General features: G+C 38.8%; 5 protein-coding genes across 14 annotated transcripts in view; 3 read left to right on the top strand and 2 right to left on the bottom strand.

The window, feature by feature from the left end:
• Nucleotides 1-45, top strand: part of LOC103416127 (uncharacterized) — a 2,283-nt gene extending 2,238 nt beyond the window's left edge. For all 4 annotated transcript variants that reach the window (XM_008354387.4, XM_017327011.3, XM_008354386.4 and 1 more), the window contains one exon: nt 1-45. This exon is cut by the window's left edge. The gene's annotated coding sequence lies outside the window, so the exon portion shown is untranslated.
• A 4,503-nt stretch (nt 46-4,548) lies between these two features.
• On the bottom strand, nt 4,549-15,780 carry LOC103431659 (uncharacterized). Its single transcript, XM_029094624.2, has 9 exons — nt 15,442-15,780; nt 15,279-15,331; nt 14,880-14,945; nt 13,842-13,882; nt 7,677-7,813; nt 6,405-6,495; nt 6,009-6,080; nt 5,402-5,514; nt 4,549-4,868 (listed from the first exon to the last, which is right to left on the bottom strand). Exons 1-9 carry the CDS (start codon nt 15,554-15,556, stop codon nt 4,738-4,740), a joined length of 819 nt encoding a protein of 272 aa, XP_028950457.1. The 5' UTR covers nt 15,557-15,780; the 3' UTR covers nt 4,549-4,737.
• Nucleotides 15,781-28,156: 12,376 nt separating this feature from the next.
• On the bottom strand, nt 28,157-30,637 carry LOC103401690 (DNA-directed RNA polymerases II and V subunit 8A-like). The gene is made up of 5 exons (XM_008340404.4): nt 30,508-30,637; nt 30,083-30,182; nt 29,369-29,526; nt 28,798-28,934; nt 28,157-28,429 (listed from the first exon to the last, which is right to left on the bottom strand). The coding sequence occupies exons 2-5, from the start codon at nt 30,153-30,155 to the stop codon at nt 28,315-28,317; spliced, it is 483 nt and encodes a 160-aa protein (XP_008338626.3). The 5' UTR covers nt 30,156-30,182; nt 30,508-30,637; the 3' UTR covers nt 28,157-28,314.
• Nucleotides 30,638-30,696: 59 nt separating this feature from the next.
• Nucleotides 30,697-36,950, top strand: LOC103401706 (MICOS complex subunit MIC60, mitochondrial-like). 6 transcript variants are annotated; one of them, XM_070813532.1, is made up of 9 exons: nt 30,703-31,649; nt 31,756-31,905; nt 32,094-32,171; nt 33,736-33,828; nt 33,944-34,063; nt 34,756-34,833; nt 34,973-35,152; nt 36,207-36,311; nt 36,417-36,950. In XM_070813532.1, the coding sequence occupies exons 5-9, from the start codon at nt 33,959-33,961 to the stop codon at nt 36,645-36,647; spliced, it is 699 nt and encodes a 232-aa protein (XP_070669633.1). In that variant the 5' UTR covers nt 30,703-31,649; nt 31,756-31,905; nt 32,094-32,171; nt 33,736-33,828; nt 33,944-33,958; the 3' UTR covers nt 36,648-36,950. The 6 variants fall into 6 exon arrangements, with proteins under 6 accessions (XP_070669635.1, XP_070669633.1, XP_070669630.1 ...); XM_070813529.1 differs by having other exon boundaries at nt 33,935-34,063; XM_070813533.1 differs by having other exon boundaries at nt 30,716-31,649; nt 31,756-31,898.
• A 20,412-nt stretch (nt 36,951-57,362) lies between these two features.
• LOC103428274 (protein CELLULOSE SYNTHASE INTERACTIVE 1-like) lies at nt 57,363-67,608 on the top strand. 2 transcript variants are annotated; one of them, XM_008366370.4, is made up of 8 exons: nt 57,363-57,660; nt 57,927-58,091; nt 58,329-58,402; nt 59,506-62,551; nt 62,759-65,303; nt 65,969-66,423; nt 66,927-67,043; nt 67,175-67,608. In XM_008366370.4, the coding sequence occupies exons 2-8, from the start codon at nt 58,026-58,028 to the stop codon at nt 67,313-67,315; spliced, it is 6,444 nt and encodes a 2,147-aa protein (XP_008364592.3). In that variant the 5' UTR covers nt 57,363-57,660; nt 57,927-58,025; the 3' UTR covers nt 67,316-67,608. The 2 variants fall into 2 exon arrangements, with proteins under 2 accessions (XP_008364592.3, XP_008364591.3); XM_008366369.4 differs by having other exon boundaries at nt 57,363-57,809.
• The last annotated feature ends 3,211 nt before the right edge of the window (nt 67,609-70,819 follow it).

Genomic DNA, 70,819 nt, shown 5'->3' with positions numbered 1-70,819 from the left:
TACACTATTTGGAGAGGCAAAAATAAGGACATATTTTTCATGGTATATCGTGTATTTACTAATGGAATATCTTGTATTTGATATGAAGCGTTTATGGATCAATGAATTTTCAGATTTGAAGTGGTGACATCAACTCATTGGTTCAAATCCTCTTAGTTCTCAGATAAATTTAGCATAAGTTATCTTGTCGTTTGTCAAAAAACATATCAACAATGTGTTCTTGAAGACATCTACCTCTCTTTGCAATTAAGCTAGCAATTAGCATGAAACATCTCCGACGTCTGACTATGCATATCATTATGATTTCGTTTCATGTCTACAATTGGATGTTAAAGTATAAAATGAATGCAACTTTTAAATGACGTGAAGAAAACTTATCCCTCGTCTTATTATTTATGTGGTTGGGTCAAGATTTTTCGTGCCAATTCTATTTTTTATTTAACATGAAAGAATGATAGGAACATCCATAAGAGCAAGTTCATCCTAATTTTAATCCCTTAAGGAATAGCCCATGATTTCTTGTCCCTATACTCCTCAGCATAATGGTATTGCTGAAAGGAGATATCGTCATGTAGTAGAAACTGCTATCACTTTAATGACAGAAGCAAATTTGCCTCAAATGTTCTGGTATCATGCTTGCTCTCATGTAGTCTTCTTAATTAACAGAATGCCATCTCAGACCTTAGAGTTTAAGTCTCCATATCAGCTTTTGTTTGGGAAAACACCAGAGATTCATAATTTTAAAGTCTTTGGCATTGCCATCTATCCTATATTGAGACCATATATTGTCAACAAGTTTCAAGCTTGATCTTCACTATGTGTTTTTCTTGGCTATGCTTTGGGATACAAAGGAACAATATGCTATGATCTGACCAATACAAAATTGATGTTGTGAAGGCATGTAATATACAATGAAGAAGTGTTTCCATATAAAATGGAACCATCTCGAAGGTATATTCATTTTGAATAGCCTAAGCAGATAACAGAAGATGTGGTTATGATCCAAATGCCTATTCCTGCAGTTAATAGTTCAGTACCAGTATCAAGTGGTGTGTCTATTCATGAATTACAAGCAGATTCAGTGTTAGAGACTGTTTCTCAACAACAAGTTTCAAGTGTGCAGTCAAGTGCTGATATGGAAACATCTGATCCATCTGTTAATAGTTCAAGCATATCTCCAACATCAACTTCCCATCATCATCACTCCAATTTAGAAGTTAATGAATCACCCTTGTTGCCTGTCCATCACATTTCCCAACTGGAGGTATTACTTCCTATTTCTCCACAACTAAGTGAACATTCTGAAAATCATTCAATATCCCCAGATGCATTATCTATTCATCCCATGGTTACAAGATTGAAGAGTGGGACTATACAATGACAGAATTATGTTGCATACTTGGCTTCTTTTCTAGAATTAAAGTTGTTGATGCACAAAATCAGTGGGGACTTTGGTACAACAGAAAATGTTAAGTTTGTGACCTTCACTAGATTGCTCCGGTCACTAGTGTGGATAAGTATGTAAATGGATAGAGACAGGGAAGCAAACACAAGATGTATGTGGTTCACCCATATTGGCTACGTCCACGGAGTAGAAGAGTTCTCATTAATTGTGAAGGGTTTACACAAGTACATAGGTTCAAGCTCTCCTTTAGTGAGTACAAGTGAATGATTTAGTACAAATAACATTAGGAAATATTGTGAGAGAATGATCTCTATTTATAGAAGAGAGTTTCTAGTTTCATTCTGACATTAACACTTGTCGTGTTGTGATTGGCTTCTGATGTTGACACGTGTCGCACTATAATTGGCTTCTGATGTCGACACGTGTCGCACTGTGATTGGCCTCCTAGTTGGAGGGAGACTCTTCTAGGTCCTTGACGGTATAACGTTGACCGGTGCTCAATAGTTTTGGGATTGGTCAAGTATGGTACAAACAAAAGTCATTACAAATTATAGAAGATGAGGTGTTTTCTGGTGGTTATTCATTTGTGATAGAGATAACTGATAAGAACCCTCTAATTTTCGAAAAGCTGCAAGTATTCCACATTGGCAGAAAGCAATGTAGGAAGAATATGACTCCCTTAGGGCTCAAGGTACCTGGCAGTTAGTTCCATATCCTAGTAACAGATCTGTGGTTGGTAGTAAATGGGTTTACAAGGTCAAAAAGAATTCTGATGGCAGTATATCGAGATACAAAGCTCGATTGGTGGCTCAAGTATTTTCACAGGAGCATGGAATTGATTATTCAGAGATGTTTAGTCCTATTGTTAGACACACAACAGTAAGAATCATTCTTGCTATGGCTACAATGAATCACTGGGAGTTGAAACAGTTAGACATTAAAAATGCATTCTTGCATGGGGATTTACAAGAGGAGATTTATATGCAACAACCTCAAGGTTTTATTGATCCTACATGTTCTACACATGTATGTAAATCATTGTACGACCTTAAACAAGCACCAAGGGCCTGAAACTCTAAGATTACTAGCTATCTGTGTGTTATGGGGTTTCATGCTTCATTGTCTAACACAAGTTTGTTTGTAAAGAACAATGGTGCTGATATCATCATACTACTTCTCTATGTGAATGATATAATTTTGACAGGTTCGAATTATGTCCAAGTTCAACAAGTCATTCATGAATCATCAGAGGTGTTTGAATTAAAAGATTTGGGAAGACTCAATTATTTCTTGGGCCTACAAATTTCATATCAATCAAATGGTGATATATTTGTAAACCAGTCGAAATACATAACAGATTTGATCCATAAAGCTGGAATGGACTCTTGTAAGCCGACCACAACACCATATAAGCCACACAACTCATTACTTGTCACTGAAGGCATGTCATTGATTGATCCTACATTTTACAGAAGTATTGTAGGTTCTCTACAATACCTGACATTTACTAGGCCAAATATTGCTTTTGCGATTAATTCTGTGTGCCAATTTATGAAAGCACCAATTGATGTTCATCTTGGAGCTGTGAAAAGAAACTTGAGGTATCTAAAAGGTACAGAGCAATATGGTATTGTGTATTCAGCAGCTACATAACCGATTCTCAATGCTTTTTCAGACTCGGATTGGGTTGCAGATTTAAACACTCGAAGGTCTATGACTGGTTAACTTGTTTTCCTTGGTAATAATCCAATTTCATGGCAGTCAAAGAAGCAAAGTTCTGTCTCTCGAAGCTCTACTGAAGCGGAATACAAAGCCTTGGCTCACACTGTAGCTGATCTAGCTTGGATAAGGGCGGTCTTGAAGGATTTGGCGTTGTTTCTGCCAACACCACCAGTTATACATTGTGATAACCTGTTTGCGATTGCATTAAGTGCAAATCCAGTGTTTCATTCCCGAATCAAGCACTTGGATACGGATTACCATTTCGTTAGAGAGAAGGTACAACAAGGTGATTTAGCAGTCTCCTACATTCCCACTGAAGATCAATCTGCCGATATTCTAACTAAGGGGTTGCATGGTCCGTTATTCGTCAAGCATTGTTACAATCTTAAACTTGGTAACCCAAGTTAAGATTGAGGGGGGGGGATATTGACTAGCATAAGAAGGGTAGTATGGTCAAAATGTTTAAAATGGTGTTGATGTGTAAAATTGTTATAAAAGACAGTTAGTTAGAGTTGTTAGCATCAAAAGCTTAGGAGATAAGGTAGCACTTAGGTATATAAGTGTTTGAGAATCTTGTAAACAATTCAATCAAAGTAATACACCGAAATTCATATCTTTTCTCTAAGAAATTCCCCCCCCCCCAACAAACCCAATACCCAGCTTCTCACCTAGTTGAAAATCCACTAACCCAATACCCAGGTGATCTGACGCTGATGTCAGCCACATGCACAGCCTTTGTTCTTTTGTGCCAGGCGTGTGAGAAGCACGAGCGAGTGGACGCACATTCCAGACAGGTTGCATGGGATGGGGGGCCGCGCTGGCAAGTGCACTCAAGGGATTCGGTAGAGGAGCAACGTGGCACAACAATGGCCATTAGATTTCCAACGGTAAAAAAAAAAATTGAATTTTAAAACCAACAGCTAATGACGTGACAAAATCTGGACCATTCAATTTCTAAATCAAGGGTCCAAGTTTCTTGGCCTAAAAAAAGAAAAAAGTCAGAAATCTTACCGTTGGCCATGTGTCCAAATTTGGGCCGTTGGATTTCAATTTTTTTGAAATCCAACAGTCCAGATTTTTTAACTTAATAAAAATTTATAAAAAAATGTTAAAAATTACAGAAAAAATAAAACAATCAATTACTATTCATTACACTTAATTACTGTTCATTTGGGTGGATTAAATTGACCATTGCGTAGAGGACTTTTAGGAGTGGGAATGCACTAAAAGCTGTAGATAAACTCAAATTTTCCTTGAAGCTAATCCCCAGTTGTGCACTTATTAGGTGCGAATTATGGTCAATGATTCACTGAGCATCATAATTTGAGAGCCACTTTATGCATTATTTCAAATGCCTCTCTCAAGTGCGATAATTGCAAGCCGATAGCTAGTTTGTAATCCACGTGCTATAATATGAGTCATTCAAGATTAATATTTCATCGATTTAAGGTATAAATTTAATAAATAGGTATGCTTCTTATAACACAAGTGGACCATCGCAAACCGAATAATATAAGGAAAAAATGCCCCTCGGGCAATATAAATAGGTAATGTGATTCTAAAATCAAAAGCCAAAATCACACGCTGATTAAACATATCATTATCCTTTGTTAATCACTTTCTTCATCACTTTCCTGTATGTCTAAGTGATTCATATTCCTTTCCAGTGGCGGAAGCCCATCATCGGAATCACAAGAGCCCTCCTCATCTTCACCGAGAGAGGACAGGTCTGCTCCTCCTCCTGTAACAGCAGAAAACAGACGTGCTGAGATTATCATACTTTTCTCTACAAAGATGCTCTTTGGAGAGATATCGCCTCCGTTCAATTGAAATGCAAAACACCTTGCTAAGGCCACTTAAGCAAATTGGCACCCTCAATCGTTGCCCAGATAAACCGGGTGAACGTGTATAATCTCACTACTTACAAAACCTGGTAACAAATTTAAGCAATATTTACAACACCAGACCAAACCACCTCATCCTGTGCAAACGAAAGGGTCAAATGTTGGTTGATAGGTCAGGTCTCTGTGAATAAGTGCCAAAAACAAGGTAGGGGGTGCCCTTCATCAACCACCGACCCAATACTGTATTAAGATGAACAGGCTGACGAGCAGCATACAACCACAAATAAAAGTAAAATAGAAGACTCTACAAAAATGAAAAGGATTCAAATGAAATGCCCCTGAAATCTTATGGGACATGAGTCGAAACAACAGATCAAACCTGATGTCTTGTAAAAGGAATTTACTTTCTGTTTATAAAAGTAAAAAGTACCTTTTACTTCTCTAGGAGACTTTGGAACCTGACTGTTTTGTGAAAGCCAATCATTTTGGACCGAAATTATTTCAGCACTATTTTCACATTTGGAGTATGCCTTCAGTAGTTCCCTGCATTGATACCATGATACTAAAGTGGTCATTACTTGAACGTTAAGCCGTTGGATACAGTTGAATTTCAGCCACTAATCTCATTAGAAAACACTAGTCAATCTGGGATTGTATGGAACTTTCGTTTTTAACCTGATGTCAGTCATAAATTACATTGTTTCCTAGATTTACAATAAGTTAAATCCTCTGAAACTGTGAGGCCAAAGACCGAGGAAGAAAATCCTGAAGAGAGTAACAACCTAGATCAATCTGGAAGTTAAAAAACTAAAAAGATATTGATTTAGCTAAGATCGTTTTTCTTTACTCAAACATGACCAAATTATACTAAAGGCATGTCATCAAAAGTTACACATCATTTCGTTAATTGGTTGTACATTTTCTTCGTCAGCTACGTGTTTGAATTGACACAGCTCTAATTTCTTACCTGGACTATGCTTTCTGATGAACATATATGCAAAACTAAATACAAAATCCAATAAAAGATAATCACATACCTATTCAGGGACAGGAAAGCATGACCCCATTTGAACTTTCCAAGCAACAAATTTGCAGTTTCTTCTTCCCCACTGTAAAATCGTATAAAAGAAACATTTAAGAAAAAAAATCAACTCCATGTCTGGCAGATGACATATCAAACTGTTGAGCCAAAAAGACGCCAAATCCTAAGTTGGCCCATTTTCAGGGAATAAATTGGCTGAAAAATAGTTCAGAGCTTAAATTGACAATCACGTGATAATTAAGTTATTCTACGGAAAACCCTAAAAGTCATAAAACTTTAATAAGTTTTATTTTAAGAAAGTGAAAGAAGTAAACATAAGAGATTGCACTGGTGTAATTAAGGACCAAAAAGGTATCAGCTTCTGCAAGGTAATGAAAAGAGATTCCAGTACCATATGAACAAAGCCGCAGATAATGCCTCCACACAAGATAGTTGACAGGGTCGACCATAATTTACTGGATTTGCTGCTACAAGCCAAGGCACTGCAAATTATATGATTTGTAAATGTTAGTGAGCTGGTAAGAAGAAAACTGTCAAACATAGAAATTCAACTTCATGCATGTGAGAATGCTAGTAGCTTATGTACACTCAATTTTGTGATCCATTAATAACACCATATAACATGATTATAACAAGCAGAAGAATCAATTACGTTATAAAAATGATAAACAAGGTTGCTATCAATTTAGACTAGTAGCGAACAGATAATTATCACATTAGGTAGACAAACTTTAATTAAACATGGTTGCTCAGCCTGGAAGCAATGCATATCAGCTCTGTGAGCTAACTTTCTGTGTCTCTGTTTAGAAAGGCTATTCTAGTGTTGCTAACGGTATGCGACTGGTAAGAAAAACGTCACAGTAACAGGTTGCATTGCAATACAAATATAACATCTACAAGGAATGACCACATGGAAATTATTTTATCCTGAGAACGAGTCTACAATGAGAGCTCCGTGTCACACCCACTTACACAAATACTGATGGCATTTTTAAAAAGGCACATAGCACATATCAGGATCTAATCTTGAAGCTAACCAGTTGTGTTTTAAAATTACATAGCAAAAAGCCAGACAAATAATGAAAATAACTAAACACTTTAGTTAGAAAATGATAAATTCTTTTGGAATTTCTTCAATCACTCTCCCAGTTAGTAACAGTCAGTATTTTCAGTTTCATAGTTTGCTAGGGCAGTCTATTTCCATTTTCTTCATGTATTTATTTATATTTGTTACTCTAAAGGAATTTTTTATTTCATTTTCTCTACTTACAGACACAGAGAATCAGTGTGGGCGGGAGACTTTAGAGGCTTACACACACTTCAAAGGATACACTTTCTACCCTTATTCTTAGATTTATGACCAGGGTTTTATTTGTTAATGGTAATATCTTGTATGGTATAATGAATCGCCATGTGTAATCTTAGACTCTTTTCATTTTTTGTTCATGTAAGAGTACACATGAAGACTAAGCTCCCATCCAGTTATACATTTGAAACTCTGTCTTTGGCATATCAAATTTGTATTCTCATATTTAATGTTTTCATAGTGCACATCATTTTTTTAAAAGACATGTTGGACACTCCTGGTTGTCTGGAGCCCCATATAATACTATAAATAACCTACTCCAAGCTAGCTAATTGATTGAAGAACCAAAGCTCATACAGAGGCGAGGAGCAGTGCAACGCAGCTTCACAAATGGTACATCATCCAAGCGTGCCCAAGAGCAATCCACAACAGCCAATCCTTTTCGCTGGATTAAACTATAATCTTCTCTTGAGACACAAAGCATCCCAACTGGACTGCAGAAATGGAAAACAACACTAGTAAAAGAATGCATATATGCACCTTAATGAACCAAGAAGCAGTAATGTCATTTCAAATGCATAAACTGTTTAGTGAAAGGAACAGCAGAATTCATACATGTTTCTATGATGAACCATGAAGTAATACAACAACAACAACAAAGCCTTTTCCCACTAAGTGGGGTCGGCTATATGAATCCTAGAACGCCATTGCGCTCGGTTTTGTGTCATGTCCTCCGTTAGATCCAAGTACTCTAAGTCTTTTCTTAGGGTCTCTTCCAAAGTTTTCCTAGGTCTTCCTCTACCCCTTCGGCCCTGAACCTCTGTCCCGTGGTCACATCTTCGAACCGGAGCGTCAGTAGGCCTTCTTTGCACATGTCCAAACCACCGTAACCGATTTTCTCTCCTCTTTCCTTCAATTTCGGCTACTCCTACTTTACCTCGGATATCCTCATTCCTAATCTTATCCTTTCTCGTGTGCCCACACATCCAACGAAGCATCCTCATCTCCACTACACCTACGTGTTGATGCTTCACTGTCCAACATTCTATGCCATACAGCATTGTCGGCCTTATTGCCGTCCTATAAAATTTTCCCTTGAACTTCAGTGGCCTACGACGGTCACACAACACGCCGGATGCACTCTTCCACTTCATCCATCCAGCTTGTATTCTATGGGTGAGATCTCCATCAAATTCTCCGTTCTTTTGCAAGATAGATCCTAGGTAGCGAAAACGGTCGCTCTTTGGTATTTCCTGATCTCCGATCCTCACCCCTAACTCATTTTGGCCTCCGTTTGCACTGAACTTGCACTCCATATATTCTGTCTTTGATCGGCTTAGGCGAGGACCTTTAGATTCCAACACTTCTCTCCAAGGGTTAAGCTTCGCGTTTACCCCTTCCTGCGTTTCATCTATCAACACTATATCGTTTGCGAAAAGCATACACCAAAGAATATCATCTTAAATATTAAGTTTGTGATCTTCGCTAGATTGCTTCGGTCATTAGTGTGGATATGTATGTAAATGGATAGAGACAGGAAGCAAACACAAGATGTACGTGGTTCACCCAGATTGGCTACGTCCACGGAGTAAAGGAGTTCTCATTAATTGTGAAGGGTTTACACAGTATATAGGTTCAAGCTCACCTTTAGTGAGTACAAGTGAATGATTTAGTACAAATGACATTAGGAAATATTGTGGAAGAATGATCTCGTAATCACGAAACTTTTAAGTACCGAAGTGTGGTATCGTCTTCACTTGCCTTATCTATCTCATAGGTAGATGTGACATCTTCTTTGGAAGTACTCTTCCTCCCTCCAGGGGTGGTATCTTTAACTGGTGGAGATGCACAAGGTAATGTATCAATTTCACTTGACGCTTACTTGTAGTTTCAGGCTTGGTCAAGCGCGATATAAACCATGTAGTAGGAGTCTCCCAAGTCGCCGAGCTAGGGGATCTGCTGAAAGAGGTGACAGACAAGGTAAGCAATCAGAGCTCCAAGCAATCAGTCCCAGATCAGAAGCTTGATTTCGAGTTCCGGCTGATTGTTATCCTTCTCCTTATCTTGCAGGTAGCATGAAGGATAAAGAGAAGAAAAGGAGAAAAGGTGATATGAGATACTTTTGCTTTTGAAGAAGTAACTTTCCACAGGCTTATTCTTGAACTGGGCTGGAGGGTTTTCTTGTTTCCGCCAGAGTATAAGGCCGACTGAAGAATTTGAGGGTCAAAACAAGTCCATCAAATCTAGAGTACGTTCGACCCTGCTGATATGGGATACTTTTGCTGTTGACAAAGTAGTGGATGTATCGGCACGTGTTCTGTTGCGCTTGTCTCCACATGCTTCCTTGTATCCTTCTCACTTGCCCTATTTGTTCCTCAGGCAGATGTGGTATCTTCTCAGGAAGCATAAGATGTTGAAGATGAGTACTCGAGAGCAATGAGGTTCCATGCAGTCAGTTCCGGACTGGAAGCTTGATTCCAAGTGCTGACTGATTGCTCTCTTTCTCCTTGTCTTGCAGGTAAGAACAAGGTCAAAGGAAAAGACAGGGAAAAAGCATGATATGGGATACTCTTGCTTTTAACCCTGATGATATGAGATATTCTTGCTCTAGTGTAGCTTGTTTGCAGAGGTATTCTCGGGGGGAAAGAAAGCTGAGTATTTCGAGAGACTTCGTTGGGAGTGCCCTCTCAGATATGAGGAAGGGTTGAGCATTTTTGCAGGTCTGCCTGTCCGTTGAGAATGGAGGTCGACATATATAGGAGTCTCCCTAACAAGGAGTAATACTATTCTTTTACCCTGCTTGGTCATAGCACGGTAGTGGGAGCTGCCAGTTTCACGTGTTTTAACTCTGTCAGAGCACTTTGAAAAAGTGGTATGTGGTATTTGGGAAGCTGATGTTACGTGTGACGATTACAGACAAGCTTTATCCAAGGAGATCTGGCTCTCGAAGTTGAGAAAGCGGTGTGAGGATTACAGACAAGCTTTATCTACGGGGCTCTCGAAGTTGAGAAAGCGGTGTATCTTCGGTTTTCGAACAAGCAATCCTGTCGGGGATCTGTCTCTCGAGATTCGGAGAACGGTGCCTCTTCGATTTTTGAGAAAGCAATCTTGCTAGGAGTCTGGCTCTCGAGATTCGGAGAGCGGTGTCTCGTCGCTTTTTGAGAAAGTAATCATGTTGGGAGTCTGGCTCTCGAGATTCAGAGGACGGTGCCTCTTCGATCTTGAAGCAAGCAATCTTGTTGGGAGTGTTTTCTCGAATGTGAGTAAAGGTTAGGCCTGTTTGCTAGTCTACCTTGCCACGGAGCACAGAGGTTGACCCACAGGGACTTTCCAATTATCCAGCAATGGTCCTGTTCCTTTACCCTTGTGGGTAATAATATGGTAGCTAGACCTTCAAAATTTATGTGTCTAAACTTTGTTAGTGCTGTTTCTTTGCTATTCTTTTACGCTTCTTGGTCATAGCGATGTAATGGGAGCTGCAAGCTTCACGTGTCTAAACTTTGTCAGAGATTTTTTGCAAAGTTAACTGTGGTACCCGTGAGCTGATGTTGCGTGTGGAAAGTGAATGATTGAACAGTAACATTCACGTGCTTTCTACTTCACTAGAAATCTTCGACAGAATGCCCGTAATTTCCGCAAAGTTGAGTGTGCATGTGACAGGTGCTGACAAGGCTGAAAAAGCAGGTGCCTCTTTGATTTCTGAGATCGGCCCTCGTGGTCTCTGAGCAGCCCAGCTTTTGAGAAAGCAAGCGCCTCTTCGATTTCTGCGATCGACCTTCGTGGTCTTTGAGCAGCCCAGCTTTTGAGAAAGCAAAACGCCTCTTCGATTCCTGAGATCGGCCCTCGTGGTCTCTGAGCAACCCAGCTTTTGAGAAAGCAAACGCCTTTTCGATTTCTGAGCAGGCGCCTCTTCGATTTCTGAAGCTCCATCGAGTGCGGATTTTTATAGAGGCTGGTATTAAGTTCCAAAGCACACTTGAATCTCCACCAGTAGAAGCTCCCTTCTTGCATTTCTAAGATCTTGATTTGTCCGACCTCTTTTCTCTTCAACACCTTTGAAAATGTCTGGCCCCTCCGACCGTCGTTTTGACTTGAACCTTGTTGACGAGGCAGCCACGCCTTCTCCAGACAACATATGGCGCCCATCCTTCTTATCCCCTACTGGTCCTCTTACCGTTGGGGATTCCGTGATGAAGAATGATATGACCGCTGCGGTGGTGGCCAGGAACCTTCTCACTCCCAAAGATAACAGACTACTTTCCAAACAGTCTGATGAGTTGGCTGTTAAGGATTCTCTGGCTCTCAGTGTTCAGTGTGCAGGTTCTGTGTCTAATATGGCCCAACGCCTATTTGCTCGAACCCGCCAAGTTGAATCATTGGCGGCTGAAGTGATGAGTCTCAAACAGGAGATTAGAGGGCTCAAGCATGAGAATAAACAGTTGCACCGGCTCGCTCATGACTATGCTACAAACATGAAGAGGAAGCTTGACCAGATGAAGGAATCTGATGGTCAGATTTTACATGATCATCAGAGGTTTGTGGGTTTGTTCCAAAGGCATTTATTGCCTTCGTCTTCTGGGGCTGTACCGCGTAATGAAGCTCCAAATGATCAACCTCCGATGCCTCCTCCTTCTAGGGTGCTGTCCAGTACTGAGGCTCCGAATGATCCCCCTCCGGTGCCTTCTCTTTCTGGGGCTCTGCCGACTGCTGAGACTTCTCCTAAGCAACCTTTGTGAAGGCTCCCTCTTGTTTGTTTATTTTGACTCGTGTTTATGTACATATTTGTAACTTCTTAGAGATATCAATAAATAAGCTTTGTTTCATTTCAACGTATTGTGTTAAATACACCAAAGCCTTCTTCACTAAGTTCTTTGAATTTTTCTTTTGTTGAAGCTTGTATGTTGAAGCTTTGTGAGTGGAGCATGTAGGTTGAGGTAGTGTTCCCTTAATTTCCCGAGTGGGGAAAACTTCTCGATTGGAGACTTGAAAAATCCAAGTCACTGAGTCGGGTCGGCTATATGAATCTTAGAACGCCATTGTGCTCGATCCTGTGTCATGTCCTCCGTTAGATCCAAGTACTCTAAGTCTTTTCTTAGAGTCTCTTCCAAAGTTTTCCTAGGTCTTCCTCTACCCCTTCGGCCCTGAACCTCTGTCCCGTAGTCGCATCTTCTAACCGGAGCGTCAGTAGGCCTTCTTTGCACATGTCCAAACCACCGTAACCGATTTTCTCTCAGTTTTCCTTCAATTTCGGCTACTCCTACTTTACCTCGGATATCCTCATTCCTAATCTTATCCTTTCTCGTGTGCCCACACATCCAACGAAGCATCCTCATCTCCGCTACACCCATTTTGTGTACGTGTTGGTGCTTCACCGCCCAACATTCTGTGCCATACAGCATCGCCGGCCTTATTGCCGTCCTATAAAATTTTCCCTTAAGCTTCAGTGGCATACGACGATCACACAACACGCCGGATGCACTCTTCCACTTCATCCATCCAACTTGTATTCTATGGTTGAGATCTCCATCTAATTCTCCGTTCTTTTGCAAGATAGATCCTAGGTAGCGAAAACGGTCGCTCTTTGGTATTTCCTGATCTCCGATCCTCACCCCTAACTCATTTTGGCCTCCATTTGCACTGAATTTGCACTCCATATATTCTGTCTTTGATCGGCTTAGGCGAAGACCTTTAGATTCCAACACTTCTCTCCAAAGGTTAAGCTTCGCATTTACCCCTTCCTGAGTTTCATCTATCAACACTATATCGTCTGCGAAAAGCATACACCAAGGAATATCATCTTGAATATGTCCTGTTAACTCATCCATTACCAACGCAAAAAGGTAAGGACTTAAGGATGAGCCTTGATGTAATCCTACAGTTATGGGGAAGCTTTCGGTTTGTCCTTCATGAGTTCTTACGGCAGTCTTTGAAGTAATGAATGTCATTTTAAAAGTATAAACAGTTCAATGGAAGGAACAAAGGTGCTGCTATAAATTTCCATTAGAATACAAATTTCAATTAGAACTATAACAAGAGACTCTCCTAAAGCTCAGCTTAACCCAATATCTCTCCTAAAGAACTAGAGCAAAAATTCTTCAAAAACTGAAACACTCATTCTTTAGAGCTCAGATATTATCATATTATTTAGGGTGGAAATGTAGATGAAGCCAAATTGATAATTTGAGGGTAATACAGAAGGCTATAATGATTCAACCTCTCCCATTACACCATCAGAAAGATCAAGTGATGCTCGCTTGATTTTTGGAATATAATTTATCTAACTTTTTCTGTATAATATTCCAGTGCAACTAGATACCGATAAAACTAACACAATACAACATGACATTATTAAAAAAATGTAATTAACATATGGGTATAGTAAGGTAAAACAAAATGAAGAAAGTTGAGGTTCCACCATAATACCAATTAGCAATATGGGAGTACCCCAGTTACTTATAAGCACATGCAAGTAATTTTCCGATCTGAGATTCACTCTCAATACAAGATAATTTCTTAAAGTACCTCAAAACAATGCCTCCAAAACCATTATTGACACGCAATTCCTGCAAGAAACAGTATGAATATTAACACTAAAGAAATTGCAAAAGCAAAACCATATAATAAATCTTAAATTCCATATCCAGGTTTTACAGTTTAAGGAAAATGCATTTGGTACTATGTCACAATTTTGTTTGTCCCAACAAGTTTTCAACATTTAAATATTATGTACTTAATTGTGTCATAGTTGTAACCCAGTACACTCCAAAACATTATAGATCAGTGGCAGAGCCACCAAGGGACCAGAATGGTCTCCGGCCCATCCTGCCTTTTTTTCTTCTTGCTACTATAACAGATGGTGTTGCTGCATATCAGTCTAATACTCTTAAAATTCAGATGTGTTCTCAATCCAAACTCTTTTTACATTCCAGGCCAGCCTCCTTTTTCTCTCAGTACCTCTTTTAAGAAAATTACTCCATTCTCTCATGTTTTATGTTTCAAATTACCATATATATGAGAGGCCCTCCCACACATTAAATCCTAGCTCCGGCACTTTTATAGATAGTTTAATAGACCAAGAGTTAAAGGCAATCTTCACATATTTGGTCATGAATAGGCTCAAGTGCTCATAGTGCGAACTAGGAAAACTTAATCAGGACAAAGTCAAGAAAAAGATCGATAAACTTCAACACTATGCAGGAAAAATTCTTGTAATGTCATAGAACAACATATATAAGATAGAGCTTCTACAAAAGAGTTATTGTTTTTCACTTTAAAGATGTAAATTCGACCTAATTCTCATTTCAATACTTCCCTCTTACAATTGAAAAAAAAAAAAAGTCGTACGCATAATATCGAACAAAGATTTCAATACACTAACCCTATAGCCAATTGATCAAATCATACAAACGATGACAATTTACCATCCACATTAAAGATGAAAACTTTATAGAGATGACCACAAGCCGATTCTTGTTTAACAGATGGAAAAAAAACCTAGGTAACATACAAATTTTAAAAGTGAACGAGTGATTCAAAAGGAAAAAATAAGCAGGCACTTACTTTCAAAAAGCCAAATCTTGAAAGCTTGCGTCCCGTGCATCTTTTTGCATCACATTGGCCAAAATCCTGAATCAACAAAACAGCACCAATTGATTTGAGGTTCACAGAATGGACTGAAATTAAGGATAACATTTGAAAAGTTCATTTTAGCTGAACAGAGTAAGGCCACAGGATTCGGACGTTATCTCAAACAAATTAGTCGAAATCAAATGCAGTAGACTTGAACACCCTCTAAACATGAACAGAAGTCATTGCAATTGAACTATAATCGAAATAACAATCTGAAGACGAATATTATAGGAAATAATAGAGACAGAAAAGCACACCAATTTGAAGAGAAAAGAGAAGTAAAGGGAAAAACAAAGATTGTAGTAAAAGAAAAGGCAAAGAAATGCATACCCACATTGCAAGCTGGATTTTGGGACCTGTTGCTGTTGGCTCCTCTTCAGTAGCTGCAGTACCAACCAAAAAGAAAAAAAGAAAAGAAAAAAAAACCCAATGAAACCACGGCGGGAATTATATCAAACACCTTGGGTGCAAGAATGGAAACAAAATTGGAGACCTTGATCGGACGGTAGGGATTCGTCAGACTGTGGAAGATGGTGATGGGTCCGGCTAGATTGCCCACGGTCACGGTGAGGCGGCTTATGGTTCTTGAACCGCTTGTTGTTACCCATTTCCTTTGCTTTCTTTTGCTTTTGCTGCGGAATCTGCGCAAGCGCTCTCCTTAGACAGCGTTTTAGGGTGGCTCGTCTGGTTTGCTTGCTGGGCTTTTGTTTTTCGTTTGTTGCGAATTCAATTAGAATTTTGAGAAATTTTAACAGATTTTTATATTATTTAGCCAGAAAATTTTCATTGCATTCGGTACACGGGTTCTGGGTTATAAAATAAAAAAATTAATGAAAAATTTTGAAAACTTTCGGTTTTAACAATAAAGATAAAATAAAGGATAAAGTAAATACTATCATGTTTGACTTTTTAGTGTAAAAATGTGGTTTTTCGTTAAAGTGAACAGTATTGCGGACTTTTCGTTAAAACTCCCTATAAAATAAGCACTGGGGTACTGGAATAAAAAAAAATTACTTACATTATCCTATGTGGTGAATCGTTTGTGTTCTGAACACACAGAAAAAAAATATTTCCAATTTGATAGAAGTATATTAATGTGACTTTGGTATCTTATTTCTCTCTATTTATTTGGTTTATTTTTATTTGTTATAGGTTTAGTTACTAAAGTTGACAATTAGAGGTTAATTGGAGCAAAATGGAGCAGTTTTAGAGTTGGTTTGCATAGCATGCATGGAAAGAACAAGGGTTGGACGTTTTTGGAGTTTGAACGGTGCTAAGCTTGTGCAAAAATCTGAAGGAATTGAAGTTGACGCTTGGAAGACAAGGAAATGCACAAGAAAGAGGAGTCTTGGTTGGAGTGAAACACAATAAAAAAAAATTGACAACGGATGTGCATTTCATCTTATCATATCTCCAGCTGAATTAAAGAGTCCTAATCACATTGAATCACTCTCCAACTGAATACTTAGAGTCCTATTATAATCCATAACTCTCTTACAAACATATAGCTGAATACCTAGAGTCCTATAATAATCTAAATTCTCTTACAAACCTATATATACTTACATCCAGACTTTTAAGGAGACAATTCCTTCATCCACACACAATCACTCTCTGTCTCTGCATACATTCAAGCCGTTTCTACTTTCTGTTTAGCTAGAGGTGAATTCAAAATCATAAACATATGATTTATATGAATTGGTTACATCCAGCCAGTTATTGTTTCATAAAAATGTGAATGTGATTTAATTATCTATGTTTATTGATAACTTATTCTTGTATGTTTATTAAGAGGGTTGCTTAGTTTGCATGTAGGAATTGATGCTAGAATACAAGGTAATTTCACATAATCGTCATGAACTTGTATTCGCAAATAATAAATCACTAATCATGATTGAGTTAAGTAAATTCTTTGCAAGAGTATCATGTGTCATAGATACAAATGCTTTGTCAATATTTATGATTTTCATAAAACTTAATGATCTTTGATATGAATATTTATCACGTATCGTAGTTAGATGTCATGAGAGGAATAATTTGACGAGCAAAGCATTCATTTTCATTGAACTTAAGAAAATTTGAGGGTTAATTAGCGTGTCACTATTAACTTGGGACATTGTCATAATGATTTATAAAAACAATAACTAGAAATTGATTTGTATGCACATGTTTCATGTGGAGAGAAGAATCCTTTAATAAACTTTTCACCAATTTATCACTCACAACTTAATTTGCTTGCTGCTTTTACTCTGTTTACTTCTAAGGCTTCTCCTCCAAACTCATTTGGACTACTTCTATCTATGTGATGTTATTTCGTATTATTTCTTAATCTCCAATTAATCTAAACTACCTACCAAAAGAAGGTGAAAAACTATTTAGTCTTCTACCACATAAGAAAAATGATGGGCAATAATGTAATTTTACAAAACCAAATTTTGTTGTTGTGAACACGGAAATTTCCTAAAACGAAAGAGACAAGAACAACGTGCACAAACAAATATTTGTATTTGATGATTTTGGGTTACAATCTCTCTCTAATTTGATCCTCTGATTTGATCTCCGTAAGGTGTGTATTTGTGGATGTGTGATTGATCCAAGGGCCGTTGAGGCTTGATCCTGGATGAACTGTTGGAAGTTTCTTCAAGGGGCCGTGGGCTTGATCTTTGAAGGTGGATTTGAGCGGATCTTCAAGGAGCCGTTGGGGCTTGATCTTGAGTAACGGTGATGAACAGATCTTCAAGGGCTTTTGGGCTTGATCTTGAAGAAACAGTGATGAACAGATCTTCAAGGGTTTTTGGGCTTAATCTTGAAGAACGGTTGGATATGTGTGGATTTGTCGACGTTTGTTGATCCAAAGGGCCGTTGGGGCTTGATCTTGGATGAACGGATGATGAACGATGGTGCTTTCTTCAAGGGTCGTCGGGGCTTGATCTTGAAAGAGCGATGAACAAAGAACGAAGAACGAAGAACACTTTCTTCAAGGGCCGTCGGGGCTTGATCTTGAATTGGTGGACGATTGTTGATCCAAAGGGCCGTTGGGGTTTGATCTTGGATGAACGATGAACGAAGAACACTTTCTTCAAGGGCCGTCGGGGCTTGATCTTGAATTGGTGGATGATTGTTGATCCAAAAGGCCGTTGGGGCTTGATCTTGGATGAACGATGAACGAAGAACGAAGAACACTTTCTTCAAGGGCCGTCGGGGCTTGATCTTGAATTGGTGGATGATTGTTGATCCAAAAGGCCGTTGGGGCTTGATCTTAGGATGAACGATGAACGAAGAACGCTTTCTTGATTCTTCGGGAACCTGGATGCTTGGGAGCTTCGGAGTTTCAGAGCTTCAGAGCTTCAAGAGTTTTGCCTAATGATTTTGGTTCTTTTCTTTGAATGAATTAGCCTTCTATTTATAGAATTTTCCAAGGCCTAATTTTGAATATAATATTCCAAATGAAATAAGTCGTTTCTGCCAGGTGTTGACACGTGTCTTGTTTGATGACTTTTCCAACTTATTTTGATTTTTTGTTTAGACACACGCTACGTGTAAAATTTATGTAATACATGAGCGTTGAAACTTTGATTTATCGGTCAACATTTATTTACCGAAATTTCGATGTCTACAAATGCCCCCACTTCAAGGCGCGTCGTATACATGTGCTTGTCACGTGTAGGAGATGCGTTTTGAAGTCCCTTACTGTAGATGTCGATCCAAGGGCCATTCGAGGCTTGATCTTGAATTGGGCTGGAGATTTCTTCAAGGGCCGTTGAGGCTTGATCTTGAATTGGGCTTGAGATTTCTTCAAGGGCCGTTGAGGCTTGATCTTGAATTGGGCTTGAGATTTCTTCAAGGGTCGTCGAGGCTTGATCTTGAAGGTTGAAATTGGACCACAAGGAACTTCATGTGGTAAATGATCTTTGGCTTTGGTAGTGGATGAATCGACACATATTTTGTTGCGCTTGTTGACTTTCCACAGCTTTGATCTTGAATTGGGTTGGAGGATTTTCTGGATTCCTCCAATTGTTGATTTTCCAGAGCTTATTCTTGAACTAGGTTTTGATTCAAGAGTGGTAGACACTTGATCTTGAATCGGACTTGTGATTTCTTCCAGGGCCGTCGAGGCTTGATCTTGAGTTTAGCTGGAAGCTTCTTCAAGGGCCGTCGAGGCTTGATTCTTAAAGGTTGACTCGAACACATGGCAAGCAGGCACGAGGTGAAAGTGACGACTTGTTGCCTTGTTCAATCTTTCTAATTCACACCTGAGCAGTTTGGTCAACGGTATGATCTTCAAGATTGGTGGGCTCTTCTTCCAGTTGGTGACTTGATCTTTAAGGATTTGATTCAAGGGTGGTGAATCGGCACGTGCAGCCCACAACGTCTAGTAAGTCGACCCAAGAATTTGAGGGTCAAAACGAGTTCACCGTCCAGAGTGATTGCAACCCTGATGATATTAGATACTTTTGATTTTGAAGAAGTAGCGGATGACTCAGCACGTGCTTTGTTGCACTTGTCTCCACATGCTTCAAGGTATCATTTTCATTTCTTTTAACTATTCCTCAGGCAGATGCGGCATCTTCTCGAGTTCTTCATCTCAGACTCCTTCTGCTGAGTTGACTGTGCATGCTGCATTCTTCTCTGCTTGTTTCTTCAGGCAGATGTGGCAGCTTCTCGAGTTCCTCAGTTCGGACTCCTTCTGCTGAGTTGACTGTGCAGACCGCATTCTTCTCTGCTTGTTTCTTCTGCACGTTGTCTTCACATGCTGCAAGGTATCATTTTCACTTGCCTTTATCTGTTCTTCAGGCAGATATGGCAGCTTCTTTGGAAGTACAGCAACAGTGGGAGACGAGTACTCGAGAGCAATGCTAGGTAGGCAATCAGGGAAGGGTTCCCAGCAGTCGGTTCCTTACCCGAGTTTGAGTGGAAGTTCCGGCATATTGTTTTCTTTATCCTTGTCTTTGTAGGTAGGAACAAGGACAAAGGAAAGGACAGGGAGAACGCATGATATGAGATACTCTTGCTTTCTACCCTGGTGATATGAGATACTTTTGCTTTGGAGTCATTGGCTTGCAGAGGTACCCCAAGGAATAAGGAACACTGAGTGACCCGAGAGGCTTCGTTGGGAAGGCATTCTCGGAGATGAAGAAAGGTTTTGTATGTCTGCCTTGCTATGAAGGGTGAAGGTGGACAGTTATAGGAAATTCTTTAGTACCTGTAGAGGTACTATTCTTTTACTCGTGTCGGCAACCAATGCGTGATTGATCGGTATGGCTTCACGTGTTTTCTTCTTTATCAGAAATCTTCGACAAATTGTCCGTAATTTTCGTCCGGCTGAGTGTGCATGTGATAGGTGTTGACGAGGCTGAAAAAGACTAGCGCCTCTTCGATATCTGGGATCGGCACTTCGACAAATTGCCCGTGATTTCTGCAAAGCTGAGTTTGCGCGTGACGGGTGCTGACGAGGCTGAAAAAGACTGGCGCCTCTTCGATATCTGGGATTGGTGCTTTAACAAATTGCCCGTGATTTCCGCAAAGCTGAGTTTGCGTGTGACGGGTGCTAACGCGTCTGGAAAAGCAAGATGCTTCTCTAATTTATGAGCTTGCCTCTTCGATTTTTGAATCGGCATTTTCGGACTCTGAGCTCACCTCTTCGGTTTCTGAAATCCCATTGAGTGCTGATTTTTTATAGCGGCACGCAGTTCATTTCAAAGCACACTTGAATTTTCGCTTGTAGAAACTCCCTTCTTGCACTTCTAAGATCTTGATTTATCCGACCTCTTCTTTCTTCAACACCTTTGAAAATGTCTGGACCCTCCGACCGTCGTTTTGATTTGAACCTTGGTGAAGAGGTAGTCCCGTCTTCTCCGGATAACATATGGCGCCCATCCTTCATATCCCCTACTGGTCCTCTTACTGTTGGGGATTCGGTGATGAAGAATGATATGACCGCTGCGGTGGTGGCCCGGAACCTTGTCACCCCTAAAGATAACAGACTACTTTCCAGGCGGTCTGATGAGTTGGTTGTTAAGGAGTCTCTGACTCTTAGTGTGCAGTGTGCGGGTTCTGTGTCCAACATGGCCCAACGCCTATTTGCTCGAACTCGTCAAGTTTAATCGTTGGCGGCTGAAGTGATGAGTCTCAAACAGGAGATTAGAGGGCTCAAGCATGAGAATAAACAGTTGCACAAGCTCGCGCACAACTATGCCACAAACATGAAGAGGAAAATTGACTAGATGCAGGAATCCGATGGTCAGATTTTACTTGATCATCGGAGGTTTGTGGGTTTGTTCCAACAACAGTTGCCTTCGTCTTCTAGGGCTGCACCGCGTAATGAAGCTCCAAATGATCAACCTTTGGTGCCTCCTCTTCCTGGAGTTCCGCCAAGTGGTGTGGCTTCAAACAGTTAACCTCCGGCGCCTCTCATTTCTGGAGCTCTGCCGAGTGGTGAGGCGGCACCTGATCGTCTTTGAAGATTCCCTCCTGTAAATTTGATTTGTCTTGTCTTTTTTTTTTTTTTAATTTATTATTATTTTTTTATGACATGTGGAATGCGAATTTATGTAAAATTTCCAGAAAAAATAAATAAAAACGGACTTTATTTCTCTCAATGCATTTGTTTTTTTTTTTTTTTTTTGCTGTAAACATACATATATTATGCACACATACATACATACATACATATTAATTTTTCACGTGGACTGATCCACCATTCTTTTTTTTTTTTTTTTAAATTTTTTCACATGGTGCCAGAGGCACCAAGACTCCACCAAAATTTTTTTTATATTATTTCTCCTTCTTTTCAGCTTGGCTTTAAAACAATCAAAACACGGTAAGTGGATCACCCAAAACCTTTACCATTATTATATATATATATATATATATATATTTTATTCTTTTATTTTTTCTTTGCACATGGTGCCTGATGCACCCTTTTTTTTTTTTTTTTTCACGTGGTGACAGCTTCACCCAAAACCTTTACCATTATTATATATATATATATTTTTTATTCTTTTATTTTTTTTCTTTGCACATGGTGCCTGATGCACCCCCCCTTTTTTTTCACATGGTGACAGCACCACTTTGCTTTGCTCCACCACTTCTTTTTTTTTTTTTTTTTTTCCTGTATAAATTAGGATGCTTGGCTAAGGGATTTTGTAGGGAAGGACGAAGACGGACGGAGAGCTGGAGTTTGAGGAAGAGCTTCTCGGCCGGCTAGTCGTTTGACAGCGGTCTTTGAAGTTGGTGGCAGCTGCGAGGCAAGAGACGGAGGAGGATGCAAGAGAAGAGCGGTGCAGCCTTGATGTCGGAGACTTTGTCGTCGCCGTTGCTGCTTGAAACTGATGGGCAAAAGGGGAGAGCTGCAGAGATGGTGATGAAGAGTCCTGCTCGCGACTACCGCAGCTGTTGTGACGATGGTTGCCGGTCGTGGCAGAGCTGGAGTTGTAGGCAGCGGCGCAGTGGTGAGGAGAACAGAGGAGGACGTCGCCGCCGCCAACGAAAACCACCAAGTGTTCATAGCCTTAACACTTGTTCCTTCGCTGCAACTTTAGGCTTCGCTGGAGCTGCTACTTTCTTCCTTGGCTTGTTTCTTCTTATCTCCGCTTTGATCCCCCATTTCCAGTATCCCACTATAAAGGGCTCCGTCGATTTCACAAAAATACTACTTTACAATAAGCAAATAAATCAAATCAAAGTTTAATTCTTTAATTATTCTTGCGGGTTCCAGGCAATTGGTCTATTGATCATCCTGAATCAGATCTGCACAACCTCTTTTGCTCACAATTTCTGAGCTTTAAACAATCTAGGGTTTCGAAAATAATCGGGAAAGAAAATGAGAAGTTGGGAAATCGGTCCTGGGTTCGGCCGAGAGGAGATGGGAGATCGAAGACGCCCTGGGAGTGGCCTTCGAAGGTCTGGGCGACGGAGATGGTGGGAGTGGATGAGTCATCGGGGAAGCAGAGAAGATTGGCTGCGGAGCAGAACTCAGGCAGCCGAGTCGAGAGGCTGTTCTGAGCCGCTAGCTTCGCGAAAGCCGCCGAGTCCACCGTGTTCAATGGCGAGGCCTTCGAGAGCAAAAACGATGGCTTCTCCGCATCGTTCCGGACCTCTTTGTTCTTTCCCCAGAGTAGAATACCACAAAAACATTTTTTCTCAACCTTCTCTCCTGAAACAGGATCAATCACGGGATTCTCAACAACAGTCGGCCTCAGAAAAACGTTACCCCGAGTAGCTCGAAATTTCAAATCCTAAAGGCTTTTCCCTAGAAACAAGACCAGTGAGAAATCCTAACTTAACTTGCTTTGGTGGTATTTGAACTGGATGAGGCCGAGGTCGTCGAGATGAGAGACGGTAAGGTGAGCGGACTCGATGGGGATGATGATCTGGACGAGCTGCATCGGCTCCGACCTGAACAGATCCATCGGAGGACAGCACTCTCCCATTCTCTCTCTCTTCTCTCTCTCCTCTCCGGATCGAAAGGGGAGCTCTAGGAACCGGCTGAAGACATGGGGGAGACGGCGGATCTCCTCGATGACTATGGATTTGAGTTGGGCCTGGGTCGATTTGCCACCAGCGATCGCATTAGGATCCCCATCTCGAACGGAGCAATCCTGTCGTCGTTGTCAATGTCGAAGAGTGTGAACGCCTGCGGAAAAAGCTCAGGAATGGAGATGGAGAAGTTGGGTTTGGGTAGAGACTTTGAGAGCTGGGCTTGGATTTGGGCCAGTGGTATCCGGCTGCATCGATTGAGATGAAGATGATGATGGCACTGGGCCGGCCCATGGCATTTGGTGAGCTTGGTGAGAGCTGGACTTAGGCCTGCTATATATAAAAATATATATTATATATAATTTTTTGTTATTGTTTTTTTTTTTTTTTGTAAATACATAATAACATATGTATTCATTTTTTTTCTTTTTGTAATAAAATTGACTCTATTTAATAAAACATTTTTTTTTATTTTGATGTGACTGAACTCGAAAAATTGAACATTCGAGCTGCCTACGTACCCCTCCAAAGAAGAGATCAAGTCGTAACGTAGTTCAAATACATACATATTTTTGGTATTTTCTTTTTGTGCCGTTTGTAGTTTCAGCTCGTGCAGGCAAAGAGTGTTGGTGTCGTTTGCAGTTTCAACTCGTGCAGACAAGGAGCTTTTGGTGCCGTGTTACAGTTTCAGCTCATGCAGGCAAGGAGCGTTTGGTGTCGTTTGCAGTTTCAACTCGTGCAGACAAGGAGCATTTGGTGTTGCCTTTTATGCTCGTGCGGATCAGGAGCGTTGATGTCGCCTTTTATGCTCGTGCGGATCAGGAGCGTTGTGCCATGCAGTTTAGGCTCGTGCAAGCGAGGAGCTTCGTGTCCTACAGTTTAGGCTCGTGCGGACAAGGAGCTTTGTGAATTTGTCAAATGATCTGGGATAGTTGTTCCTCGCAATTTTCATAGCAAAGAGTCTTGACCGAGTGATTGAAGAAGTCTTCAGGAAAGAAATCATGCATCGTGATGGGGATGAACGATCTATGTGTCGAAATTTCATCATCTTCAACACGTTCACGTTGCTTTGAAGGTTGACAAGAGCTGCTTTGCCCCCTTTCCGATTGGCGGACTTGTGGAGGAGACGTATGGTTCTTGTGCAATTTCTTAGGAGTAACTTGAGTCCATCCTTCAACTTTGCTTGTCTTGGAGGATGCCCCCAGCGGTTGAAGTGAAAACTTTGAGTCGGAAGAGCCAAAAGTGATGGTGGTATTGTTTGACTTCACCACATCGTCAAGATCTAGCTCGATGATTCCTTTCTGAGCCAGCTTCATGATGAGATCTTTCAGCACGAAGCACTTTTCTGTCGGATGACTGATGAAGCGGTGGAATTTACAGTATCTTGGACTGTCGGTACGATTCATCTCTTCCGGCCGTCTGCACTCAGGCAAACTGATCACCTTCTTGTCCAACAGGTCATCTAGCATGGCAACCACATCAGAGTCGGGGAATGGATAAGTCTTCTCCTCAAGCTCCTTCAAAGTACGTCTACGTATCTCTTGATCATGAAAAGCTTCGGTTTGAATCGCCTTGCCTCGTGTGGATATTTTGACGGGAGATGTGTTGACCGTCATCGCTTCCTTGGTGGGTTTCCATGCAGCATTTTTCACCTTTGTCCCAAGAACTTTGTCGTTCTTGTAGTCGGCGATCGGTTCTTTCTTCCCATAATGGGCGATGCTCAACTCCATGTCATGGGCGCGAGTGGCCAATTCCTCGAAAGTCCGCGGTTTAATGCCTTGAAGGATGTATTGCAAACCCCATTGCATGCCTTGGATGCACATCTCGATTGAAGAGGTTTCCGAGAGCCTGTCTTTATAGTCGAGGCTTAGAGTGCGCCATCTGTTGATGTAGTCAATGACTGGCTCGTCCTTCCACTGTTTTGTGCTCGTTAGCTCTAGCATGCTCACAGTGCGGCGGGTGCTATAGAAGCGGTTGAGGAATTCTCGCTCTAATTGTTCCCAGCTGTTGATGGACTCAGGTTCTAGGTCTGTGTACCACTCAAATGCGTTTCCTTTCAGCGAGCGCACAAACTGCTTGGCGAGGTAATCCCCTTCGGTTCCTGCATTGTTGCAAGTTTCAACGAAGTGGGCAACGTGCTGTTTCGGGTTTCCCTTTCCATCAAATTGCATGAACTTTGGTGGTTGATAACCCCTCGGCATCCTTAAGACGTCGATCTTCTTTGAATACGGCTTTGAGTACAACCCAGAGGTATTTGAGCTCCCTTCATACTGTGCCTTGATGGTGTTGGTGATCATCTCTTGTAGCTGCTGGATAGAAAGAGATCCCATGAGTGCCGCTGCTTGGTCTGGCTCCGGCTTCACATCTTTTTTCTCCACATGAGGCTCATCTTCTTCGTCATCTCTTCTCTTTAGTGGATCATTCTCTGGGTCGGGGTTCTCGTCGTCTTGTGGCTCCAGTCGGCTGACGAGTGCAGCGATTTGCAAGTCTTTTTCTTCAACAATCCGTGTTAGCCTTGCGATCGCTTCATTCATTTGAGCCAGTTGTTCTTCGATGGAGGTAACGCCGATGGTCATGACTTGTGCAACCAATAGACGTGACTTTCCTTTAGACATCCAAGATGTTGACGAAGAACGTCGTTGGCTGTTTTGGGATGTCATTTTGTGTGCCTCAGCAGCATGCTTCAGTGCCCCCCGCGAGGTCAGGTTGATGACAGACTCACACCTTTGATGCTCCTCTTGTTCTTTTAGCGGCACCAACTTTGAAGTGGCATGTTGAGGAGCGGTTGCGGCGTCAATGGATTGTCCGTTTGCGGCAGAAGTGCTTATGATCCATCCCTCAGTGGTTGCGAGAACAGCTTGTCCCTTACTTGATGCCATTGACTTTGAGGTGTGTTTGGATTCCTTGAACGGAGAAAGAGATGAGAGGTAGATATGATCCCACCGGGCGTGCCAATTTGTGAACACGGAAATTTCCTAAAACGAAAGAGACAAGAACAACGTGCACAAACAAATATTTGTATTTGATGATTTTGGGTTACAATCTCTCTCTAATTTGATCCTCTGATTTGATCTCCGTAAGGTGTGTATTTGTGGATGTGTGATTGATCCAAGGGCCGTTGAGGCTTGATCCTGGATGAACTGTTGGAAGTTTCTTCAAGGGGCCGTGGGCTTGATCTTTGAAGGTGGATTTGAGCGGATCTTCAAGGAGCCGTTGGGGCTTGATCTTGAGTAACGGTGATGAACAGATCTTCAAGGGCTTTTGGGCTTGATCTTGAAGAAACAGTGATGAACAGATCTTCAAGGGCTTTTGGGCTTAATCTTGAAGAACGGTTGGATGTGTGTGGATTTGTCGACGTTTGTTGATCCAAAGGGCCGTTGGGGCTTGATCTTGGATGAACGGATGATGAACGATGGTGCTTTCTTCAAGGGCCGTCGGGGCTTGATCTTGAAAGAGCGATGAACGAAGAACGAAGAACGAAGAACACTTTCTTCAAGGGCCGTCGGGGCTTGATCTTGAATTGGTGGATGATTGTTGATCCAAAGGGCCGTTGGGGCTTGATCTTGGATGAACGGATGATGAACGATGGTGCTTTCTTCAAGGGCCGTCGGGGCTTGATCTTGAAAGAGCGATGAACGAAGAACGAAGAACGAAGAACACTTTCTTCAAGGGCCGTCGGGGCTTGATCTTGAATTGGTGGACGATTGTTGATCCAAAGGGCCGTTGGAGTTTGATCTTGGATGAACGATGAACGAAGAACACTTTCTTCAAGGGCCGTCGGGGCTTGATCTTGAATTGGTGGATGATTGTTGATCCAAAGGGCCGTTGGGGCTTGATCTTGGATGAACGATGAACGAAGAATGAAGAACACTTTCTTCAAGGGCCGTCGGGGCTTGATCTTGAATTGGTGGATGATTGTTGATCCAAAGGGCCGTTGAGGCTTGATCTTAGGATGAACGATGAACGAAGAACGCTTTCTTGATTCTTCGGGAACCTGGATGCTTGGGAGCTTCGGAGTTTCAGAGCTTCAGAGCTTCAAGAGTTTTGCCTAATGATTTTGGTTCTTTTCTTTGAATGAATTAGCCTTCTATTTATAGAATTTTCCAAGGCCTAATTTTGAATATAATATTCCAGATGAAATAAATCGTTTCTGCCAGGTGTTGACACGTGTCTTGTTTGATGACTTTTCCAACTTATTTTGATTTTTTGTTTAGACACACACTACGTGTAAAATTTATGTAATACATGAGCGTTGAAACTTTGATTTATCGGTCAACATTTATTTACCGAAATTTCGATGTCTACAGTTGTTTTTATTGAAGCTTCACATACAAGTGATTTTAACATATATTTAAAATAAAAAAATAAAAAACCTCTCCCACTCCCATGTTCTCTCCCTCTCTCATTTCCTTTTTTTTTTAAAAAAAAAAAATATTTACACACACAAAGTATGTAGACATATGCTAGTAACGATTGTGAAAGGATTGTCTTTTAAGACATACAACCAACTAGGGCTAGATTTAAAACTGAAAAACCAGCCGCCCTAATAGGAAGTTTTACAACTTACAATTGTACTAATGCTAGAAAGACTAAATTTAAAAACAAAATTTGCAAACTAAACGAAGTCTCGCCAATAAGTAATAAACCAATCATCAACTTTCATGTATTTTAATTTCCAAAATTTTGTTTACAAATTTAACTTCCCTAGCATGCAATATGAACTCAAAAAATTGGTTCACCAAGAAAAACATATATCAGAAAATTGCAAAGTTGCAACATTAGCAGCGTTAAAGAAACGCAAAAGTTGAATTCGACCTATTTAAAAGGGTATAAAGTAACAGCAATGTAGAGGTTTCAAAAGCCACACTATTCAATCATGCGAGGAGTCTCACATCAATTTCCTGATAAGCAAAAATAAGTTCTGATCAATCTTAAACTTAGTACAACTCGAAGGATCTCCTTTCAGCATCATCTGAAGCCCACCAAATGAAGCGTATACCTCCCTGAAGCCAATCACATAAACCCAGTCAAAATGCATGTTAGTAAGATGACCGCAAGGCCGTTAAACAATTAAAACAAATTCATCTCTTTTTGCTCACAATTTGTAAGAGGACAGCAATATACCAGAGATCAAATGGATCTTGACCTAAATGTGATTTTTAAAACAAGAGCGCTACTTGCATATATCATAAGCAATCCCTAAATGATATCCAAAAAAATGAACCCCCACTAAACCAGACACACGTCAGTAACGTTCACTCTGCGTAATTGAGAGTGTGTCTGTGCGCGTATGTTGTGTCATGAGCTCAACTTGCAAACAAGAAACTTCAAAGGTTGCAAGAAAAGATAGTTTGAACAATATATCACGTACACTTTGACCTCAGTCTTTGAACCTTCATCTGAAGCCTTGGGTTTTCCTTTTGAAGATTCTGAACTTGCTGTTGACATTTTGTACAGCAATCCATGCATAATATATTCAAATTTGTCAGCAAGAGATTTCTGCTCAACCTGCCAAAAGGTAGCAGTATTCAGGAATATGCTCAAATCTGGTAATTTTAACACAATATACAAAATGGAACAGGATATTATTCTTACTCGTCTTCTCTACTGACAGAGATCATGGGAAAGTAAGAGAATCAGACATGAACATGTCAATGGAATGTTTTACTATAAGCCCTCAACTTTGTATACTACAAGCCATTTGAAATTTTACTGGCACTAGTCTATTCTGCCCTTTGCTTCCCTTACTGAAACATGTGAAGACACATGCACATGTGCCCAGTTTTCAATCTACCAACCCGCGAGATTACATCAGAGTTCAAATTTTGGAGGTCAAAATATTAGTACGAGGAGAGGAAAAATCCTACCCATTCTCAAAGTTATAATATATTTCCACTTCAAAAGGAACATCGGACACTAGAAATCAATGCAAAGTAGAGTACCTGTCCACGTTTTCCAGTAACAGGTGCTCCGGTCCACTCAAGTGTGGGAGACAGCACCATCAAGAACTTCTCCTTTACATGCATAGGATATATTTCCGTATTCACATCTAGGAGCAGCAACACATCATGCTTCTCACTCTGTGCTACAATCCGGGAAACTAAAGAAACACATATCAAAATTAAGCAGAGCACCAAAGAGCATTAGAATATTTTTCAGACAAGTCGAAAGCTTTATAGATCATGCCATTGCCAAGCCAAACTAACAGTGTGAAAAGGCGTTTTCCAACGATGTGGGGCAATTAATTACGCGAGGGCAATGTCCAAACCCCAAAGGATTGACCACTAAAAAGAGCGGAGAATAAATTTCGACATATTTACAAATAGCAAAATTCATTCTAGTAAATCAATTAACAAATAAAACTGAATTCTCATTTGTTATGTTGATTTGAATATAGACCTCAGTTCAGTTCATTGAAGTATAAACACGATAGAAATCAATTCTATGACGTGTAAAAAAGAAATACAATGTCCACACACACATTTAACAACAACGAGACTCGAGTAATGCATATGAGGACCATAATTATGCTAAAAGAGGATTAGATGGAAATAAATTTCAGAAGCAGGTAAATGCATCTGGTGAAGATTGGAAAAACTGAATGAAATTGTCTGGCACTGGCAAGTGGCAATGACGAGAGAGAGAGAGAAGCAAACCTTTGTCAAATTTTTTGCCATCTGGGTCCACTTTCTCAATGCTAAATATATCATCAAACAGGAAATCAACCATTCTTACCCAAGTTTGTCAAAGTTACACCTACACAATCATGAAATAAAATGAAATTAAAGCCTCATAAAACAGTAAAAAGAATGATACTCGAAGTTGAAGCTACCTAACAAATGCACAAAAGTGGTTCTGGGTTTCTCCTAAAACTCAAATCCCAGTTGCAGAAACATAAAAGCATCTAAATTCAAGCAACTCCAAACCACACTCAACAACTAACAAAAACCCATATGGAATGGAAGAAAATTACCCAAAAACACAGACCTTTTCTGAAACTATTCAAGTGAGAGAGACAGAGAAAGAACCCACAAAATTAAATGCACAGAGAGAGAGAGAGAGGTAGTTAGGTTAGGGTTACCGAGCTCAGAGATGGAGAGGACGAGCGAGTGAGAAGCCGCTGAGGAAGAATTAGGAGTTGGGCGGGAGAGAGAGAGAAGGGCGCGAGATGTACTTAGGGCTTCTTCCTTATTTATTTACGTACACAGCCCAGACCAAAACGATTCGTTTTGCCACTTTATTAGTTTGCCACTCGGCTCCTTCACGGTTCACCTCCACCTCCACCACCAGCCCCACTAGAACGAACCCCTTTCTTTCGGGACCGTCGTCCGCTGACTCCTCACGTGCTCCGACCTTTCATCAAACATCTTCACTTCAGCGCCCTCTCTCTCTCTCTCTCTCCAGAAATCCATGTTGCGAAGGTCAATTCTGTAGATTGCATCTCGTCGTGGACTTAGAAGAAGGATTCCGAGGCCGATTACAAGGGAATTCTCTGCCGCAGCCTCCAGAACTTCCTCCCACCACCCTGGAGGTGCACCCAATCCGCCGCCGCCGGGAAAAGGCGGTTCCAGTGCCAAAATTTTCCTCGGAAGCGCTGCTGTTGGTGCTGGGTTTGTGGCAGCTTACAAAACCGGGTATCTAGACCCAATTTTCGGTGCGAAAGAGAAGAGTGATTCGGTTAAGGATGCCGCCATTGGTTTCGAGGATCACAAACATGTAGGAGAAGAAAAACATGATGAAGAAAGAGCTGGCATTGCTGAGGAGAAGGTGGAAACGCAGTCGGATGTTCCCAATGTTGAGGGTTTGAGTGGAATTAATGGCGAAAACCCGCAGTCTTAGGTGGCTGATGGTAATAAACCGGAGAGTGACATCACAAGTGAGAAAGGTTGGCCAGAGTATTCCCAAAATGCGAATCTTGGGTCATCATCTGAAGGGAATGTAGACGTGAAGAGTGCAGAAGAAGAAACAAGTTATATCACAAGAGTTATGAGTAAAAACAATGGTCAATTGGACATTAACATGGAAGAGAGCTTATTTGAAAGGGTTTTAAATGAAGTTGCGTTTGGCGAAACTTTGTTTTTACAGGTTGCATTAGGTATTGGTGAAGAGCCATCAGGTTCTCTCCTCAAGGCATATCATCTGAAGGATGGGGCCAACGAAAGCATCGAATTTACTAATAGGCAGGATGGTAATGAATACGATAGCTTTCCTAATGAAAAAGAGGTAATTATAAGCAATTTGTGTTCGTCGTTTGATGCATATGGATGTTGCAATATTAAAAGGGAATGTCCAATTGTACTCTCTGAATTCTGTTTCTCTAAATTAATAGGCGCTCAATGTAATCAAAGGGCTAAACGATGCTTACATATCCAAAGATGAAAAGTTAGTTCTTGACTTCTTACAAGCCATTCATACCGCTGAGAAAAGGCAAGCGGAGTTAGATGCTAATGTTTTTTCAGAAGAAAAGAGAAGGTTAAAGGTTTCTACTATTACTTACAAGAATTTATGGTTCGCTTTTCTTTATAAGATTGACTAGATTGTCGTGGGGAACTCCGTACTATTCATAAATTTACAAGAATTTATGGCTCACTTTCGTTTATAAGATGGGCTAGAGTATTGCGGGGAGTTCTGTACTATTCATAAATTTGACTACCTAGCTCACCACAGGAGAAGTATGAAAAGGAACTAAAGGATGCTGGGACTAGGGAACTGATGCTTGCAGAAGAGGCAGCAATGCTAGACAAGGTTCAAGAGTTCTCTCATATATATTATTTGTTTTATTTTCAATGGACTATCTTCTCTTGCTTTCTCATTTGGAGCCTTGACTGGGAGGACACCTTGTATAAACTGTGTCTGCATGAGTTGTTAATTATTGACGGACATTTTGCATCACATTTTTTATTCCCTCACGGGTATTTTGCACCCGCTTGGGAATAAGTCTTTGGTGTATTATTAAGAATTTTGAACTATGAAGTATTAGTATTTCAATACAGACTCAAAAAGTTTGGAGTACTACAATTGTTGATGCACAAAACCAGAAGGTCTTGGAACAACGTAAATCGGACCGTGAATCTGCAAGAAAGTAAAGAACACACGATGTATCGTGGTTCACCCCAATGTTTGGGCTACGTCTACACTGATGTTGATCGTATTTCTCTGTAACTGTATGTATGGATTACAAGTATGAGGGGGAGTCCCCCAAAGAAAGAGAGAGTTTGAGAGAGTTTCTCTGTTTGTGAGCCTTGTGGCTTTGTATGTGAGGATGAGACCTGAGGATTGTGAGGGTGAGGAGACCCTTTTATAGACTAAGGGCTCCTCCCCTTTTACATGAATCATGGGCTCAATGTCTGTAAGCCCAAGTAACGAGGCCCAATATAATATGGTACCAACGTAGTCCCCTAAGTCTTCAGTCAAAAGAGTCTTTTGGCTGGAGACTTGAAATTCAGTCCATGTGTGGGCTAAAGTAACTAGATGTCGTCTAAAACTGATACTCGATATAGGGCGGTGCTCAATGTGAAACGATGCTCAACTAGAAGTAGCACATGTTGCGAGGCTGCACAGCTTGTGGCTTATGTTGCCTTGGTTGGCTCGGCTTGTGGCGTTGAAGATGAGGGAGTCCCTTTTATAGAATAAGGGCTCGCTCCTCAATACATATGATGGGCTAGAGTTGATGTTTGCGGGGAGGCGATTGCTTAGCAGGCGGCGATGCTCTTTAATGATGGTGAGGGAGTCCCTTTTATAGACTAAGGATTCGCTCCTCAATACATAAATAATGGGTTAGGAGTGATACTCGTGGCGAGGCGGTTGCTCAGCTGGCGGCGATGCTCTCTAATGAAGGTGAGGGAGTCCCTTTTATAAAATAAGGTTCACTAGCACAAAGTTTGAAGTACTCCATGCAAGACGAAATGACCATGCATGTTGACCTGTTTTACTAGTCATTCCATTGTTTCACTAGCACAAAGAAGCCTTTTGTCTTCTTGTGAAGATTCTAGTCTGTTATTTATTGTACTTATCTCATATGCACGGAAAAGATGCATATTTTCGGCCTAGAAAATGATAATTTCTTTGCATGAAACCTATAGGAGGACACATATCCTGTTGGAATACTAGTAGTGTAAAGCATGAGGAGTGGAGATAGGTAACCTGCATAGCACATGCATTTGCACAGAGTCGCATGTATTCTTGGCCATCCCCAGACCTAGTAATCCTGATTATTCAGGACCTACAAATAGCTTTTATTTAATTCAATGTAGCTACTGTTCGTACTTTTTTTTTTAATAGGGCAATTTATAGTTCTGGTGCTTTTCAGGAATTAAAGAGAGAAAGGGCAAAAGCAGCTGCTGCACTCAAGTCACTTAAATAAAAGCTTGAAGAGACATATAAGACAGAACTTGAGCACAAGGTGCACAATTGCTTTGGTGCTGTCATTTTTTTATTTTATTATATCTTTTTGTCTTTATGGTGCATCAGCATATTATGACTGGTAGATTGAAATTGATTTTTTGAAGTAAATGCAGGAAAGTGAAGCAGAGATGAAGTTAAAAAAGGTTGAGGAATTAGCAAAAGCGGGATTGGCAGCAGCAATTGCAAGAGAGAAGACATCCCAAATTGAGAAAATGGCCGAAGCAAATCTTCATGTAAGATTACTACTCAAGTCACCTTAGGATAGATCAAAACACCTAAATGTGGATTTATGGTCCTAATTTTGTGTTTATTTGTATTTGAACTGTCTGAAAAGGACAAAGTTTTAATGAAGATTGTAACTCTGATTTTTTTGAGAGAATTTGAATCCAGAATTTTTTTTTGTTGCCTACAACAATTGCTTGTAAAGTACTGCTCAGAAAATGAACTCGGTTCACCCATGTCAGTGCTTACATGAAGTTTGTATTTTAGGAAAGGAACAAAAACAATTAGGGGGAAGTGTAATAGATGCCGACACACAATTTTTTTTTACAGAAGATCCCTTTTTCCTTTGTCAAAAAATGAAATGCAACTCCAATTTTGCTGGCCACAAATTTATTGGTGTAAAATGCTCTAGCTATTTATGCATATGCATCAAATTTTTGGTCCCTTTTTTTCTATATCATAAGCTTATCTTGAGGACTGAAAATTCATAAAAGAATTAGTAAATGAAATCAGATCTAATGGTCCCCGTATGATCCTTTCAGAGGATTAAGGCATGCAGGCTTCAATTTTATACAACTTTGAGTTAGTAACTGATGCATCTAGCTTAAATAGATTCGTAGTGCGACTGTGTGTATGAATGCCTCTAATTAGTGATTGACGACTTCGTGCACTACAAAATCTGATGTTTAGGTTCTTTTTGTAGATAAATGCCTTGTGTGTGGCATTCTGTGCAAGGTCTGATGAAGCTCGTCAGACTCACTCTGCTCACAAGTTTGCTTTGGTAATTATTATATTATCTTTCGTGCTTCCTTTTTATTTATTTAGAAGAGAACATATTTTATTCATACCATCATCAGTGATTCTTCAAGCCCTTAAGTTTTATCTATCAACGATATGTGTTGTGATTGTGGGTATTGCAGGGAGCACTTGCACTAGATGATGCACTTTCAAAAGGATTACCAATCGAGAGAGAAATAGAGGCTCTGCAAACTTATCTTGAAGGTATTGATAAAGATTCAATTTTGGATGTTGTCCTATCATCTCTTCCTGAAGAAACTCGAAGAAATGGCACAGATACCTTATTGCAATTGAATCAGAAGGTTAGTAGTTATTTTCTTACTTCTCCACGTATTTCCTAGAGGAGATCATTACCCTTATGATCAACTGTCAAATCTTATCACCCTTCTGTAACCGTTTACTTTTACTGTTGAACTTGGATTTGGTCCGCTCAACTAATGGCAAAGACTGACCATACCTGTTTATATGGTTGATGGAAGGAATTATTTTCTTCCTGGAAAGTTTGATTGCACAACAATGACCTGCTATTAATTCATTGCATGTCTAAGTTTTTTTGACATAAAGATTGTTAAAATTATGCTCAAGTGTTGCCTCAGAAGTCATACATCGTTTTAGAGCAACAGGCTACAGATGCATAACATCTTTAAGTTACTAACCCATGAAAGATGACTGGTCAGACTTTCAGGTTGAATTGCTTTATAAATATGCATTCCAAACTGTTGATGAGATGTTATCTACTAAATTCTTTGTTTATTAGCAAGGATTTTGAGGAAATTCCCCTATCTGCCATTTTTAAGACATGACTTTTGGAATTATCCAGGCTGATATTGTTAAAGTTTTGTTGTAGACTAGGATCTTTTTAATCTATTGCCTATAAACTGTTTTATGAAGTTGACCAAAATGCATCACTTCTTATACCCTGAATATTTGACGAAGTCATGCCTTGTTTCTAATATATTTTTTGGTTGTGAAGATATGTAAGACTAAAATTTACCATGCTTTATTGAGGATGCATCGACTAAACTTTTCAAATAATTCTTAAATGTTTGTTTAGTCACCTGAGTTCCATTTTTTTTAAGATTGTAAATTTGTCTTGGCTCTTTCCTTAGTAGGTGCATAAAGGTACAGGTTCAGTGCGAGCAATATCCTGACTTAGTGAAAATCTATATGAAAAATGGATGAGATATTAATTGAAGTTGCTGATACATGAGTTCTCGGCATTTTTATTATGACCTATGAAGTTCTATGAACTGAAAATAGTTGAGTGCTTCAAGTTCTGATTGGTGAAATCTGGAAATCATAGTATGGATGGGTTACACCTAGTGCTGTATTTGTTGAACTTAACTCTTGGTGCAGTTTGATGCCTTGAAAGGGACAGTACGGCACCTCAGCTTAATTCCTCTTGGTAGTGGTGGCGGCATTTTGGCGCATTCCTTGGCACATATTGCATCCTGGTTGAAGGTAAGTAGAAATGAGGTCTGGGTCTTCGTCCTAAATCCACTAGGAATTTAGTATAAATCAACTTATTGGAGTGCTTGTTGTACTTGTCCTTGGGATTTTGTGTAGGTGAAGGAAGATGACCACTCTGGGGACGGAATTGAATCCATCATCAAGAAGGTGGAGTACTACCTTGCTGAAGGAAAGATAGCCGAAGCAGCAGAGGCATTTGAAGGAGTGAAAGGCACCCAAGCAACGGAAGTAGTGGGTGAATGGGTGAAGCGTGCTAGGAATAGGGCTATCACAGACCAAGCTCTAACACTTCTCCAATCTTATGCTACTTCCATCAGCGTTATGTAAAGTCCATTTCTGCACTACACATACAGAGCCTACCATATTAAACTGGAGGGGCTAACGCTTTGAGAGATACGTAAAATGTTTTTTGATCTAGTGTTGTAGCTCTCGATAATTGTCTAAACAAACGAATCATCCAGTTCGATGTGTTACGTGCAGAAAGAGTGAAAATGTGAGTTCTTTTCATGCAGGCTCACTGCCATGGGAAGTATCCGGATCATCCCTTTGAGTGGCATTTTGTTTCAGTTGCTACAAAGTTTTGCATATAATGGAATGATATCAGTGCTTCAGGACACTATTCAAACAGAAGCGACCAAGTTTTTGAGTAGCCATGCTATTCGTTATTTATTTGTATATACTGAATTTGTTACCATTTGGTATAAAACTAAGCAGCTGTTTGATAATATTTTTGTTTTCAGATTTTTTTTTTCGTTTTTTTTAAACTAAAAATTCTTGGTAATTATTTTTAGTTTTTAGTATTTAAAACAATGAAAGCCAGTTTAAAATTATTGATTTTTAGTTTTCATTTATAAAAAAAAAAAAAAAAAAAAAAAAAAACTTATAGTAGCTACCATACAAGTTTTTAATTTAAAAAAAAATGAGAAACTAAAAGCGAAATTATTATCAAACGGCTCTTAAAAACAATGGTCATCAAACGGCTTCTAAATTTTTGCATGCATAGCATAGTACTTTGTTTATTGGGCGATTCATTATTAAGCGATTCATGCTTACACAATTTATAAACATGACACTTGACATCCTAATCAATATGAATTAAAAACTAAAAACTCATTTTTACTTCTCAAGAAGTTTGAACTAATCTGTGTCATACAAACATTGTAGAATTATAAATTAAAAAGATACATGTGGATGAAATTATATAGCAATAATTATAAAGAGTACCGCGAGCTTTTCGTTAAAACTCTCTAAGAAAAGTTAAGGAAAACTAATGAAAATGGCTTGAAACTTTGAGTTTTAATGATAATGATAAAATAAAGAGTAAAGTGAATAGTACCAGGATTGACTTTTTAGTGTAAAAATATGGTTTTTCGTTAAAATAAACAGTACTACGAGCGTTTATTGGTAGTAAATAACTAAATATGACACTGTTCGTATGTTAGCTGCAGCCTGACACATGACATGAAGAAAGAAACATCCACGTCTGACAATATGATTCGTGTGACAGCGAAGATGATGGAGTGTGGTTGTATTACAATTAAATTACTAAATTTATTAATTAAAATTAATTGTATGTATGATTATCAATCCTAATCAGTTGAGACCCCCACCCCCCCCCCCAAAAACCCAGGACCCCACACACACACACACACAACAGTATATCAACACAAAGAGACAGAGATTTACTTCTCAACTAATTACTAAATTTTTCACACGAAGAGAAATCATGTTTTTTAAATTATGTTTCAAGATGTCAGAGTTTCTTGGTAGAGGAGTTTCTTAGTGGATGAGTGAGATTCAAAAGCTTAGAGATTCTTGGTTCAAAGCTAGGTTTTTTTTTGTAATGGTAAGATTAAGTATTCCTCATGTAAGTGGAATGTTTTATGTTCGGTGCTTGCCAAATGTAAATTTGAGTCACTTTATTACTCGTCTACTGTGAAGCTTAGCCACCTAAATTCTCTCAATGTATATTATCGTTTGTTAAAAAAACAATATATATAGGGGTGTGATATTCACACACCTCATTTTACTTCTCACACACTTTTTTAATTTTCAGCCGTCGGATCAGATGAATTAAAGAAGATCAAATGACAAAAATTATCAAGGGATGTGTGAAAAGTAAAATAAGGTGTATGGATAGCACATTCCTATATATATTTGATGGCTTGTCAAGGTAGATATGGCATATTGTGAGTTGTGACTAAAGGGACAAGAGCCCCCGGCCAAATAAATAGAGACAAAATAACAGTAAACCTAAACTATTTAATTCGATTGAATGTACAAGATCTATTAGGAAATGTTTATCACTCATCTTTAAGCATAAGTCATGACATATATATTGCAGCTTTGATTTACATCATTGTGGAAATTTTGGCAGCTGCTGAGTCTCAATCACTTTACACTTTGGAAATTAAAACTTCCAATTATTTGGTTTGCGAAAGAAAACACCAAGCTTTCACTTTGGAATCACACAAAGTGCTGCTGCTGTCGTCTCCTTCCTTGATAACTGACCAATTAGTTTTGAAGTCCTGACTTTTCCAGATGCTGGCGGATGCCGAAACAATAACATCAAGCCTGTCAAAAAGCATAGTAAGTGGGATATTTGGAGGGTAAGTTGTAGGTAAAACTGGAAATTTAGGGTTAGTTTAGGATTGCTATGTTTTTTTTTTCTCTAAAAAAATATTTTTGCTGTGCTTTAAGAATAATCAGCTGTAAAATAAAGCAGATGAGCGTTTGATTAATTGAATTTAACAGTGTCATGAGTATGAAAAGCGTTTGATAAATTGTAATGTAAAAGTGATATAATTGTATACAATGACAAAATGGACATAGTAGTAGGAGTGGGGGCAACGATAACAGTGGCAAGGATAATGGTGGTGGTGGTTGCGGTGGTGGTGGAGATAACAGCAAAGGTGGAGGTATGGTGATGGTGCTAATAGATGGATGTGGTGGTTGGGATGCAGAGTAACAATGCGGCGATGGTAGTGCCGATGGTGGCGATTCTGGTTGTGGTGGTAATGGTAACGATGGTGGTGACAATGATGGTAGTGAAAGTTGTGGTTGTGGTGACAGTGGTGGAAGTTGTGGTGGTGGTGATGACAACAATGGTGGTAGTAATGGCGGTGATGGGGTAAGGGTTAGTGTTTGTAGTGATAGGTAATAACAGTCACCTTATTCTATAAGGAATAAAATGTGTATAGAAGACTAAATAATGTAATGTCATTTCATAAAAAATTAATGAATGTACTACATCAATTGAAAATATTTACTAACGGCTCAACTCTAATTTCATAAAAAAATTACTAAAGCTAATATCTGGAGGTTATTATTTTTAAAATAAGCAGAATATTTTACTTTTGTCAAATACTTTTTTACCACTTAACTTTAAAATGAAACAATTTTTTTTGTAAAAAAAGCAATACTAAACGGGGACCTAGACTTCTTAATCTGAATTTCTCTTTTGGTAAATAAGCTTTTACTGTAAAACAATTTAGAATATCAATTTATTAAAAATCAATTTGTGAGGCATGTGCTACATAAGGACTTTAGAAAATAGGAAATGTTGAATGATAAGTAGTTATATAGTTGGATGATTCCTTATTTGGTGTATCTTACTTGTCCAATGCCACTGGTAATTGCCTTTTAATGATAAAAAAAAAAAAAAAAAGTTGCCAAAATAATTCCAGCCACCTAAGAAAGAGAAAGAGAAAGAGTATGAGATCAAGACAGACATATGTCATGATTGAATCTCTTCATCTTCCTTGTGCCTTGGCTCGGCTTTCAAGTATTCAGCCGATATTTTACTTTTGTGTTAGCACCAAAATATTATGTGTTTTGGCAAATTGCAGATTTTTTTTTTCAAAATGAAAAATTGTGGAAATCGGCAAAATACGTTTTGTAAAACAACTTTTTTGTAATAACATTTATCTCCTCATGAGAGTCTTTCTCTCCGTTTCATGAGTGTCTTTCTCGTTGTATGTGAGCTTTCAAATTTCATCCAGTAGTTTAGCCATTGATCCTCACCTTGGCAAGGGTTGGTGGCAGTCCTTTTTTTCTTTCTCGCTTTCCTTTTATCCGTCTTTGCTTGCCTACTTTTCCCCATGTTCTCCAGTAGACAACATGGGAATGGCAGGTGGACAAAGACGGAAGAAGAGGAAAGCAAGCAAACAAAGACAGATACTCGAATATCCGTGTTGTGAAATAAATTCTAATATATGTGTAATTATGTAAATCATTTGTATATGGTATTTAGGATACTAGAATATCTTTATCTCTTTATGAGTTTATTACTTACAAAGCAAGAAATTTTATCCAATTTACTATAAATAAAGGCACAGATGATGGGAAATACACTTCATAAAAATTCAACCCTTTCTTCTGTCTCTTTGCTACACCTTTTCTCTCCCTTCAGCAAAATAGGCCATAACACGTTATCAAGCACACTCTTAACGTTGTGCTAAGGAACTAAAGGATATTTTGCTATAAACCCGTTCACAAGATTCATCATTGCAATCTAGGTACTTCTAAAAACATGGTCTAAATGTTGATTGTGAGATCATGATTTTCCAGGGGCGGAAAAGGTGGACCAGGATATGAATACCTCAAAAATTTGGTCATTGACTAAACAACTCTAATCATACTAGGGTGCACAGACAGACCAGCGGTGCCACCATATCATGTATTCTGGAAAGGTAGACGAACTCTTCCGATTTCACCAAGATTGACCATTCTCGTTTGACAGATACGAAAACCTGATCCGATCAAGGATCATATAAGTTTCCTATATTCTTGGAGATTCTTATTATCTAGGGATTGACGTGCGCATCAAGTAATCATACTCCTAAGAGGATGCAATAGCTACTCTTAGATATTCTCTGGAATTCTCTTGGTTTAATACAGATTTTATATCTTAAAAAGTCTCTCTCACTCAACTAGTATAAATACACCCTTCTAGAATTCATCTTTGATAACGCAATTATCAATGAAACCTTCGCCTTTGCTCAGGATTACCTCTTCCTCTTCTTATTTTTTAATTGCTAAAAGTGTTGAAGTCTACCACCGCTCCACCTCAATGAGCTTTAACTCGAACGGAGTGAGAGGCTGAGTTTTGAGTGCCTCATTGGTCTTCCCTTGCGGGACGGCTGAGCTCCTTCTTCAACGGACTTCTTCACAGCGTTATCAAACCTATTCATCATCGTCATCTTCTTCTTCTTCTATAGTCTAGGCACTTCTGGAGTTCCAACAGAGCGAATTCTCTTTTTGTCTCCCTCGTTATTCTAGAACTGCTCGGAAATAAAAAAGTCGAAGCAATGTTTGATGATAGCATTTTGCTCCTTATGGGACCATGATTTTCTAGGGTCGGAGGAAGGCTGATCTAACTACAGCTGCCTCAGCGTTCAGCATGGACTCGATAGCTCCATGCATAAGGGAGTGTTGTGACAATTAAATCTAGCACGTGTGGTTGTGCAAATTATTAGTATCTCTTTATGAGTTCATTACTTGTTGGAATTTTTAGGTGGTATTTCAAAATACAAAATCTCATCTTAAATTTCCTTTGTTAGTTATGATTATATTAATTATATTTGATCCTTTATTCGATTTACTTTTATATCTTTGAATTATCTTTGAATTGACCATATCTTTAAAACTAACTTTCGTGATTAAACTTTTATACTACTCATTGAATGGATTTGATATCAAATTAAGTTTTGATCCCAATCTTATTTCTTGACATATGGCATTTAATTGTTTCTACTAGCTATTATTTTCAAATCGGTTGAAACAAAATTCTTCAGTTACATAGCATTGGTTTTAACGTATTGGTTAAATGATTAAATTAATTGTATAGATGTTACAATCTTTTGATTTAATTTGTTTCAATTGCCACGATTGTACATCAATTTTATGGGGCTTAGCCTCTACTATTTATACTGGCAACTACGAGTCATTTTGAGATATAAGACCATCCTTTCTATTTTCTAATCAAGTGTTTACTCTAAGAAATTATTGGTTTTCAAGTTCATTTTTCTTTTTAAGGGAAAGATTCAAGTTGTTCATTCGACTCGAGTATTGCTAATGTACGCTTACAGAGGTCAATGGGTTGTCGTATCCTGGAGGATATGGCACCATAACTTGCTACACCGAAATTCTACTATAACCTGCTACACCGAAATTTTATCTCCGAGGGGGAAATCTATTCTTAAAGTGACTTACACGCCTCAACCTAATTTTTGTTTGTGGTCAAAGAAGCATCAATTGGTTCGTGTTCGAAGGACAGTCATCAACGACATATTTTCCAACAATCTTAAGAATAGATCATAGACACTACCACTTCCGTTGCCGTTGCTACTGCTTTTGTTGCTGCTACTACTGCCTCTGTTGCTGCTACTACCAAGCTTCCTGATGTTTTCAAGATCGACACTTTTAATGGAGCCCATTTCAAACGCTGGTAAGAAAGAATTTTCTCCGCACTTGACATTATCAACCTTGCTGGCTACCTTACCAAGCCCAAGTCAAAAGAAGGCACCGACATTTATAAGAAGGATTTAGAAGAATAGGAGAAATGTAACAAAATATGTAGGCACACAATTTTGAGCACGCTTTGCAATGAGCTTTTTGATATCTATTGTTCTTACAAGACTGCAAGTGAGATTTGGGAAATTTTGAAAAAGAAGTATGTAGTTGAAGATGTTGGTACACAAAAATATACTGTTGGAAATTTCTAAAATTGACAAGGATGTGTCACTACAAATTTATGAGTTACACAAGCTCGTCAATGACTTAAAGAGTGAGGATATAGATTTGCCCAAAGTGTTCTTGCACATAAGTCTCATTGAGAAGCTCCCTGAATCATGGAAAGACTATAAGAATAACATGAAGCATAAGAAAAAACAAGTGAGTCTTGAAGATTTGATCGTGCACATTCAAATCGAAGAAAAGAACTGCATGCAAAACCAAGCTAACAAAGCCAAAGAAATTTCATCCAAAGCAAATGTTGTCGAAGGTAAGTCTTTCAAACCTTTATACAAGTCCAAGTTTCCTACTCACAATCATGGAAATAGGTTTCAATCCAGGTATGAGAACAAATTGAGGTCAACCAAAACTAACTTTGAATTCAAGAAACATGGAAACTGCTATGTATGTGGAAAACCTAGGCATCATGCACATGAAAGCAGGCATAAGAAGAGGAGTGATAACCCTGCTCGAGCAAATGTGTTTGAAGCCGAAAAACATTGTTGCTGCGGTTGTTTCCAAGGTCAACATGGTGACAAGTGCGAAAGATTGGTTGGTAGACTTTGAGGCCACTAGACATATTTGTGGAAATTGGAGTGCATTCACTTCATTCACACCAGTAGGGGATGGAGAAGAACATGTTTTTATGGGTGACTCAAGAAGTTCAAGAGTTGCTGTAAAAGGAAAGGTTCTTCTTAAACTTACTTTTGGAAAAACTTTGTCCCTTAGTGATGTACTTTTTGTGCCTAATATCCGTTACAAACTTATATCTACTGCATTACTTGGAAAGGTAGAGGTAAAAATAGTTATTGAATCTGACAAGATAGTTTTGACTGAAAATTGGGTGTTTGTTGGAAAAGGATATTGCAACCAGGGTTTATTTTTACTGAATGTTTCTGTAGTTGTTAATGGAAATACATCTACTTCTTTTACTTACTTGGTTGACTCTATTGATTTATGGCATGATAGACTTGGTAACGTGGATTTCATTTACATTAAGAAAATAAAAGATGTTGGCATGTTAACCTTGTCTGCTTGCATGAAAGATAAGAAATGTGATGTTTTTGTAGAATCAAAGGCAACTAAAAAAGACTTGTAAGTTTACACAAAGGGAGCCCGAATTACTTGGCTTAATACATAGTGACCTTGGAGATTTAAAACAAACCATGACTAGAGGAGGTAAAAGATATTACATAACTTTCATTGATGATTACTCTAGATATACAAAGGTTTATTTACTTCGTAACAAAGACGAGGCTGGAGAAATGTTCATAAACTACAAAACTAAAGTGGAGAATCAATTGAACAAAAAGATAAAAAGGTTGAGAACTGATAAAGGGGGAGGGGGAATATGAGTCTAATCTTTTTAGTTCATTCTATGAAGAGCATGGCATAATATATGAGACAACCCCATGATGTGAAAATTAAGTTGACACACAAATTAAACCCTATTGATGACAATTGTAGTATTTAAGCAAGTAGGGATCGTTCTAGACCGGGGATTAACTAGGGATGCTAATCAACACAAATAAGACTCAAAAACACTAAAGTAGACTCTATAGACTCAAAACTAACTCAAAACACTCAAAACAGCAAGTAACAATAAAAAAGACTCAATTCTAGACCTAATAAGTGATTTGGACGAAAATAGAACTTAAAAGACTCAAAAGACCAAAAGAAAACATGTTTTAACTCTAAAAACAAGACTTAAAAGCAAGGGGTTTGGTTTTGACGAAATTGAACTTTTAAAACATAAACTTTGTAAACAAACTTAAAGACTCACGAAATTGATGAAATAGAATGGTGAAAGGCTAGTTAGAGGGTTCATTCTCCACACATGAAACATATGCATACGACTCGATTTCCAGTTATTCTTTCAACAAACCATGAATGACAATGCCCCAAATTAACTAGATTGCACCAATTAATTCTCAGATTTCCCTAGATTCATTGAATTGAATGGAATACGCATTACAACCAAATTATTCTTATCAAGGACCCTAACTATGGAATACGCATGATAGAGACACATATCAAAGATCATTAAGTTCAATGGAAATCATAAGCATTGACGAGGCATTCATAACTATGGAATACGCATGTTACTCTTGCCAAGGATTTACTTAACACAATCGTGACTAGCGACTTTTACTACTTATGAATATAAGTTAATAACGATTAGGTGAAATTCCCTTATACTCTAGCATCAAATTCATGCATGCAAACTAAGTGTCGACCCTCAATCAACATACATAAACATGTTATCAATCAAATAGATAAGTAAACCACATTCACGATTTATGAAATCATAACTGGAGGAAATCAAGTCATATAAAACATATGATCATGGCTTTGAATTCCCCTCTAACTACAAAGAAATTAGTTTCTCATGTTCGCAAATAAACAAAGATAAATAAATTTAAACATTGACATAAAGATAGAAAACACCTAGAAACGCTCCAACAATCCAAGCTCCTTGAATGGCATGCACGGCTCCAAGAGTCTCATTCCTTCTCCTTTGCAAACTCACGGCACAAGAGGGATGTTTGGGTGAATGGTGTAGTGAAAATATGGTAGAGGGTGGTGATTAATTGGTGCGGCAAAGGATTGTATTTATAGGCTGAAAATCACAGCCCCTAGGTAGCAAAGGAAAAGGATTTAAAGGCCTAATTTGCATAGGAAGATAACACACAATCCTTGAAGGAAAACAAATCAGAAATCCAAAGGGAATGGGAGGATAAGGTGCGGCATTAAACTAGGAAAGGATAAGGGCTTCTAGAAACCAAAATCCCAAGGGAATTGGGTGAAAACTCACGGCAAGAATTGGAGGGAAAGTGGCTGAATTGCAATGCAAGGCAAATGTCTTCTAGAAAGGTTCTAGGCGCCACCTTTGTAGGAAAGGATTAGGTCTTCTAGAAATCTGATTTTAAGCATCCTAATATAGTTAGGAATCCTCCCTCGTAGCTGAAATATAGGTGGATTAGGATTAGGATAAGATAGGATAGGATAAGGTTTGGATAATATTTTGGATAAGGTTTCTTCACTTGAGCTGATTCTTTGGCTTTACTTTAACTTCCCTTCTTCAAGTAGGAAACCGTGTTTGAGTAGGAAACTTCAATCTTCTAGAAATCCAACTTCAACTAGGAATCATTCTTCAACTAGGAATCTATTGTTGACTAGGATTTCATCTTCAACTAAGAACTTTCCTACTTCAATTAGGAAACTTTGCATCTTCAATTCTTCAACTTTGAAACACATTCCTAGCTTCTTCAATCCTTCAAATTCGTTCATTCTTTGTGCTCCACATGCATGAGCTCCATTCTAGCTCAATTTTGCTCCAAAATGCTTCAATTTGCATCTTTTTGCTTACTTTGTACTTAAAACCTAAAAACACATGAAAATAGCTTAAAAGACTAACTTAACTAACAAAACACAACATAAATGCATAAGAACTAGCTAACTAAGGCGCATAAATATGCTCCTATCACCCCACATTATTCACATGAGTCTAATGGAGTAGCCGAAAGGAAAAATAGAACTATGAAAGAAATGATGAATGCAATGCTAATAAGTTCAAGGACACCTTTAAAAATGTGGGGGGAAGCTATCTTATCTGCCTGCCACATACAAAATAGAAATACCGTACAAGAAAACTGGAAAAATCCTTTATGAGTTATGGAAAGGTTATTCACCAAATTTAGGTTACTTGAAAGTGAGGGGGTGTTTGGCTAAGGTCCTTTTACTTGAACCAAAAAAGAGAAAATTAGGATCCAAGACTTTTGATGCAATGTTTATTGGATATGCACAAGATAGTGCTGCCTATAGGTTCTTAGTTATTAAAAGTGAGCTTAATGTAATGGAGACTAATACTATCATGGAAACCAAGAATGCTGATTTCTTTGAAAATATTTTTCCTATGAAGCTCAATATTGACAAGTCTGTTAGTGTGTCTTAGTCATTGCCAGGTTCTAAAAGCAATGCAAAGTCTGAATTTGAACTAAGTAAAAGCAAAAGGGCAAGAAAGGAAAATAATTTTGGAGATGATTTTTATACCTTCATTGTGGATAGCAACCCACGAACTTACAAGGAAGCTACAACGGCACCAGATGCACTTTATTGGAAATAAGCTATTAACAGTGAATTAGAATCAATTATTTATAACCATGTGCATGAGTTAGTTGATTTGCCTGCAAGAGCTAAAATGTTGGGGTGCAAGTGGATTTTCAAAAAGAAACTAAAAGCTGATGGATCCATTGACAAATATAAAGCTCGGTTGGTTGCAAAAGGTTACAAGCAACAAAAAGATGTAGATTATTTTGATACATCTGCTCCGGTAACAAGAATTGCCTCAACCAGAGTTTTAATTGCTTTTTCTATAACCTTGTTGTTCATCAAATGGATGTGAATACCGCATTTTGAAATGGTGATTTAGAAGAGGAGATCTGCAGGTATTAACCTAAAGGTAATATTATGCCAAGTATGGAACACAAGGTGTGCAAACTTGTAAAACCTTTGTATGGTTTAAAACAAGCTCCTAAACAATGGCATGATAAGTTTGATAATTTTTACTTTCCAATGGGTTTTTAATCAACGTCGCGGATAAATGTATATATTATAAAGTTATTAATGATTCTTGTGTGACTATTTTGTTTATATGTTGATGATATGCTTATCATTGGAACTAACCTTGAGATTGTTACAGAGACTAAGTTGTTATTAGCTTCTAATTTTGACATGAAAAATATGGGGGTAGCAGATGTAATTGTTGGTATAAAAATTACTAGAGCTTCAGATGGTATCTTTCTTTCCCAAGAACATTACGTTGAAAAAGTTTTGAGGAAATTTGGATGTTATGATTGTAAGTCTCTTTGTACACCTTATGATGCAAATACTCAATTAAAGAAAAATAAAGGTGAGAATGTATCCCAATCTGAATATGCTCAAATTATTGACAGTTTAATGTATCTAATGAATTGTACAAGACCCGATATTGCTTATGTAGTTGGAAGGCTGAGCAGGTATACTCAAAGCCCCAATAAGGAACATTGGACTGCCGTATCACGATTATTAAAATATTTGAAAGGCATTATGAATTACGGATTGAAATACGGTGGATTTCCAGCGATGATTGAAGGGTCTAGCGATGCCAATTAGATCTCTCATTCAGATGAAGTGAAATCTACTAGTGGGTATATATTCACTATAGGTAGGGGTGCAGTGTCTTTGAAATCTTCTAAACAAACTTGCACAGCTCGGTCAACTATGGAGTTTGAGTTCATAGTTTTGGAAATGGCAAGCTTAGAGGCTGAGTGGCTAAGAAATTTCTTGGCAGACATTCCTTTATGGAAGAGACAAGTTTCATCAGTGTTTATGCATTATGATAGACAGGCTGTAATAGCCTTGGCTAAAAACAAAACATATAATGGGAAGAATAAGCATATACACCTAAGACATAATGATGTAAGGGAACTGCTTGAGGCTAGGGTTATATCCCTATATTTTGTACGGTCAGAGATGAATTTGGCTAATCCTGACAAAACCACTAAGCAGAAAGCTAGTGAGTGATACATTGAAGGGGATGGGATTAATGCCTATTACAACGATCAAGAGTGATGGTAACCCAACCTATGTGAATGGCGATCCCAAGAAATAAGTTCATATGGGTAAAAACAAATTACTTGTTGATTGGGTGTGCACCATCAAATTTATTATCGAGAATCCCTACCTATGGTGTAGGTAGTGCAATACTGCAATGTTTAAGGTTGAATTAATTTCTTAATGGATATCATAGCTCTTATGGGCGGTGTGTTTGATTGTAGTACACTTGATGGATTCTCCTATATGAGTGTGGAAATGGGGCCGCTTCCTATGAGAGTTTAGGCATACTCTCTAGAGCATTCATGAATATCCAAGTAGGGCGCACGACCTATTTGCACCACCCTGCTAGAACAAACTTGAATCCAAAGGCTAATGTGGGTAGTTAGTCCCCTGATTCACATAAGGAAATTTTGGTTCATAGAAATTCTTATATTGCTCCAAATTTCTGTGAATCACGATTATCTTATCCTATGACTGATTCATAGTCCAAAAGACACCAGTTCTAATGCATTAGATTTTCACTTTCCCTTACATTCTTTTTCATTTCGTATTTTGAAATATGTGGGGGATTGTTGGAATTTTTAAGTGGTATTTGAAAATACAAAATCCCATTTTAAATTTCCTTTGTCAGTTATGATTATGTTAATTATATTTGATTCTTTATTCGATTTAATTTTCTATCTTTGAATTATCTTTGAGTTGATCATATCTTTAAAATTAACTCTCTTGATTGAACTTTTATACTACACATTCAATGGATTTGATATCAATTAAGTTTGGATCCCAATCTTATTTCTTTGACCATTTGACATATGGCATTTAATTGTTTCTACTGGCTATTGTTTTCAAATTGGTTGAAACAAAATTCTTCAGTTACATAGCATTGGTTTTAACGTATTGGTTAAAAGATTAAATTAATTATATAGATGTTACAATCTTTTGATTTAATTTGTTTCAATTGCCGCAATCGCACAACGATTTTTTGGGGCTCAGCCTTTATTATTTATACTGGCAGCCACGAGTCTTTTTGAGATATAAGATCATCCTCTCTATTTTCTAATCAAGTGCTTACTCTAAAAAATTATTGGTTTTCAAGTTCATTTTTCTTTTCAAGGGAAAGATTCAAGTTGTTCATTAGACCGAGTATTGCGAGTGTACCATTACAAGGGTCAACATGTTGTTGTATCATAGAGGATAGGGCGTCATAACCTGCTACACTAAAATTCTATCTCCGAGGGAGGAAATCTATTCTTAAGGACATCGACTTACATGCCTCAACCTAATTTTTGTTTGTGGTCAAAGAAGCATCAGCCGATTCGTGTTTGAACGATAGTCATCAACGACATATTTTCCAATACTTGCAAGGCAAGGAATTATGTCTAATTTACTATAAATAAATGCACATGTGATGGGAAATACACATCATATAAATTCCTCAACCCTCTCTTCTCTTGCTTTGCCGGATTCTCTCTCTACTTTCAGTAACATAGACCACAACAAATGACACATTATAAAATAAAGTTGGAGTTTTAAGAAAACAAAATATAATCATCGTCGCCACCACCGTCACCATCATCATCACCACCACCGTCACCATCGTCACCACCACCACTACCACCACTATTGCCACCACCACCACAACATTCTCTACCCCCATTACCCATGCCATCAGGGCCACCACCACCTTCTCACCATCTTCACCACCACCATCTTTGCCTACCACTACCTCTATTGTCTCACTATAAAGACCACTACCTGCACTTCAGTGACCACCATAGCTAACACCACCACCACAACCATGTCCACCACCATGACCTTTGGTAGGTTTAAAAGCACACCACAAAGTAGCACACAAATATCCTATTGATTTTCCTTATTAACACTAAAATTTTTCGATTGTAGCATATGAAAATAAGGGTCTTTCCCGCAGAAGATTGTTTTATCCAAATACTTAAAATGTCACAAAAACAGGGTGGCTGTCTCCACTGACCAGCCACCGAACAATAATTATTAGACTAACTTACACTTATCCAAATGCAACGAAATTTTATACACATAAACTAGACACACCAAGCTATGCTCACACAAAGTTTTGGGATTTTTGGAGTTGATTAGCTATTTAAATTAAATCGGACAAAACAGGACCTCAACAAGTTTTAAATAATACCAATAGATTTTAATTCACAAGTTAAGAAAACGAGTTAGGGGAAATGCTATCCACCACCAAATAATCATGCAAACATGTTATGTTTCATTCAAATTCCTTTTATTTCCGGATGAAGATGCTCAAGTTGGCTCAATGTTAGAACACAACCTATTACTCTTTCTTACGTAGTATGTTAAGAGAATGGCGTTTTCAACTTAACGTAGTCCCTAGCATGCAATCTAGAATGGCGTGTTCATAGATTTAACAAGTAGAAATCATTAAGAACGAAAAGAGTTTGAGTCATCACAAGGCATGGTAAGTACTGGCGTTGTCTTACTTATCCTAGAAATCTGTTCACATGTTAACCACAATTAACAAGTGCTACTCTAGAACATATGTAGGTCCTCATTCAACAAGGGCAGGTAAACATATATTCATAGCATTAAAATCCTAGATATGCTCACTATGTATGCATCCATAGAAACACATAAAGAATTTATCAATGACATAAGTAGTGAAACAATTTTCATCATTTCATAAAAGTCATTCAAACAAAATATCACAACAAACTTACAATCATATTAGGGGCTTCAAAACAGCCCCTAACTACTAAAAATTAGTTACACATTATTCTCAAATTAAACCAAAAGTAAAACATGGGTTTGAGAAGATAAAACCCTTTTCTTTTGTCGCTCTCTGCCCTCTCCCGTCAGTCTTTCCTATTTTTTTTTCTGTTTTCTTTTTCTGTTCTGCCTTCCCTGCCTCTGCTGCGCCTCTCTCTTCTGTCAGTCTTTTTCTGCACACTTCTCTGTGCTTCTCTGTGCTCTGCTGCTTCCGTCAGTCTCTCCTTGCGCACCCTGCGCCTGCCGTCCTCTCTTCTCTGCGTCTCCTCCCCGCACACTTCTCTGTGCTTTCCTGTTCTTTCACGTCTCTCTGCTTTTGTTTTGCGCACTGCACTCCTGACTTCCTCTTTCCCTCCGCTTTTTCTTCTTTTCTGCTGTCCCGCCAGTGCACTCTCTATCCTTTGTCCCGCCAGTGCACTCTCTCATTATTTTATTTTCTTTTTCTTCCTCTTTCTGCGCTGCACTCCACTTCCTTCCCACTCTTCTCTTCTTTTCTTATTCTTTATGCCGTTTTCTTTTCTTTCTGCCATCCCCACTCTTCTCTTATTTTCTTATTCTTTATGCCGTGTCTCCCATCAAATTCACATTTCCTTTTGTTTATTCATGCCGTGCTTTCCTTTCCGTCCCATTTATTTTCTGTTGCTCAGTATCTCCCCCACTTTTGCTTGAAATTTATCCTAAAACAAATTTAACTGCACATTAACACAAGGTAAGGTAAAATGCCACAATTTTAACACAAAAACATCACAAAGATTTTAGAAATGGATGGTATAAATGCATGAAATATATGAGTGATCAACCTCCCCCCCGGCCACTAGGGCCACCACAACCTCTATCATCTCACTGTCTCACCACCACGAACAACCACCGCCATATCACCACCACCGCTTGCCACCACCACCACCACCACCAAATTTTCTATTGCCATCACCCCCATGATGACCACCACCATCTCTGCCACCATCATCCCTGCCATCTTTCAACCACAATTTTCTTAACCATCTCTTACAATTATTATTAACACAATCATCCTCTACTACCATCGTCGCTGCTATCGCCACTGCTGTATCCTACCACTACTAACATCTTTATTGCCATCACTACTGCCATCACCCTAACCACTATTGCTACCAATACCACTCTCGTTGCAACCGTGGTCTTTACAATACTAATGAGAAAAAATGCGCCCATTATAATTTTTTTATTTATAAATTATTATAATAAAGGAGAAGGGGTAGAGTTCGAACCTATTGCATGAATTTAAGAAATGTGGGAAGTTTCTAACCTGAGATGCATGGTGAAAACCCAAAACCTTATTCGCGAGGATATTGGATCGCATGTCATTATAACTTATGACTTCAACGTTTATATTTATTAGGTTTCTAAATATTTTCTTTCCCACAATAATAATTTTTTTTAATTCATTTTAATTTTTTTAAACAAATGATATATTTACACTAAACATGTGAGGGATTTTGTTAAATCAAACAATAAGTGAACCATAATAATTAGTATCGAATTTACTATCACAACAGTTAAACCTAAGACTTTTTAGTTACGCTTGGAGAAAACATTTAGATACGCCATATTTTATTTTCAATCAAATTATTTGTAGCAATTGGTCATAATGGTGAGTGGACTTTGATGTGAAATATTCTAACACTCAAATTAAAACCCTATGATTGTAGTATATGAAAATAGAGATCGTTTTAGGCTGGGGATTAGAAGGGCTGCTAATCTATACAAATTAAACTCTAAAACACTAAACTAGGCTTGAAAACACTAAACTAGACTTTTATGACTCAAAATTGACTCAAACTACTTAAAACAGCACAAAACAAGCAAACTAACTCCAAACTAACACTAAGGGTGACTTTGGATGAATTCTAATCTAGAAAGACTCAAAACATTATAAGAAAACAGATTATGACTCAACTAACAAGACTTAATGAAAGGGGGATTGTTTTTGACGAATTTAAAACTTAAAACAGAAACTTTGCATAAAACACTTTATAAAAAACGAATTTGGTGAATTGAAAAGGGTGAAAGGCTAGTTAGAGGGTCCTTCTCCACATATGACATATGCATACAAACCAATTTCCAGTTATTATTCCTTTAAACCATGAATGACAACACCCCAAGTTAACCATGATAGCACAAATTAACCATAAGATTTTCCTTATTTCATTGAACTGGAAGGGATATACATCACAACCAAATTATCCTTTTCAAGTCCCTTAACTATGAAAAGCATGATAGAAAACATATCAAAGGTCATTAAGTTCTTTGAAAATCATAAGCCTTGACGAGGCATTCGTAACTATGAAAAACATGATACTCCTGCCAAGGATTTACTTAATGCAATCATGACTAGTGACTTCCACTACTTGTAAATATAAGTTTATAACGATTAGGTGAAACTCTCTTATACTCTAGCATCAAATTCATGCATGCAAATTAAGTATGCATCATCAATCAACATACATAAACAAGTTTTAATAACTCAGATAAGCAAATCACATTCAAGACTCAAGAAACAATAACTGGATGTAATCAATTCATATAAAACATATATTCATGGCTTCGAATTCACCTCTAACTATAAAGAAATTAGTTCCTCATGTTCGCAATTAAACAAAGATAACTTAAATTAGACATTGAAAATAAAAGATAGAAAACACCTAAGAACACTCCAGCAATCCAATGTTGAATGGCAAGGCACAACAAAGGGCTTCAAGAACTCTCTCAATTGTATCTGAATATTTGGGTGTGTGGTGTAGGAAAATATAGTAGAGGGTGATGGTTTGAGTTGTGCAATATAGATGTATATTTATAGGGCTGAGGTGCGGCACAATCCCTAAGGATTAGGCTAGGTTTCAGAAATTAAAGTGGGACAAGGATTATGTAACCAAAACCCAAGTGGAATGGGTTTAAAACAATCAGAAACCAAGGCTAACAAAGATAGGGGATACATGGCTTCTAGAAAGAATACTAAAGGGATTAGGCGCCAGGTTTTAAGGACAAGGAATAGGGCCTTCTAGAAAACTTAAGGGAAAGTTCTAAAAGGATAGGTGCGACACCAATGTAGGATAGGGATAAGGCTTCTAGAAACCAATTATAATGTGTTTTAAATGTATAATTATCCCTTAGAAATAACTGGAATTAAAGCGCAAACTGATTTGGATAAGATAAGGTAGGATAAGGCTAGATTAGGAAAGGATAAGATAAGATAAGGTTAGTTTGGATAAGGTTAGTTTGGATAAGATAAGGTAGGATAATGTTTTGGATAATGACTTCTTCTTTTGAGCTGATTCCTTATCTTCTTTGTCTTGGATTTATTTTCTTCATCTTTTCAGCACATTCCTAGCCTCTTGAACTTCAATTTCGTCCATCCACCTTACTCCACTCATAAGCTATCCATTTGATGCCCAAAACTGCTTCAAAATGCTCCAAAATGCAATTTCTTGCCAACTTTGTCATTTGAATCTACAAACACACGAAAATAACTTAAAACACTATAATAAGTAGAAACTAGCTATGAAAATGCAAGAAAACAAGCTAACTAAGTCGCATAAATATATTCCTATCAGACTTCTCATGATTGGCCATCATGGTGAGTGGATAAACATGAGAAGTAAATATTAAGGTAAATTATACAAAACTACCTCAACTATAGATCGAATCACAATCTCATGCCTCATGTTTTAAAAATTACAATGTCATACCTCATCTTACGAATTTGTTGCAATGTCCAACCTCCGTCAAATTTTCTGTCAATTTTTCTATTAAGTGCTGAAGTGGCTTGAGGCGAGCCCACTCCCTAACTCAGCTGAATTAAAAAAATTAAAAATAAAACTATTTAAATATTTTTATAAAAAAAAATGTGGGACCCACCTCTACAAACTTATCAATGTCACATTCTTATCCAGTCCACTAATGACATCTATCTCGCCATCTTCTCCCTCACTGGTCCTGCTCCTTCCTCGCCTGCTCCTTCCACCTCAACCTTCTGCCTTTTTCTCCTCCCCATCTCTGCCTCCCGTAATCTCTTTTTTCTTCCCCTTTCTTCCCTTTTTGCTGTCTTCCTCGCAAACGGGATGCAAGCACAGTGAACCAGAGCTTCTTTCTTTTTTCTTTTAACTTTTCTAGTTTTCTGGAAAACAGGAGAACTTGGTTCCGGTGAACCAGGGCTCCAGACATTTGGTGGCTATGGTGGGTTATGGTGCTATTTTTATCCCTCCAAATTCTAGAGGTAAAGCCCCATTGGGTTCTAATTCCAATGCCTTCAGACTTAAATTGGAAAATATAAAGGATTCCAATTGAAGCTATTATCAGAAAACTAGAAAGCACAATTAAAGATTTCAAATAAATTATTCATGAAATTTTCCAAAATGATAGGATGGAGGAGTCCCATATTTGAAAAAGGTATAATATTTGGAGCGCTTAGGGTGGTTATCTAAAAATATGGGGGTCTGGGTGGGGGAAAGGCTGGTTGCGTTATCGGAGGTTGCAGGTTGTAGGTGGTTTAGGATGGGGTGAGCTGGGGTTGTGGAAAATCGAAAGTCCTTCTATAGGAAGAGAAAGGAGAAACGAAGGGAGGGGGAGTCGAATGAGTGGCAAAGAAGGTTGAGGTGGAGGGAGCGGTCGTGGAAGGAGCGAAACCAGGTGAGGGAAAAGACGACGAGATCAATGTCATCGGTGGACTGGGGAAGAAGGTGAGGTTGATGAGTTTGTAGGGGTGGGTCCCACTTTTTTTTATAAAAATATTTAAATAGTTTTATTTTTAATTTTTTAATCCAATTGGGTTAGGGAGTGGGCCTACCTCAAGCCACGCAAGCCCTTAACATAAAAATTGACGGAGGTCTGACATTGCAACAAATTCGTAAGACGATGTATGACATTGTAATTTTTAAAACATGTGGTATAAGATTGTGATTCGGTCTGTAGTTGAGGTAGTTTTATGTAATTTACCTTAAATATTAAGAGCATCTCCAATTATTTTCTCTATTTTAAAGCAAAGTTTTATCTCCTAGATGAATTTCTATCTTAGGAGGTGGATAGAGAGCATTAGTGAAGTTGTTTTTTTTTTTATTTTTTTTATTTTTTATATTCTTTTTTTGAAATCCTCCCTAATTTTAGTTAGGAGCTGATTTAAGAAGCCCATAAAAGGTGCTATAAGAAAGCCGAAAATGCTCTAAGGAGCCCATTATAGATGTTGTAAGGAATATGATCCCATTTTTTTAATTTTTTTTTAAAAGGGGACAAGCTGGTAACTTTGTCAAGGCAGTCCACTATTTCACGGGCTAGAAAGATTCATAGAGGCATTTCAACCTCTCTCTGGCCACCATCCTGGGATTCACCAGCAGTGAGAATCGAAATCATAACGTGCCGTGTAGAATATGGACCTGAAATTTGTCTCCAACTACTAGGTTACCTCGTGGTTGTTGAAATAGAATCCCATTGAAGATGGTGTAAGAAAAGGTTCCATTTGGATCCAACTTGTGGGGATTCTCACATCTTAGTCATTTATCGTGTGTCGTGCGGTCAGAAATCATTTGACTTTTTTTTATTTAAAATTAAATATAAATAGTACATAACAAAAACTGACCACATGATGTACGATAAATGGTTAGAATGTGGGATCCCTAGCAAAGTGCGGGAGAGTATCCTCTTTCCCAAATGAATTAAAAATAAGACGGAAAAGAAAATGGATCAGGATCCTCTCATGACCTTAAAAAACTGAGCTTGCTGAGTAGGAGATCGTGGTCGTTGAAATTTGATCAAACAGATACAAACAAGGGACCGTCTAAAAGTTGTAATAATTATAGCTATTAAATCAAATTTCAACGGCCACGATTGCCTGATCAGCAGGCTCAGTTTTGTAAGGTCAGGAGAGGATCCTGATCCAAAGAAAATAAAGAGCGAAAGCTGTCAGCTAAGTACAGAGCTGAAAAGAAAGCCGAAGCCAAGCCATGGAAGCAAACGTTTGACGCTTGAAATTGATTGTCGGTGGTCTAATTGGGCTGTCTCTCTCTCGCTTCGTATCTAATGGAACGTAGACCCAATTGCCATTGTAGTGAGGAGGGAGGGAGAGAGAGAGCTTTTTGATTTGTTGCTTGTAGTTGTAGTGTTGTTGCTCTTCAATTCCCTTGTCTTTTACGAAACCCAATTGCCAATTCAATCGATTTGATGCACCAAACACCTTCCGCATCTCTCACTCTCTCTCTCTCTCTCTCTCAAGGTCAGCTCCTCCATCTCTCTCGCAATTGCACATTTGCACAATTGGATTGTGAATTCTTTGCACTTGATTCGATCTCGTCCGAGTCCGCCTTCCTGTGAGAGAGCAATTGTGTGTTGATCTGTTCGTTTCTTCTGCAGAAAGAACTGCAAGTGAGGAACAAGTCAATTCAGCTTCACTAGCTCGCTCACACACTCAATTATGCTTCAATTTATAGTACAATTGTTAGATTTGTTATCTGATCTGGATTCATTGTGTTTGGGTGGCAGGCGGCTTTGAGGTGAGGTAGATCTGGAGAAGAGCAAAGCTGGTCTCTTCTCTTCGCTGGTTTTTCCTAAGGAATCTTGAAGAGTAGCAGCAAAGCTGCCATGGCAACCACAGTGGGATGGAGGTATGCTGCCACCAATGGCAGCACCCTTACACCTAATGATCTGGTACCCGTACCCGCCTTTTATGTCGGTTTTGTTTCATTTCTTAAGTGGGTTTCTTTCTGTTATGAATATTTTGTTGTGTGGGATGCACAAGATCCCATTTTCCATCTTGTTTCAATGTCCAATCTATATGCCTCTTTCTGCTGCACAGTGTTTGGTATACATTATTACTCTACAGTCTAGAAGTGCGTAAACACATAATGGATTGTTTTCTCATTGCTTTCGTTCTTGTGATTTCAGGAAAGGAATGGTGATGCAAAAGTTCAAGATTCAGAGCCCCCAACACCTCATTCTCTTATAAAAATGGGTTCACGGTCAGTTAAAATTTCTTTCTGCAAATTTTTTTGGCAAGCGAAGTTGGTAGAATGAACTTGTTTGCCACTTGGTAATCATTAAGGTAATAGTGGGTTATGCTAGTGGGTATTTTGCTGCTTTCTGTGGGCAAGTGTCTGCTTGTGGCAGGATGGAGAAATACTTGTACCGGTCTCTCTTAGGAGATAGCACTTCCATTAACGATAGTCCATTTCTGTGTCTAATCCTAAGGGTGGAGGTCATATATTTCCAAAATGATTTCACACAAAAGAAGCTGGGGATCTGGTTGCTTACTTTTTTAATTTTTAATTTTTTATGTGGCTTATCTACTCTTCTACACAAAGTCTCTCCGTTCTAGCAAAACTTGTTCTTTGTTTAGTGTCTTATGAATCAATCAAGAACAACACCTTCTGTCTCAAATTTATGACAGAATTAATACTGTTTTAAGAAACAGTTTTTCATATCGTAATCATGCCTTAGAAGTTCTTAGCTCCATCACAGGAGAAAGAACATGTAGAGTGTTGTATTCAATAGGCAGGAAGATTGACAATGATATAGATAGTTTTTCTCGAAATTTCCTACACAGCATATCCCTTCCAACGCATTATATGCTTACTATATTGGTGGATTTTTCCAATAAATGCTGTTATGATAGAATCAGTACTTGTTCTTTGAAGCAATGATGCATTTTGGTTACCTTTAGGTGGATGTTTTTTCAGTTTTTAACTTTTTGTATAATTTTTATGGGGTTGAGTTGTATGGCGGAATTTAACTTGTGATCTATGTCTTCTGCAATCTGTAAATAAATGAGAAGCAATAAAAGGTTGTCAATTTGAAATACTAAGTTTCACCATCAATTATTTTCTCTGAGGTTATAGGCTTTGTTTTTCATGCTATATATTTGGAATTCTGTTGTCTTGTAATTACGTCCTGTTGTTTTACATTTTTTCAGTGTGTTTCCTTGTTTTAGATGTAGCTAATAGGTGTTTAATGAGGGCCACCTTGTCCCCGGTGTTGTATTTCTTTTGGTAATACAAGCTGTGTTTATTATAAAACGAGGGGATAATTCCAACTAAATTATCTTTGGTTCTCAAATTTCTTACAGAGACCGTAGTAGTAGCATGGAGGATGCAGATGGGACATTGGCAAGTGTTGCCCAATGCATTGAGCAGCTGCGTCAAAGTTCCTCATCTGTACAAGAGAAGGAGTATTCATTGAAGCAGTTGCTTGAGCTTATTGATACTCGTGAAAATGCTTTCAGTGCTGTTGGATCTCACTCTCAAGCAGTCCCAGTGCTTGTTTCTCTTCTTCGATCAGGTTCAGTTGGAGTTAAGATACAAGCTGCTACTGTTTTAGGCTCTCTCTGCAAGGAGAATGAACTAAGGGTGAAAGTCTTGCTTGGAGGATGCATTCCGCCTTTGCTTGGTCTACTCAGGTCCAGCTCAGCAGAAGGGCAAATTGCAGCTGCAAAGACAATTTATGCTGTTTCCCAAGGTGGTGCCAGGGATCATGTTGGATCAAAAATATTTTCAACCGAAGGAGTTGTGCCAGTGCTCTGGGAGCAGCTACAAAAAGGGATCAAGACTGGCAGTTTGGTTGATAGCTTGTTGACTGGAGCATTAAAGAACCTATCCAGCAGTACTGAGGGATTCTGGACTGCAACCTTCCAAGCTGGAGGAGTAGATATACTTGTGAAGTTGCTGACAACTGGACAGTCAAGCACTCAAGCTAACGTGTGCTTTCTTCTTGCATGTATGATGGTGGAAGATGCATCTGTCTGTTCTAAGGTGCTGGCCTCAGAGGCTACCAAACAACTTCTCAAGCTTTTAGGATCTGGAAATGAAGCTTCTGTTAGAGCAGAAGCTGCAGGTGCTCTTAAATCTCTTTCTGGCCAGTGTAAAGAAGCAAGGCGGGAAGTAGCTAACTTCAATGGCATTCCTGTATTGATAAATGCTACAATAGCCCCTTCAAAAGAATTCATGCAGGGTGAGTATGCCCAAGCGTTGCAAGAGAATGCTATGTGTGCTTTAGCAAATATTTCTGGTGGTTTGTCATATGTCATCTCAAGCCTTGGGCAAAGCCTTGGATCTTGCACCTCACCTGCTCAAATTGCTGATACATTAGGGGCTTTAGCTTCAGCTCTGATGATATATGATAGTACAGCAGAATCTAATAGAGCATCAGATCCTGTGGTTATTGAGCAGACATTGGTTTCACAGTTCAAACCGCGTTTACCATTTCTTGTTCAGGAACGAACCATAGAGGCCCTTGCAAGTTTGTATGGGAATTCTGTACTCTCAGTTAAACTCGCCAATTCAGAGGCAAAGCGTTTGCTTGTTGGTTTGATCACAATGGCAACAAATGAAGTCCAGGATGAGCTAATGAGAGCTCTTCTTACACTTTGCAATAGTGAGGAAAGTCTGTGGCGTGCACTTCAAGGCCGTGAAGGGGTTCAACTGTTGATATCACTTCTTGGGCTTTCATCAGAACAGCAGCAAGAATGTGCAGTTGCACTGCTTTGCCTGCTTTCTAATGAGAATGATGAAAGTAAATGGGCTATTACTGCTGCTGGTGGCATACCTCCACTTGTTCAGATTCTGGAGACGGGATCGGCAAAAGCCAAGGAAGATTCAGCATCAATCCTTAGGAATCTATGCAACCACAGTGAAGATATACGTGCATGTGTCGAAAGCGCTGATGCTGTTCCTGCATTATTGTGGCTTCTAAAGAATGGAAGTTCAAACGGAAAAGAAATTGCAGCAAAGACTTTAAATCATTTGATCCATAAATCTGATACAGCAACCATCAGCCAACTTACTGCATTATTGACCAGTGATCTACCTGAATCTAAAGTGTATGTTTTGGATGCTTTAAAAAGTATGCTGTCTGTAGTCCCCCTCAACGATATATCACGTGAAGGTAGTGCTGCTAATGATGCAATTGAGACAATGATAAAATTATTGAGCTCAACTAAAGAAGAAACTCAAGCCAAGTCTGCATCAGCTTTAGCTGGAATTTTTGGATCCAGGAAGGACTTGCGTGAAAGTAGCATTGCTGTTAAAACTCTTTGGTCCGCCATTAAGTTGATTAGTGTTGAATCTGTATATATCCTTGCAGAGGCCTCACGCTGCCTTGCGGCAATATTTCTTTCGATTAAAGAAAACCGGGATGTGGCAGCTGTTGCTCGAGATGTATTATCTCCATTAGTTGTGCTTGCTAACTCTTCAGTTCTGGAAGTTGTAGAACTAGCAACATGTGCTCTGGCTAATCTTATTTTGGACAGTGAAGTTTCAGAGAAAGCAGTTGCTGAAGATATTATTTTCCCAGCTACTAGAGTTTTGCGTGAAGGCACGGTATCTGGAAAGACCCATGCAGCAGCAGCAATTGCTCGCTTGCTCCATTCTCGTCAAATTGATTATGCTTTAACTGATTGTGTGAATCGTGCTGGAACTGTTCTTGCATTAGTTTCTTTTCTAGAATCTATTAATCATGATTCTGTTGCCACATCAGAGGCACTTGAGGCACTTGCTATTCTATCTGGGTCAGAAGGAGCTACTGGAGAAATAAAACCTGCATGGGCAGTTTTAGCTGAATTCCCGAAAAGCATAACCCCAATAGTTTTGTCCATTGCTGATGCAACACCCTTGTTGCAGGATAAGGCTATTGAAATATTATCACGGCTTTGCAGAGATCAGCCTGATGTATTGGGGGACACAGTTGCTACTGCTTATGGATGTATTTCATCAATTGCCAAAAGGGTGATCAATTCAACGAAATCAAAGGTTAAAACTGGAGGAACTGCACTCCTTATTTGTGTTGCAAAAGTTAGTCATCAGAGAGTTGTCGAAGATCTGAGTGAATCAAACTTATGCACCCATCTAATTCAAGCTCTTGTTGCAATGCTTAGTTTTTTGGGAAACCCAGGGAATAATGAGAATGATTCTATTGGCATTTATACGCATACTAAAGAGGAAACAAAGATTGATGAATCTTATTCAAGCACAGGAGTAATTAGTGGTGTCAATTTAGCTATGTGGCTACTGTCTGTTCTTGCCTGTCACGATGAAAGGTGCAAAATTGAGATTATGGAGGCTGGGGCTGTGGAAGTCCTCACTGACAGGATCTCAAATGATTTCTCACCCTACTCTCAGGTAATCAACTCTCTCATTTTGCTTAATGTGTTCACTCAATAAGGAAGAAGATCATGATACATTTCATTATTTCTGAATTCGTATATAATATATGCAGCTCCATCATAGAAAAATGTTGCTCTCTACCTAACTGCTTACTTATCCATTAAATATTGTTTGTAGTTCTAATGATCTAACCTGGTTTGGTTCTTGGTGTAATATATGCAGATTGAGTTTAAAGAAGATAGTAGCATATGGATTTGTACTTTGCTGCTGGCAATCTTGTTTCAAAACAGAGACATCATACGAGCACATGCAACCATGAAATCTATACCAGTACTTGCAAACTGGTTGAGATCAGAGGAGATGCCCACCAGATATTTTGCTGCACAGGCGATGGCCAGCCTTGTCTGTAATGGTAGCAGGGGGACTCTCCTATCTGTTGCAAATTCTGGAGCAGCAGGCGGGCTCATTTCCCTACTTGGCTGTGCGGATGTTGATATAAGTGATCTTTTGCAGTTGTCAGAAGAGTTTGGTTTAGTGCGTTATCCTGAGCAAGTTGCACTCGAGAGGTTGTTCAGAGTTGAAGACATAAGGGTTGGTGCCACTTCTAGGAAAGCAATACCTGCACTTGTTGATCTTCTCAAACCCATTCCAGATCGTCCTGGAGCTCCATTTTTAGCACTCGGGCTTCTGACTCAGCTTGCAAAAGACTGTCCATCAAATAAAATTGTAATGGTAGAATCAGGAGCTTTGGAAGCATTGACCAAGTATCTTTCACTTGGCCCTCAAGATGCAACTGAGGAAGCTGCTACAGATCTGTTAGGTATGCTATTTGGCAGTGCTGAAATTAGGAGACATGACTCTTCATTTGGTGCTGTTGGTCAACTTGTGGCAGTTTTACGGTTAGGTGGAAGGGCTTCAAGGTACAGTGCTGCTAAAGCATTGGAAAGCTTATTTTCTGCTGACCATATAAGGAATGCAGAAAGTGCTCGACAAGCTGTTCAACCCTTGGTGGAGATTCTCAATACTGGTTCTGAGAAGGAGCAGCATGCTGCAATTGCTGCGTTGGTAAGGCTGCTGAGTGAAAATCCATCAAGAGCCTTAGCAGTAGCAGACGTTGAAATGAATGCAGTGGATGTTCTTTGCAAGATTCTTTCATCAAATTGCTCAATGGAGCTGAAAGGGGATGCTGCCGAGTTGTGTTGTGTTCTCTTTGGGAATACAAGAATCAGGTCAACAATGGCTGCGGCTCGATGTGTGGAGCCTCTGGTGTCTCTTCTTGTGACTGAGTTCAGTCCTGCGCAGCATTCAGTTGTCCGTGCGTTGGATAAACTTGTTGATGATGAACAACTGGCAGAACTTGTCGCTGCTCACGGTGCAGTTATTCCTCTTGTAGGTCTTCTCTATGGTAAGAATTACCTGCTCCATGAAGCTATTTCCAGAGCCCTTGTGAAATTAGGGAAAGACAGGCCTGCTTGTAAGATGGAAATGGTGAAAGCTGGATTGATTGAGAGCATACTTGACATCCTCCATGAGGCACCCGATTTTCTCTGTGCTGCTTTTGCAGAACTGCTCCGAATATTGACCAACAATGCAAGCATTGCTAAGGGACCATCTGCTTCAAAAGTGGTTGAGCCTCTGTTTGTGCTGCTAACAAGACCAGAGTTTGGACCTGATGGGCAGCATAGTGCACTACAAGTTCTTGTCAACATTTTGGAGCATCCACAGTGTCGTTCTGACTATAAGTTGACATCCCACCAAGCTATTGAACCTATTATTCCCTTACTTGATTCTCCTGCGCCAGCAGTACAACAGTTGGCAGCTGAGCTTCTGTCACATTTACTCTTTGAAGAGCAACTTCAAAAGGATTCAGTGACTCAGCAAGTGATTGGTCCTCTTATACGGGTTCTTGGCTCTGGTATACACATATTACAGCAGAGAGCTGTAAAGGCCCTTGTTAGTATTGCGCTAATATGGCCAAATGAAATAGCAAAAGAGGGTGGTGTCACTGAACTGTCCAAGGTGATATTGCAATCAGATCCATCTCTTCCTCATGCCTTGTGGGAATCGGCTGCCGCTGTTTTATCAAGCATTCTGCAGTTTAGTTCTGAATTTTATTTGGAAGTGCCTGTTGCTGTTTTGGTAAGGTTGCTTCGTTCTGGCTCAGAAGGCACAGTAATTGGTGCATTGAACGCTCTTCTGGTACTGGAAAGTGACGACGCTACAAGCGCAGAAGCAATGGCTGAAAGTGGTGCTTTAGAGGCTCTTTTAGAACTTCTCAGATCTCATCAGTGTGAGGAAACTGCTGCAAGGCTTTTGGAAGTATTGTTGAACAATGTGAAGATCAGAGAAACTAAGGCTACCAAGTCTGCCATATTACCATTGTCTCAGTACCTCTTGGATCCACAAACCCAAGCCCAGCAAGCAAGGTTGCTAGCAACTCTAGCTCTTGGTGATCTATTCCAGAACGAGGGCCTTGCTCGAAGTACTGACGCTGTTTCAGCTTGTCGTGCACTAGTAAATGTGCTTGAAGACCAACCTACTGAAGAAATGAAGGTTGTAGCGATATGTGCTTTGCAAAACCTTGTCATGTACAGTAGATCTAATAAAAGAGCAGTTGCTGAGGCTGGTGGCGTCCAGGTTGTGTTGGATCTGATTGGTTCAAGTGATCCAGATACATCTATTCAGGCTGCAATGTTTGTTAAACTTCTCTTTTCAAACCATACCATTCAAGAGTATGCTTCTAGTGAGACAGTAAGGGCCATTACTGGTAAGTTAATTTTGGCTTTTACGCAGAATTTTATTCAGCTATCTAAGGAGCAATAACTTCTTTAGTTTTATTGTGGTTAAAAGTTTCAAAACGATGTTATGCAGTTTGCGACATGGTAGAACCTGTAGGTTGAAACATGAACATCAATGATTAAGTAATCTGCTAATTTATATTTAATTTTTGTTGAAGTGTTAAAGTTAGATTAATCGTTTTGGTCCAACTGCATAATTCATTGAGAAAATAGCTGCAATAAACATGTTTTGGCATTTGGTTTACAAAAATGATCATTTTTCAGTAATGATGACATATAGATCATATATCGACGACACGACAATGACATAGCACAACGATGATATAATGACGACAAAATAAACACTGATCATTTCTGGAACAAAATGTCAAACTATGTTTAGGGAATTGTTAGCACTCTAAAAATCTCGTTTGGCACTCCAAACTTGGTATAATTAGAAAGTAAAATACACTTGTGAGGAGTGTAGAATGAGATTTTTGGAGTGCTAATAACAGTTAGTAGCTAATTGCCCTAATTCATTATAGTTTATGGAATCAGAGGTTTCAGTTGTTGCTTGGATACCTTGCTGCTGAAGTAGATGTTTTTCTTTGTTCTTTTAGAAAAATAACTGATATGATTGTTTTGGCCTCATTAGCTGCTATTGAGAAGGATTTATGGGCAACTGGAACTGTGAATGAGGAGTATCTGAAAGCTCTGAATGCTCTGTTTAGCAATTTCCCACGACTTAGAGCCACAGAACCTGCAACGTTAAGCATTCCTCATCTTGTTACATCCCTCAAGACAGGGTCTGAGGCAACTCAAGAAGCTGCCTTGGATGCACTCTTTCTTCTTAGGCAAGCTTGGTCAGCATGCCCAGCTGAAGTTTCTAGGGCTCAGTCAATTGCTGCAGCTGATGCAATCCCCTTGCTGCAATACTTAATTCAGTCTGGCCCACCTCGGTTTCAGGAGAAGACAGAATTTTTGTTACAATGTTTGCCTGGGACATTGGTGGTGATAATCAAGCGTGGAAATAATATGAAGCAGTCAGTGGGAAACCCTAGTGTTTATTGCAAGATTACACTGGGCAACACTCCACCTAAGCAAACCAAGGTAAAATTGGTTTTAAATGTGTTCTCTCCACTACCCTTTCTATTCATAAGTGATATGAATCTTATTTTTTTCGTTTGGTCGAATATATGAGTCTTATTTTGGAACTTGAAGAAATGAAAAATAATATTTTATTAAATGACTAAATTCTAGTCTTCATACAGCTGAGCGCAATGACGTTCTAGGATTCATACAGCCGACCCCATTTAGTGGGAAAAGGCTTTGTTGTTGTTGTTTGACTAAATTCTAGTCTTCATACTGACGTATTGAAGTAGAATTCTCTGTAACTGTGACCTCTGTTGAATCATAGGCCATTTACTGTACATAGTAAACGGAGTACATTTTATAGTTATTGCAAAAACAGTAGAAATATGGAAACTAAATAAATTAGCCATGTTGATTGCGTTTCTAGGGATGTTACAGTGTTCTTTTTCTGTTTCTCCTGTGACACGAGACCTTGATATAGTGCCATTTTAACCTCTCACCATGAATTTCTGAATTTACAGGTGGTTTCAACTGGCCCTAATCCCGAATGGGATGAAAGCTTTTCGTGGTCCTTTGAGAGTCCCCCGAAAGGCCAGAAGCTCCACATATCTTGCAAGAACAAGAGCAAAATGGGAAAGGTAAGTGGGCAAAGATATTGCTAACATATAGGCACCTTTCACTACAATAACAGTATCTCTTTTCTCATCTGATCCTTCATTTTTGTTCTACCCAGTAATTGGTAACCTATTCTCGTTTGATATATTGACAGAGTTCATTCGGAAAGGTAACCATCCAAATTGATCGCGTAGTAATGCTGGGAGCAGTTGCCGGAGAGTACACTCTGTTACCAGAAAGCAAAAGCGGGCCCTCACGGAATTTAGAAATAGAGTTCCAGTGGTCTAACAAGTAACAACAAAATCCGTAAGTTTTTGTTATGATTCTTCTGCAAATGAATTATTAGGTGAAAGTGAAACATGTTCAAAAAGAGAATTCTTATTTTTTTCTTTTTCTTTTCAGTGTGGATTATTTATCATGTGAATGTACATAATACCCCAAAGATTTTGATTTTTTGTCAAAAGTCCATTGAGTAGTCATTTGTGAATGTATTCTTTTGTAACTTGTGGGAAACATGTAACTTTCTTGTGTGCTTGTCAATGTTAAGACGAAATAATGAAAGTTGTTTATCGGTTTCGGGTTCCTTCATCTCGACTTTGTGATTCTTGTGTTATTGAATTTTAATGTACTTTTTTGGTTAAATGCTAAACCTATTGACCCCAAAACCAAATTTTAGACGAAGAATGGCGGACAATTTAGACATCCATGTAGAAGTGGGTTAGGATGGTATTGAGTTTGGCAAGTTGAGTGTGCTATTTTTATGGTGATCTAATGGGAGTAATTGTGGTATTTTTCTTCATTTGTAAGTAAAATATCTTAGGCTTGATTATCGCCAAAGGTGAAGTTGAACCATATTATTATGACAAGCTCATTGTCAGGCTTAACCTACTCCCCACCTTTTTAGTGTAGATAATATTGTTTGTTAAAAAAAAAAAAGAGAGTAAAAGGAAGGTGCATATTGTTCAGTGGAATCAAGTTTGCCTTAAGAAACCTAGTGGTGGTCCTTGGGTTAAAAAAAAAACCAGTTCATGTTAATCAAGCCCTCCTTGCTAAATGGAAACTTTCGCATCAATGAGGTATATGGGAATGTACTTTCGTTTTCTACAGGTCTTTGCTGAAATTCTTTTTTTGTTTATTTAGTTTATATGACTTATATTTCTTCTTATATACTTATATTTTATATAACAACTATATTGATGCTGTCACTTCCCATATTCATGGTCAATATTAAAAGAAAATATGACACGTGTACTTGCGACACGAGTTTAAAATACAAACGAAGGGAGTTACTTGAAATATTTCGGAGTAATTTTTTTATTCAAAATAAGGAGAGCATAGATGAGTTTTGCATAAACATTACAATACCAAAATATGAAGACGGAGTAAAAAGAGAAGCATGTTTAGTTGGAAATTACGTAGAAAACATCATTTCTTTGTTTTATTTCATAGTCCTCCCGCGCCCCCTTGAATCTACTTATTTATGAAAAAGCCGACGGTGTAGCATAATGAGTTGCACAAACTCAGTAAGTATAACAAAACAAACAAATACAAGTATGCGTTTAAGAAAGATCATGATTGAACAGCAAGGACGAATGTGTAATAGTGCACTATCTGTCAGTATATAACTCATCTTCTTAGCATCACTATAGATTGGTAAGCTCACACACAAAACAATGTGGTATAACAGGTCATAAGCCGCAACATGCTAAGGTTAACTTCTATAATTTCGAAGCTATACCCGAGGATCCAATTACCCACAAGTATAATAGTGCACTATCTAAAAGGAAGAATATCAATAACTCCTTTTAGTATACTTGTCCATCGCAAATAACCAAGTAATTATTAAAAAAATAGGAAGATACAAGTACAAAGTAATTAACTTGTAAAAACCTAAGCAAAAAGAGACACGTTAGAGTAGATTTGAATAATAAAGATAAGTTAATGTATAAAATAAAAAGAGGAAATTGTAACAATGGTCTCTTAACTTTAGCCCAATTGGAGCAATGGTCCTTCAACTTTATTTCCATTACCATTGGTCCCTCAACTCGTCAAAATGTGTAGCTATGGTCATTTTCCTTAACACCGTCAATAACTCCATTAAATTCAGTCATGTGTTTGGCACATGACACTGACTGTAGGGGCAATTAAGGAAACATATTATTTCCCAAGTTGAAGTTGATACCCAAGCTTCCTCCACGCCCAATTCTCAAATTCCCACCATGTACATTCACCATCCAGTCAAATTCTTAATCATGATCATGTGAACAATCAAACACGTCTAGTAATCAAATACATTAAACAAACCATTCCGGTCATGAATTTAAGTCATCAAAATACAATTCATAAGGCCTCCATGGTCTACGACTATCTACTTCTAAAAAAAAGATAGCTACATCATCTAATCCAGGCCTCCATGGTCTATCTACATCAAAAAACAAGCATAAACATCATCTATTTCAAAACCACCATGGTCTTCACATCCTCCATCAGAAAACAACTGGTAACATCGACTAATCGAGGCCTCCTTGGTCCATAACATCAAAAAACAAGCGGCAATATTATCTATTTCAAAGCCTCCATGGTCTTCCCATCTTTCCAGAAGCTTTTGCCCCATAACTTTGACTCACAAATCCATGTAAATCTGGTCTTGCTTGGTTCCCCATTCCCTTGTATCCCCCCCTTCTCACCTAAATCCAAGAATTGATTCAATGAATCAAATCAAATTGGCATATAATGTATGAGAAAATAATCAAAGATAAACTTACAGGTTGTTTTCCCTTCCCTTGTTGCCCTGCTTGAGAACTGACATGTTGCTTTTTCTTTCCTTGAGAGTTAATTGGAACTCATGTTTCGGTGTTCCCTTGAGAAATTTGTGTCCCTAAAGTTTGAGAGTTCGCTTGGGCATTTTGAGTTGTTGCTTGAGTGTTTACTTGATGAGTCTCCTGCATTAACCCAAGAATGAATTAAACTGCAATTCAACATACAACACTTGCTAGTTTGGTTTTTTAGGATTTACTAAAGCATAAATATGTACCTAATTCTTATTTGTTGCATCCGTGTGTTGTGATTTTCCACATCGTACTTTATTGTGCCTCAACTTTCCGCATTTACCGCAAGCTATCTCTACAAACCATTTTCTAAGTCTGAGGTTGTGGTGTGTCATTGTGCTCACCCAATAGATTAGTTGGTGGTGGAGGATAGTATGCTTGTGGCTCAACTTCACCTACATACGCAATTTTCTTTCTTTTTGGCCTGCCAGGTTGCTTCTTACATATTGGAGGTTTCAATGGAGTTAAATCCGTCCTATCCCACAAATCCATTCCAAGAACGAGGTGGATCATAAGATCATAAGAGTTCAAGTAAGCTTCCTTCTTGTAGCAGTCATGGACATAGGTGTAAACACTCTCATCTCTGGTGAATATACAAGCAATTGCATGTGAGCATGGGATCCCACATAAATCCCACCTCATACACGAGCAAGTGGACTCCTTCAACTTCACTACAAACTGTCTAGGACTACTATACTTGAGTACAATAATCTAGATGATATACAACTCTTAATGTTGGTAAACTGAAGACTTTTGAAATGGAATTGAAAATTGAATAAGGATATTTCAAGGGAAGCATCAACCTTGAACTGAAAAGTATTGAAGGTCAGACCCCTTTAATCAAGAATTCTCAAAGATAAGGGCATACACTACAGAAGAAATGGGAATAGTTCAAACGAACCTAAATGACAGTTTCAAAGCAAAAAAATTGATGAGAAAATGCATTTCAAAGGTGCTAATGCTCAAGAAAT

Source organism: Malus domestica, chromosome 15 (genome assembly GCF_042453785.1).
Source record: "Malus domestica chromosome 15, GDT2T_hap1".
Classification (NCBI taxonomy): Eukaryota; Viridiplantae; Streptophyta; class Magnoliopsida; order Rosales; family Rosaceae; genus Malus; species Malus domestica.
Note: the sequence above shows the minus strand (reverse complement) of the source record. Positions and strands in the feature narration are given on the sequence as shown.

Coding starts and splice junctions, on each gene's coding strand:
- LOC103431659 (XM_029094624.2), bottom strand. CDS start 15,556: ATGGGTAACAACAAGCGGTTCAAGAACCATAAGCCGCCTCACCGTGAC. Junction 15,332..15,441: donor ATCCCTACCGTCCGATCAAG/GTCTCCAATTTT, acceptor TTGGTACTGCAG/CTACTGAAGAGGAGCCAACA. Junction 5,515..6,008: donor GCTTTCCTGTCCCTGAATAG/GTATGTGATTAT, acceptor GTATCAATGCAG/GGAACTACTGAAGGCATACT.
- LOC103401690 (XM_008340404.4), bottom strand. CDS start 30,155: ATGGTTGATTTCCTGTTTGATGATATATTTAGCATTGAGAAAGTGGAC. Junction 29,527..30,082: donor TGGCAAAAAATTTGACAAAG/GTTTGCTTCTCT, acceptor GTGTTTCTTTAG/TTTCCCGGATTGTAGCACAG. Junction 28,430..28,797: donor TCAAAGACTGAGGTCAAAGT/GTACGTGATATA, acceptor GATTGGCTTCAG/GGAGGTATACGCTTCATTTG.
- LOC103401706 (XM_070813529.1), top strand. CDS start 33,938: ATGCAGGAAAGTGAAGCAGAGATGAAGTTAAAAAAGGTTGAGGAATTA. Junction 34,064..34,755: donor TGGCCGAAGCAAATCTTCAT/GTAAGATTACTA, acceptor TTCTTTTTGTAG/ATAAATGCCTTGTGTGTGGC. Junction 34,834..34,972: donor CTGCTCACAAGTTTGCTTTG/GTAATTATTATA, acceptor TGGGTATTGCAG/GGAGCACTTGCACTAGATGA.
- LOC103428274 (XM_008366370.4), top strand. CDS start 58,026: ATGGCAACCACAGTGGGATGGAGGTATGCTGCCACCAATGGCAGCACC. Junction 62,552..62,758: donor ATTTCTCACCCTACTCTCAG/GTAATCAACTCT, acceptor TAATATATGCAG/ATTGAGTTTAAAGAAGATAG. Junction 65,304..65,968: donor GACAGTAAGGGCCATTACTG/GTAAGTTAATTT, acceptor TGGCCTCATTAG/CTGCTATTGAGAAGGATTTA.